General features: G+C 46.6%; 1 protein-coding gene across 1 annotated transcript; it reads left to right on the plus strand.

Moving 5' to 3' along the window:
• Nucleotides 1–1,268: 1,268 nt before the first annotated feature.
• GNG7 (G protein subunit gamma 7) lies at nt 1,269–24,286 on the plus strand. Its single transcript, XM_079961075.1, has 3 exons — nt 1,269–1,296; nt 20,817–20,932; nt 21,893–24,286. Exons 2-3 carry the CDS (start codon nt 20,852–20,854, stop codon nt 22,016–22,018), a joined length of 207 nt encoding a protein of 68 aa, XP_079817201.1. The 5' UTR covers nt 1,269–1,296; nt 20,817–20,851; the 3' UTR covers nt 22,019–24,286.
• The last annotated feature ends 43,931 nt before the right edge of the window (nt 24,287–68,217 follow it).

The following is a 68,217-nucleotide window of genomic DNA, read 5'->3' on the forward strand; positions in this document are numbered from 1 at the left end:
GGGAGCCTGGGCTGCAGATGAGTCACACCTGGGCTGCAGGTGGACTCCTCCCTTGCAAACCCTGTGGCCCCGATCCTGACCCCACTTGCACCAGGGAGCCCAGGAGGGAGGCTCTGCTGCAGGGTATTGAACAGGGCAGGGGGGTCTCCTGTTTGGGGGGAGAAGCCAGAAGCTTTTCCTGCCCTTTTCCACCTCGTCTCTGTGCAGCCCTTCAAGGCACTGTCCAATTGTCCTGTCTGCATAAAACAAAAACAACCCAACCCCCCCAAACCACCCCCCCCCGCAACACATTTTTAAAGTTCATTGAATGTCAGTCAGCCAAAGGCCTGGTTAAAGAACCTAGACTTTATTTCACCTGGGTCAAAGACCCAGTTTGGCACATTTGTGTACATGCTCAATGGTGCCCCTCTGGAGGCAAAAACCCCGGCTAGCCCCCTGGCCCACCCCTAGCTAAGGCACTGGGTAGCCAATTTCTCCCATAGAGCTCAGAATGTATTAGAAAAATTATATAGAAAGGTTTATTGTTTTGTGTACATTGAAATGTAAGATAAAACATATGCAAAGGGACTTGACAGGAAGTCAAAGTTGAAGAAAAGATTTTGGAAGATAAAAGTGGAAAAATATTTACTTTCATTATTATCATTTTGTGTGGGGGTGGGGGTGTGTAGGTGTTTGCACATATGTGTATTGTTGGATTCAATATTTGGGAGGAAATAAGACGGTAAATAACAAATAACAAACTAGTTACAGATAGGTAGCCGTGTTGCTCTGCCATAGTCAAAACAAAATAAAAAAATTCCTTCCCGTAGCACCTTAAAGACCAACTAAGTTAGTTCTTGGTATGAGCTTTCGTGTGCATGCACACTTCTTCAGATACAAACTAAATATTGATGTATGTAATTTTTATTTCTTAATTATATTTAATGGTGGTATGGCTGTATTGTTTTTTGTAACATAAAATCATTCACTAAAAATTATTATTATTTTTTAAATTCCCCCATAGAGCTTATACCCTGCTGAAATCCCCTCGGTGCAGAAAGCTGTTCAAGGCACAGGAACCCGGAAACAGAAATGAGAGAGCAATCTGAATCCAAGCAGGGGTTGGGGTGTGTAAAAGAATTTGGGACCCCCCTCCCCTGCTGGCATTTGGGCAACCTCCTGTCTCTCCCCCCCCCCCCAAGCTCTGTGTCAGATTGATATTTATCCCCATTCAGAAAATAAAATAAAAAATGTAACCTTTCCTCTCTCTTTCTCTGTCTCCCTCTCAGGTGTCTTCCAAGGACGTGGGAAGAAAAGGTATGTTTGCAGGTGGCTGTGGAGCGGCTTCTGTAATGGGGTTTGCATTGGGATCTTATTCCTGGTGGATAATTATTCCTTCTTTCCGGTGGGTTGGAGGTGGCGGTTGGTGACATTGACCTTTTTCTCTTGCCTGTGCCTAATGGACTGATCTCTAGCCGTGAAGGGGGTCCAGGGACTGGGCAGACATGGATGGTTTTGCATCAGGGGAAAGGGGTCTGGGGTCTGACTCGGGAGAGGGGAGCAGCGATTTATGGAGACCTGTAGCAGCCAGGAGGCAAGAGTCAGAGGCCAGGGAAGCTTCAGAGCTGGAGGAAGAGGAGCAGGAGGCAGACTAGGCAAGGGAAGGGACACCCTCTCCTGCACCACTTGTCTCCCAGATCCAGGAGGGGACTGACAAGGGAGGAGCAGAGGGCGTTTCCATGCAGGCGCAGTCTCCAGCTGTGTATGCGCAGTCCCTAGGGAGAGAGACACAAACTGGTGGAGGGAGAGTGTGTTGAATGGTTTCTTGAAATGTAAAGGTTCATCATTGTTCCACCCGATGTGTATGTCTTTAAGGGGCCAGAGCAAAATAACGAGACCCAGCTTTACCGCTGTGAAACATAGCAGGTGCTGCTGAGTTGTGTTCATCAAGCTGGGTCAGCAATTGGGTCTAGTATATAAGGAGCAGCACCTAGCTCCTCTCCCATTACCCTGGGGGATGGGTTGGTGGTTGGGTCTGGTTTGTTGTTGATGTATTTAGTTTTATTTTTTTTTAAGCTGACCTAACTTCTGTGCATGTGCAGAGTTCATGTCTCAGCAAATCTTTTATACCATTTAAAATGTTGCATCTTTTGGCTAAATTACCATTTGAATAAAGGAAGGGAAGGGTAAGGAGTAGATTTTAAAAATAGGGTTAGACTTTTTTAAAAAAATAAGAAACTCAGCAATTCAAGTATTCACCAAAGCTAGCAATAGAAGTTGGTCAAATTGAATTTCTGTTAACTCAGTTCTAAGGGATCATGTTTCCTTCTCATCTGGCCAATATTGTTTTCCTGCAGCCCAAGCAAAGGGAGCGCTTCCTTTATTTACAGGGAATTGAGAGCAGGTGTTTATTAAAAAAATGTGGGCTATCATTTTGTGTGATTTCCCTCTGGTCATTCATGGAACAATCAGCCACACCCTTATATATGGGGGAAAATGGCCAGAGTCAGAATTCATAGGATCTTTAACATTCTCAGTCATTTCAGCCTCACCATTTGCAGACAAAATTTTCTGCCCTTTATTTATTTTTTAAGTCTATTTGCCAATACTTCTGCAAAAATTTTGTAGTCATTGTTTAGTAATGATACGGGTCTGTAACTTTTTTATATTCAATCTATCAGTGTCGGGTTTGGGAATCATCGTGATATGTGCCTCCTTCCAAGTGTCTGGTATCTTCCCTCCTCGCAAAATGCTGTTCATGACCTCGCATAACACCGGAGTTAATTGATCTTCTAAAATTTTATAATACTTGGCCGATAATCAGATTAGTTTGGGTTCCCATTTTTCCTTAACATAGATCACTACCCCTCTTTTTTTGTTCACTTTTGAGTTAATAAACTCAACCCCTAATCTGTTATTTGTCAAAATATGTTTATGTTTTTTGGCCACATGCGTTTCCTGTAAACAAATTACATCAAGATTCTTTTTCTTCAATACATTCTCAATTTTATTCCTGGATATAGATTTATATGACACTCTACATAATATGAAAGCTGATCCTGACAATGCTTTTTTTAATATCATTTTAAAAGTCAATCTTTAGTAATAAGGAATTCCAAGTGTATCCAATACCATCTGAATTGCTTGCAGAGGATCAACAATCCCTTTTATATTGTTGTTGTTTGTTGTTGTTTAGTCGTTTAGTCGTGTCCGACTCTTCGTGACCCCATGGACCAGAGAACGCCAGGCACTCCTGTCCTCCACTGCCCCCCGCAGCTTGGTCAGACTCATGCTGGTAACCTCGAAAACACTATCCAACCATCTCGTCCTCTGTCGCCCCCTTCTCCTTGTGCCCTCCATCTTTCCCAACATCAGGGTCTTCTCCAGGGAGTCTTCTCTTCTCATGAGGTGGCCAAAGTACTGGAGCCTCAGCTTCACAATCTGTCCTTCCAGTGAGCACTCAGGGCTGATTTCCTTCAGAATGGAGAGGTTTGATCTTCTTGCAGTCCATGGGACTCTCAAGAGTCTCCTCCAGCACCATAATTCAAAAGCATCAATTCTTCGGCGATCAGCCTTCTTTATGGTCCAGCTCTCACTTCCATACATCACTACTGGGAAAACCATAGCTTTAACTATACGGACCTTTGTTGGCAAGGTGATGTCTCTACTTCTCAAGATGCTGTCTAGGCCTGTCATTGCCCTTCTCCCAAGAAGCAGGCGTCTTTTAATTTCGTGGCTGCTGTCACCATCTGCAGTGATCATGGAGCCCAAGAAAGTAAAATCTCTCACTGCCTCCATTTCTTCCCCTTCTATTTGCCAGGAGGTGATGGGACCAGTAGCCATGATCTTCGTTTTTTTGATGTTGAGCTTCAGACCATATTTTGCACTCTCCTCTTTCACCCTCAATAAAAGGTTCTTTAATTCCTCCTCACTTTCTGCCATCAAGGTTGTGTCATCTGCATATCTGAGGTTGTTGATATTTCTTCCGGCAATCTTAATTCCGGCTAGGGATTCATCCAGCCCAGCCTTTCGCATGATGAATTCTGCATATAAGTTAAATAAGCAGGGAGACAAAATGCAGCCTTGTCGTACTCCTTTCCCAATTTTGAACCAGTCAGTTGTTCCATATCCAGTTCTAACTGTAGTTTCTTGTCCCACATAGAGATTTCTCAGGAGACAGATGAGGTGATCAGGCACTCCCATTTCTTTAAGAACTTGCCATAGTTTGCCATGGTCGACACAGTCAAAGGCTTTTGCATAGTCAATGAAGCAGAAGTAAATGTCTTTCTGGAACTCTCTAGCTTTCTCCATAATCCAGCGCATGTTTGCAATTTGGTCTCTGGTTCCTCTGCCTCTTCTAAATCCAGCTTGCACTTCTGGGAGTTCTCGGTCCACATACTGCTTGAGCCTTCCTTGTAGAATTTTAAGCATAACCTTGCTAGCGTGTGAAATGAGTGAAATTGTGCGGTAGTTGGAGCATTCTTTGGCACTGCCCTTCTTTGGGATTGGGATGTAGACTGATCTTCTCCAATCTTCTGGCCACTGCTGAGTTTTCCAAACTTGCTGGCATATTGAGTGTAGCACCTTAACAGCATCATCTTTTAAAATTTTAAATAGTTCAGCTGGAATACCATCACTTCCACTGGCCTTGTTATTTGCAGTGCTTTCTAAGGCCCATTTGACTTCACTCTCCAGGATGTCTGGCTCAAGGTCAGCAACCACACTACCTGGGGTATATGAGACATCCGTTTCTTTCTGGTATAATTCCTCTGTGTATTCTTGCCACCTCTTCTTGATGTCTTCTGCTTCTGTTAGGTCCTTTCCACTTTTGTCCTTTATTATGGAAATCTTTGTACGAAATGTTCCTTTCATATCTCCAATTTTCTTGAACAGATCTCTGGTTCTTCCCATTCTATTGCTTTCCTCTATTTCTTTGCATTGCTTGTTTAAGAAGGTCTTCTTGTCTCTCCTTGCTATTCTTTGGAAATCTGCATTCAATTTCCTGTATGTTTCACGATCTCCCTTGCATTTTGCTTGCCTTCTCTCCCCCGCTATTTGTAAGGCCTCACTGGACAGCCACTTTGCTTTCTTGCATTTCCTTTTCATTGGGATGGTTTTCGTTGCTGCCTCCTGTATAATGTTACGAGCCTCCATCCATAGTTCTTCAGGCACTCTGTCCACCAAATCTAAATCCTTAAACCTGTTCCTCACTTCCACTGTGTATTCATAAGGGATTTGACTTAGATTGTATCTTACCGGCCCAGTGGTTTTTCTTACTTTCTTCAGTTTAAGCTTGAATTTTGCTATAAGAAGCTGATGATCTGAGCCACAGTCAGCTCCAGGTCTTGTTTTTGCTGACTGTATAGAGCTTCTCCATCTTTGGCTGCAGAGAATATAATCAATCTGATTTCGATTCTGCCCATCTGGTGATGTCCATGTGTAGAGTCGTCTCTTGTGTTGTTGGAAAAGCGTGTTTGTGATGACCAGCTTGTTCTCTTGACAGAACTCTATTAGCCTTTGCCCTGCTTCGTTTTGATCTCCAAGGCCAAACTTGCCAGTTGTTCCTTTTATCTCTTGACTCCCTACTTTAGCATTCCAATCCCCTATAATGAGAAGAACATCCTTCTTTGGTGTCACTTCTATAAGGTGTTGTAAGTCTTCATAGAATTGGTCAATTTCAGTTTCTTCAGCACCAGTAGTTGGTGCATAAACTTGGATTACTGTGATGTTAAAAGGTCTGCCTTGGATTTGTATCGAGATCATTCTATCATTTTTGAGATTGCATCCCAGTACAGCTTTTGCCACTCTTTTGTTGACTATGAGGGCCACTCCATTTCTTTTACGGGTTTCTTGCCCACAGTAGTAGATATGATGGTCATCCGAACTGAATTCACCCATTCCCGTCCATTTTAGTTCACTGATGCCCAGGATGTCAATATTTATTCTTGCCATCTCATTTTTGACCACCTCCAACTTACCCATGTTCATGGTTCTTACATTCCAGGTTCCTATGCAATATTTTTCTTTACAGCATTGGACTTTCCTTTCGCTTCCAGGCATATCCGCAACTGAGCGTCCTTTCGGCTTTGGCCCAGCCACTTCATCAGCTCTGGATCTACTTGTACTTGCCCTCCGCTCTTCCCCAGTAGCATGTTGGACGCCTTCCGACCTGAGGGGCTCATCTTCCAGCGTCATAACTTTTATATGCCTGTTGTCTTTGTCCATGGAGTTTTCTTGGCAGGGATACTGGAGTGGCTTGCCGGTTCCTCCTCCAGGTGGATCACGTTTGGTCAAAACTCTCCACTATGACCTGTTCATCTTGGGTGCCCTGCTCGGCATAGTTCATAGCTTCTCTGAGTTCTTCAAGCCCCTTCGCCACGGCAAGGCAGTGATCCATGAAGGGGCTCTTTTATATTACCTTTCCTTAAAACCCATTCTGGTCTCTGCCTTGAAACTATTGTTGTCCTTAGAGGAGTTGCTGGGACAGAGAAATGCCCATTTTTGTATGCGGCCAACTTCTGTTTGGCAAGCATTCTTCGTGCATCCATTTGATGTTTCTGTGCTGGGAGTTTAAACAGGGTCTGAAGGCGAGTACCTACTCGTGAGCTGCCTCGGATCTCAGAAGCTCTTCTTGAGTCCTTTGAAAGAAGAGCAAGCAGCTGGAAGCCATTTCCAATTATTTTAGCTTAACAAATTTAGCTAAATAGTCATTAAATTTCTTCCATTCTTCGTGGTGTTCCTCCTCCTTCTGGTCGTGGATTCTTCCGGTTAGATCAGCTAGCTCCATAAAATCCATCATCTTCATCTACCTTTCTTCTACTGTTGGTAATTCTTGAGTTTTCCACTTTTTAGCTAACAAAATATGAGCCGCAGTTGTGGCATACAAAAATAAATTAACGTCTTTCTTGGGCAATTCCGAACCTATTATTCCAAGAAGAAAGGCCTCTGGTTTCTTTATAAATGTATATTTCAACATTTTTTTCAATTCATTATAAATCTTTTTCCAGAAGTCTTTCACCTTGGGGCAGGTCCACCGCATATGAAAGAATGTTAACCAGCCTATTAACCAGTATATTTGCAAAAAAATTATAATCCACATTAAGTAGGGAGATTGGTCTGTAGTTTTTTATGTTGGATCTATCCTGACCCTGTTTAGGAATCAGAGTAATGTAAGCTTGTTTCCAGGTTTCAGGTGCTCCCCCCCCCCCGTAAAATTGAATTAGATATTTCTACCAGAGGTTGTATAAGCCAGTCTTTCAATGTCTTATAATATTTCGCTGATAGACCATCAGGTCCTGGTGTCTTGCCAAGTTGCATTGAATTTATTGCATGTTCCACCTCCTGACTTGTAATTACGCCATTTAGTAGATTCTTTTTATCCTTCGGAATCCGTTGCAGTCCGTTGTTCTTTTTAAATTGCTCGATTTTCCCTAGATCTTCTTTTTCTTTTTTATACAGTTGCTTATAATATTTATGAAAGTTTAGATTTGAAGGGAAAAGGAAGAGTTAAAGAATTTTGGTTGCTGTGGTTTAGAGCAGTGTTTCCCAACCTTGGGTCTCCAGCTGTTTTTGGACTACAACTCCCATCATCCCTAGCTAGCAAGACCAGTGGTCAGGGATGATGGGAACTGAAGTCCAAAAACAGCTGGAGACCCAAGGTTGGGAAACACCAGTTTAGAGAACCCAACCCACTACCCGTGTTTCCTACTTATACTCACTTCTGCATGCGCTGTTCCTGGTGATCCCGCGATCTCTTGACTGGTTGTTTAAGGCCGGCCTGATCAAGCTTTGCTTCCTCTGGTTAACCCCGCTGGACCTCCAGTTATTTCCAGACCCTGGATCGATGGAGGACTGGTTATTCCTCCTGGCAAACTGCCTGGTGCGCGCTGGATCACCAGTCCTTCCTCGCTTCCAGAATCCGGGTAACCAAAAGTCCCTTTGTGCGTGGTCGCCATCTGTTGTAATTAAAAATATGCCCTTTTCCCTTATGGGGTATCCAAGAGCCCATATAGAGTCCTTACATAGGTTCCCTATTGGTAGGAGAAAATAACAGGCCAAGCAGAGAATATTGAGAAGCAAAGCAGCTAGTAAGCTTGATCTTTATTGATCTGTTGCAACAGGGTGCTCCCCTCACATGCAGGAAAGGAGGAGGACCCAGAAAAATAGTGTGCATACCCTTATAAAGACTTTTGAAATTCCACCCTGTAGATGAAGACCACCCCCAGAAACATCATACATACATCACAGAAAAAGGCAGTCTAAACAGAAATTTGAATATCTCCTTATTTATCTCCTGTCTGGCAGGTTACTTGATTGGATTGCCTGCGGAGCCTGGCCAGTCTTTTGTAGTGATAAATAGTGATAAATACTTAGTTCCTGGGCCAGGTCACAGGCTCACACCCTATTCAAACCCCCCATAAGACAGGATTTGTGAAGGAAAAGACAATGCGGAGGCTTTTCCATTTTGACCTTGCAGAGAAAAGATTTGGTCAGTTTAGGAATCAAAATGGTTCCAGGTTGGTCTTCCTGTGCTGATCTATGTATGTGCTTGGTTGGTACACTTAGGAACATTACCATATAGCTAAGACCATAAAATTCCTATCACAGTGGCGTAGGTATCTGGAGCTGGAGAAGTGACATGTGACAATAAATATTTAATTCTCCACCATGTGCATTTCTTTGACTGAGCAGCACCTAAAAGCCGTGCCCAGGGAGCCCCAAAACCCTCCCTTCTCTTCGCAAGCACTCTGCACATGCACGGGTACTGCAACGTCCTGTGTCCCTGAGCCAATTTTTTGCGGCAGAGGGAGAAACATGGGTGGAAAGTGAGGCTGCTGCTCTCTCCTCTCTCACTTAGCATCTCTGTCGTGAAAATAAGTTGTTGGCCTCCGTCTGTCTCGAGAGACAATGGAGGAGTTCCTGAGGGGGTTGAGGTCAAACCCTTGAACGGTTGCTATGTCTGCTGTGGTTGCAGAGACTGATGTGGGAGAGACGTGTTTTGTTGCAGCCGGGGCAGAGGAAGGCGTCCGGTTTTGCTGCTGCAAAAGTGCCAGGGCGTTTCTTCTCTCTGCACTCCTCCCAGTGGCCATTCCTCCTCTGGGCACCTGACTGCCTGTCTCCAGGCACCAGGGTCTTCAGCAAGGGATTCCCACATGGCGGGATCAGTGTTGCCAGCCTTCATGCCACGTTGGCAGACATCTTTGTGAGGCTCTTTGGGGCTGGGAAGAACTTCCGGCCACAGGCTCAGGGCGACTTTCCAGGCTGTGTTTGAAGATGGGCCCTGGGACTGGGTTGACGTCTGGCTTTCAACATTGTGCTCTATCCCCAGATAAACATTGCAATATACTGACCGATCACAGTGTCTGAAATAAGAATGGAGCTAGGTAGAGGCGAACAGGGCAATGTCCCGGCAGCTGCTACTACTTTAGGGGTCTGAAACAGACTTTTTTTTTACTTTACAATGGTCATTTTATAGTACAGAGCAACAGATCCATGAGAGAAGCAATGATCAGCTTCACAGTTTTCCCCACATCACGGTTTTTTACACAGCACACGTAATGCAGTTTGCGATGTATGGCCACATCTATCAGCCTGAAGAGCTCAGTTGTTTTGAGCTGATAACGCCAAGGTTGCAGCTTCGATCCCCAACTGGGCCAACTGCGTATTCCTGCATGCAGGGGATTGGACTAGATGATCCCTGGAGTCCCTTCCAACTCTGCAATTCTATGATTCAATGCATTTTATGAAACCGTTACCACCATGTGGACTTTGTTACGGTAAATTCCGGGTGCGGAGTTGCCCTGCCACCCAGCTCGTCGGACGGAGTCCGCGGGTCCTAGCGGAAGAAATGAGTTCAGCCGGAGACGGAGCAAGATGCGGAGATCCGAGTTTATTGCGCAATAGGTTCAAGATGAGGTTGAACCCCGAGAGTGGGGCGACATAAACTTTTAAAAGTTCCCTCCAGGTCCCAGAATACAGTGCAGAAAACGTCACGAATACATCACAAGAGGTGGGATTACACAGATCAGCACTTCAGGAAAGTGGGTGGTGGGTTTACACAAATCATCACTTCAGTAAGGTAGGGACTACATAGATCATCACTTCAGTAAGGTAGGCAGGGCAGAGGTTGCATAGATCAGCACTTCAGTAAGGTAGGGATTACATAGAGTAATAGAGATATGCATAAACGTTTCCTGAGTACAGGTGATGGCAAGACAATGGCACAGCTATGCATCGCCCATTACCTACCATTGCCCGGAGGAAGGGCTTGACTGGACCATCTGACAGGATTAAGGTTTTCCTGGGTACGTGACCTGCCGGTTTGAGGATTATGGCGCTGGGAGTAGCATCATGGAGTCCGGAGGGAATCGAGTAGAATGGAGCTTTGGCTGATTTTATATTATTTTCTGAAGTTTTCGGCTTCTTGCTGGTCAAGTGTATATTGTATATTAAAAGCGGAAACAAATGGATACAATGTAACAAGACTTTGACAGTTTTACGAGGTTGCTAGTTTCGGTTCCATTGTTCTAGCAGCGGGGAGCCGTCAACAACTTGTCAGGAGGTTAAATGAGGCGTGCAAGAACTCCCTGAGCTAGCTCCTGCAGGGGAATGCACGTTCTTGATTGGCTAAGGCGCAGCCATTATAGTCAATGGGGAAAACAGTACGATACGGTCTACTCATGTTAGAGATAGGGCGAACAAGACTTAAGAAGGAAAGGCTTATTTCGCCCGTATATAGAAGGAAAGGATATATGTAGAAGGAAAGGATATTATTTATAAAGTCAAGGGGTATAGTGTGGTGCTTGTGCAACAGTGTGGGGGTTCAGGAGTCACGGCAGAGCTGGGCGCCGTCGAGGTCATCGCCTCGGGCCCCTTACTCAAGAGGAGGAGGAGTGAGGAAAGGTACCCCCCCCCTCTCCTTCTGTATCAACTTCAAACCAGCTATGGATGATGTTGCCCAGCCCTAATGGGCACCACAACGACAAAGAGAAAGGGAGAGTGTGCAGTTTGTCTCAGAAGGAGGACCAGGGGCGTGTGGGAGTCCCTGGCTCGCCTTCCCTCTCTGACCTCACCCCTCCTGGCAGAAGGCTCCCCTTCTCCAGCTTCCTGCTCCCGCCTGGGGGCGGCAGCAGAGATGCTTCTCTCCCCGCTCTTTCCCAGGGGTGAGCTCAGCTCCAGAGTCTCTGCCAGGCCAGCGTGACTGGAGGGCGGGCGACAAAGGAAGCCTCTCCCCTCCATCCGCCCCCCCTAGCTAGCAAGACCAGTGGTCAGGGATGATGGGAACTGTAGTCCAAAAACAGCTGGAGACCCAAGGTTGGGAAACACCAGTTTAGAGAACCCAACCCACTACCCGTGTTTCCTACTTATACTCACTTCTGCATGCGCTGTTCCTGGTGATCCCGTGATCTCTTGACTGGTTGTTTAAGGCCGGCCTGATCAAGCTTTGCTTCCTCTGGTTAACCCCGCTGGACCTCCAGTTATTTCCAGACCCTGGATCGATGGAGGACTGGTTATTCCTCCTGGCAAACTGCCTGGTGCGCGCTGGATCACCAGTCCTTCCTCGCTTCCAGAATCCGGGTAACCAAAAGTCCCTTCGTGCGTGGTCGCCATCTGTTGTAATTAAAAATATGCCCTTTTCCCTTATGGGGTATCCAAGAGCCCATATAGAGTCCTTACATAGGTTCCCTATTGGTAGGAGAAATAACAGAGGAGGCAGGAGGGGAGGCGGCTCCATGGCAGCATCTCGGCGGCCTGAGGCCAGTTCTGGATGCTGCTCTTTGGAAGAAATTTGGAAGAAATTCAGAGGAGGGCAAAGAAAAACAATCAGAGATAAGTGTGGAGACAGAGGAAGCCCCTGGGGGAAAGTGTGAAGGAGCTTGCAGAGAGAGGTTCAGCTTGGAGGGGCGGAGGCAGAGAGTTAAGACCTCAGCAGGCTTTGAGGCCCAGCTGTTAGAGAACCAGAGTTGGGAGGGGTCCCCAGAGGTCATCCAGCCCAGCCCCCTGCAATGCAGGACTCTCAGATAAAGCATCCCATTCCAGACAGAAAGGGCTTCCTCATTCTCAGCTGGATTAGTGACCCCCACTCCGGCCCCTTCTGCCCCACTGCCTGGTTGGCTGGTGGCAAAAAGAGGCCAGAGCTCAGCACTGTGGGGCGGCAGCCCCCAGCAAAGAAGACAAACCACCCTGAGTTCTGCAGGTGAAGGGTGGTGCACTAGTAATAAACAACAACAACAACAACAACAACAACAACAACAATGACACCCAGGACTTACCTTGCTAGCTTTTGCCTTGGTACTTGTGCTGGGACTCGCCTCCTCCTTCTCCCCTTCTGTGATTGCTGGAGAGGGAGCAAAAACACCCCAGAAGTCACAGCTGAGCAGGGGGAGCCCAGGGTGGGGGCCCAGCCTCTTAAGCAAGGGGTCTGTGGCCAGAGCGGAAAGGCTGGCCGAGTTGGGGGGGGGGGAGAGAGAGAGAGAGAGAGAGATGGCCATCCAGAAGGAGAGCCAGGCTTTGACCTTGTTTGCCGCCCTTGCTCCTCCCAGAAACACGCCTCCTGCTGCTTTTGGACTCTCCTCAGGGCAGGAGACCCATCTGCTGACCCAGTTCAGGCGCCCTGAAGCAGGATTGCGACCCACCAGCCAGGCGCCGCTTTCCCAGCCGTCTTCAGGGAAGACCTGGAAAAAGAGCCCTGCAGCTGCAAGATCAGGCCCAAAGTCCAGTCCAGCCTCCTGTCCTCACGGCAGACAAATGCCCCTCAGGACCCAGGAATCCAGATAGACTGCCTCTGGACCTGGAGGCTCCATGAGGGCCTCTGAAGAAGCTGGCTGCTGGATCAGACCTGCCCCCTCCATCCTCACACAATATAGGGTTGTGGAGGTGGACTGCCTCCACTGTACAAAAGCAGTGCAGGATTTCTTGTTCCAGAAAGGAAGTAAAGACCACACATTTTCCAGCATAAGAACCTAAAAAGAGCCCATCTAGTACAGCCTCCTGTTCTCCCAGGGCCAACCATGTGCCCATTGTGGGTTAGGGCATGAAGCTTCATAGTATAATTTCAAGTCTGGCAGGGCAAAGCCCCCTCTTTCTTTCGCATCCGTTAACAACTTAAACTGAATTCTTGGCTTTTTACTCTGCCAGATATATTTTGAAATGGTTCTTTGCCATTCTTTAAAAATCATTGTCCCCTTGATTATTGGAATTGTCTGAAATAAAAATAGCATCTTAGGCAGCACGCTCTTCTTAATCGTTGAAATTCTCCCCCAGAATGAAACTTCATTCGACCCCACACCTCTAAGTCTTTCTTTATTCCATTCCACACTGGCACATAGTTATTCTGAAACAAATCAATACTTTTGGGGGTTAAGCAGATTCCCAAATATTTAACTTTTTTCACCACTTCTGTCCCTATATGTTGTTGCATTGTTTCTATCATACCTTGTTCCGTATTTTTTGCGAGTATTTTGCTTTTTTTCTTATTTAATATAAACCCTGCCACTTGACCAAATTGTTCAATCTCTTCCAAAACTGCTTTTACACTTTCCACCGGTTCTTCCACAGTTATTACCAGATCGTCAGCAAAGGCTTTCACTTTATACTCATTCTGGCTTACTGACACACCTTTTATTGTTTCATTTTTCCTTATTGAGTTTTAAGAAAATCTCCAGGACCATTATGAATAACAATGGTGAAAGAGGACATCCCTGCCTCGTACCTTTTGATATTTTTAATTCTTCTGTAATCATATAATTTACAATTAGCTTTGCTTTTTGTTCAGTATATATCGCTTTTATTCCATTATAAAATTCTTTTCCCACCTCCATATATTCTAAGTTTTATAACATAAAATCCCAAGATATGTTATCAAAGGTCTTTTCTGCGTCCACAAATATTAAAACCGCTTGTTTCTCGTTCCTGGTTGTCAGATATTCTAACATATTAATTATATTCTTTATATTATCTTTCATCTGTCTACCAGGAAGAAAACCCGCTTGATCTTTATTAATAAGTTTTGGTAGTATCTTTTTCAAAATTATAATCCGTATTTAACAATGAAATAGGCCTGTAATTTTTAACTTGAGTCAAGTCAGAATCTTGTTTTGGAATAAGTGTAATAAAAGCTTCTTTCCACGTCTCCGGCATTTCTCTATCCTCTAACCTACCTGCTGACAACGCCTGAATTCCAAGCAGCTGCCCAACTCTTCTGCCCCTTCCCTCCTGAAAGCTTCTATCAGCTAAGCCCCTTGCTATAAGCCCCTTTTATGGTTGGTAGCCCAGGGGGAAAACTACCTACCTACCTACCTATTATTATCATTATCATTATTATTATTACTACTACTACTATTTGTATACAGGTCTCAGGGCTGTTACAACATAAAATCATGATATAAAAAAACAAAATACATAAAACAAAAACAACCCAACCCCCCCCCAAAAAAAACACATTTTTAAGGTTCATTGAATGTCAGTCAGCCAAAGGCCTGGTTAAAGAACCTAGACTTTATTTCACCTGGGTCAAAGACCCAGTTTGGCACATTTGTGTACATGCACACCGGCTGGGCACCTCAATGGTGCCCCTCTGGAGGCAAAAACCCCAGCTAGCCCCCTGGCCCACCCCTAGCTAAGGCACTGGGTAGCCAATTTCTCCCATAGAGCTTATACCCTGCTGAAATCCCCTCGGTGCAGAAAGCTGTTCAAGGCGCAGGAACCCGGAAACGGAAATGAGAGAGCAATCTGAATCTGTTAATGGGAAAATCCGAGGGCTCCCTTGGACAAAAACAAAGACACCAACCAGGATAACTTGGAACAAAACAGCAGTCTGTAGGCTTGGCCTTTATTGATCTGTTGCAACAGGGTGCTCCCCTCACCTGCAGGATGTTGAATTTGCAGTGTCCCAAGCACAGCGGAATGATGAGGAGTACGTGCCACATACTCTATATTACTTTATTTACACTTCAAAGCTGGTAGATTACAGAAAAACATCTTGCCTCTGCTGGAGCAGAGAAAGCATCCTCTCTCCTCTAAAGCACGGAGAGAAACTCTGTGAAAAACAGGAAACGAGTGTACGTCACATCCAGTCTCCTTTCCCGTGGGAAAACCCAACAGCAATTGACTGTGGAATGTAAACACCTGTCTCGTGACAAGCACTTCGCTGCACAGTGAAGAGAGCAGAAACCAACATCCTCCCCCTTTCTGTGAACATCACTGGGCAGCGTGTTCGTACAATATCAGTACAAACCCAACTTCTGCACATAGGTACAGTGTTGATCCCTTGATACAATCTTGGACAATACATCAGCAGGAATTTCATTACCTAGCATATAGGACACCGTTACGAGTCCCTTCTGAATACGTTCCCTAGCATGTTGCAACTTCAATTGCAAGTGCTTCGTGCTTTGCTTACAACCTTCAGAATTCAGCAAAGCCAAACATGCTTTGTTGTCCTGGTAAACCTGGATTGGACATTTGACAGGAATTTTCATGTCTTTGCACAATTGTAACAACCATTCACAATCCTTAAGTGAATAAGACAGTGCATTCAGTTCAGCTTCACAAGTACTTAAGCTAACTGTTGTTTGCTTCTTGCATGACCAAACAAATAGACCATGATTGTACATGTAGCAAACTCCAGACGTGCTTTTCCTGTCTGTAGTGTCACTTCCAAAACTCGCATCTGCAAATATCTCAAGACCACCAGACTTCTGATTGTTAAATCTCAGTCTGTAATGCATAGTGCCTTTCAAATACTGCGCTACGCGTTTCAGAGCTTTCCAATCCTTAACAGTAGGATTGTTGACTTGTCTGCTTAGCAAATTACAGCTAACAGCAATGTCTGGTCTTGAACATCTGGCAATGAAGTTTAGCTTGCCTAGCACACTTCTGTACAGTGTAGTGTCAGAAAATGCTTCTTCAGTGTCATCTACCTGATAACCTGTTATCATCGGTGTGTCTACAGGGTTGGCATCCATCAGGTTTAGTTTGCTTAACACATCAGCAATTTTCCGTGACTGGTGTACTAGAATGTTACCATCTTGATCTCTCTCTATTTCAAGAGATAGGTAGTTGTTTACCTCACCAAGATCTTTCATGTCAAAGTGTTCTTTCAGTTGAGCTAGGGCGTTATTGTACATTGTGACATCATCCCAAAAGAATAAAAGATCATCAACATAAAACAAGCAATACAATTTCTTTTGCCCCTCCTCTTTGATAAATACACATGGATCAGCTTTCCCTTGCTGAAAACCTAGAGAAAACAATACCTCAGTGAGTTTTGTGTGCCAACACCGTGCACTTTGTTTGAGACCATAAAGGGACTTCTTCAGAGCACAAACATATCCCTGTTTTACCTGTACACCATCAGGTGGAAGCATATAAAGTGATTCATCTAGAGATCCGTACAGAAAAGCTGTATTCACATCATGGTTACTAATGTGTAGATTTTCCTCTGCAGCTAGCTTGAGCATAAGCCTAATGCTCTCATACCTCACTGTGGGTGAGTAGGTCTCGTGATAGTCTTCACCTGGTACCTGTGCAAAACCTCTGGCTACCAATCTGGCTTTGTGTCTGACTATCTTGCCATTTTGATCAGCATTCGCTTTGAAGACCCATTTGCTTCCAAGCAGTTTCATTCCTGGAACTACTGGAACTAGTTCCCATGTTTTGTTCCTTTCCAAGGAATCAAGCTCAGCCTTCATGGCATTTAACCATGGCTCAGCTTCCTTTGAATCCAAATCCTGGATTTCTTGGAAACTTGAAGGTTCAAATACCTTCTTGGAGCTTTTAACAGCTGTTACTGCTATCTTAGCAAACTCATCAGCAAATCTCTTTGGAGGTCTGCCTTTTGTTGCTCTTTGTGACCTGCAAATTAGCCTTAAGTCTTCAACACTCTCCTCTTCCTTCTTAGGAGAAAAGTGACCTATTGTGAACAATGGTTCCTCCAATTCTTGATCAGAGCTTTCAGAGGGTCGCATAGAGGCTTTCGCACTCTTGAAATCCTCTGAATCACCCGATTCAGTTTCAGACTCAGAATCAGAACCTTCATCAGTGGGTGTGGGTTGCTGTGGCTGCTTTTGACTATCCTCAGTCTCATCACTGTCATCAGGATAACATTGGAAAATTCCCGCATTCTCCCCCCACTTGGCATTGTACTCAACACTTCTTGTGAGCTTAATTGTCTTAGATTCAGTCATCATTATTCTGTAAGACCCTTTCTGATAACCTAGAAAGATACCATGCAAACCACGCTTGTCTAACTTGGAGTTTTGTGGTGAGTGAACCCACATGTCAGAACCAAAAATTTTCATGTGTTTGATGTATGGCTTCTTGCCAAACATCTTCTCATAGGGGGTACAACCAATCGCTGAAGATAACCTGCGATTATAACTGTAAACAAAACACGAGAGAGATTCGGCCCAATAATTCTCTGGAAGATTGGCATCATGCAGCAAGGTTTTTAACCCTTGAAGCAATGTTTGATTTGCCCTCTCGCAAAGTCCATTCTGCCATGGCGAGCGAGGACTAGACAAATCGTGTTGAATTCCTTTCTCAGACAGAAAAGCTTCAAACTGCTGAGAAGTAAATTCCCCCCCGCGATCAGTGAAAAGAATTTTTATCTTCTTACCATGCACATTTTCCAACCAAGCACAGAATTCCTTGAACCTTGGAAAAGCCTCTGATTTCTGCTTGAGATTGTACACATAAATATACCTGGAAAATGCATCAATGAGAACCATGAAGTACCTGTTTCCACCCAAAGAGGGCGCTAGTGGTCCAACCAAATCAGCATGAACAATTTGGTATGGTTCTGTAGCTTGCCTACTAGACACCTTACCTTTCGCAGCCATTTTCACCTTGTTTGCTGCGCATGCCTTGCACTTCATGTGGTACCTGCAGGGTTTAATAGTCATACCTTCAACCAAGGCAGGCATTTTAGATACTGCCTCAAAATTCAAATGACCAAATTTTCGGTGAAAATCATGAATACATTCTGCATGCAAACTTTTGTTAGTACCTGCAATGCAACAAGTTTCATCCTGCACAACATCATCATAATATAAAACATACAAACGATCAACATATTCAGCATGCAATACATAATCATTTTTCTTTGTGATGATGCACTTTTTGTTCTTAAAGGAAACATCAATTTTCCACTCATTCAGCTGTCCAACGCTGAGCAGATTATGTTTGGCATCCGGCACATAAAGCACATCCTGTATCGATAAGTCCAAACTGTGAAGAACAACAGTTCCGTAGCCTTTACTGGGGATTGTGTGGTCATCTGCCTGGTGAATCGCACCTTCCTGCGGTGTAAAAGACACGAACAGTCGCTTATCGTTGCACATGTGGCGCGTTGCAGCCGAATCAACAACGAAGAAAGATCTAGACGTCTTCTGGACCTTTGCAACCTTTGAAGTGAAGCGTGAGACCATTGCCTTGTGCTGCGTTGTCCTGGACACCGGACCTTTGCCTTTGCTTTGGCCTTTTCCACGCGATGAGCTTTCGCTGCGCTGCTCTGTCTTGGCCCTGGGATATCTGCATTCCCTCTTCATATGGCCTAGACGTCCACACGAGTAGCATTTCACTGCCTTCAAAGCTTTGGCGCCATCTGGTGCTTCCACTGCACTCTGGGATGACATCTGTGAAGACTCCCCCTTGCCCATGCAGCTATCACCCTGGCGGTCTGCTTCATTCTGAATCATGGCAGTATCACAGGCTACTCTGAGCTGAGCATGTGGCTGATTGGCATCAGATTCCCCATTTGCATCAGCCAGCCTTCTGCAGCTAGCCATCATGACTCTGGCATTAGCCTTCTGCAGCATTAAATAAGCTGCGTCTCTGCTGCTTCAAATCACGCTGCTTTATACAAGCTGCGTCACTGCTGCAGCTGCTTTATTCCAAAAGCACTTTTAAAAGGTACTTTCGGTTTCCCCCAGCATAGGAGCTTGTTCCTTTGAGCCTTTGCCTGTTCCCGGCAAAACAGCCCTAAAAGTTCAGAGTCCAGCCATAAAGCCATTAATTAGAAGCTGGCAGGCTGCCCGGAGCATGAGCACATACCTCATCAATCATCTTGACGCGCATAGCAGATACCGTCCGACCCGTCCCTCTGCATTCCGATCCTTTTGCCGGCATTCTGATTCAAATTCTAAATTCCATTCTCAAGATGACTGCGTTTTCTGGGCCCATAACCAGGAATGTTGAATTTGCAGTGTCCCAAGCACAGCGGAATGATGAGGAGTACGTGCCACATACTCTATATTACTTTATTTACACTTCAAAGCTGGTAGATTACAGAAAAACATCTTGCCTCTGCTGGAGCAGAGAAAGCATCCTCTCTCCTCTAAAGCACGGAGAGAAACTCTGTGAAAAACAGGAAACGAGTGTACGTCACATCCAGTCTCCTTTCCCGTGGGAAAACCCAACAGCAATTGACTGTGGAATGTAAACACCTGTCTCGTGACAAGCACTTCGCTGCACAGTGAAGAGAGCAGAAACCAGAGAGCAGAGGAGGGACCCAGAAAAACAGTGTGCAAGGCCTTATAAAGACTTTTGAAATTGCCACCCTGTAGATCAAGACCACCCCCAGAAACATCATACATACATCACAGAAAGGAGGGGTGTAACCTAAGACCACCCCTCAGATACATCACAGCTACATCACAGAAAAGGCGATCTAAAACAGAAATTTGAATGTTGTTTATCTCCTGTCTGGCAGGTTCCTTGATTGGATTTCCTGGGTAGCCTGGCCAGTCTTTTGTAATGATAAATACTTAGTTCCTGGGCCAGGTCACAGGCTCACACCCTATTCAAACACAGACATGCCCTTAAGACAGGCTTTGTGAAGGAAAAGACAATGGGGAGGCTTTTCCATTTTGACCTTGCAGAGAAAAGATTTGGTCAGTTTAGGAATCAAAATGGTTCCAGGCTGGCCTTCCTGTGCTGATCTATGTATGTGCTTGGTTGGTACACTTAGGAACCTTACCATATATCTAAGACCATAAAATTCCTATCACAAATCCCAGCAGGGGTTGGGGTGTGGTAGGTCTGGGGCAGAATTCTTACACCCTGGGGGAAAAGCAGCATTGCTTTCTGTACAGCTTGACTCTGTGCAAGCTTCTCAAACACGGCTTTCTTCTGGGACACTGCAGAGCCACCCTTTCCCTTGATTTATTCCTGCTGGGCGGAACCGCTTTGAGTCTCGGTCCCCATGGACTGCTCCTTAGCACTGTCTCTGTACTTCAGGGAGGGGTGGGGTGGGCAATAATGTTATCGTAAAAAAGGGGAAAGGGAAGAGGCCTCCCTCTGATTGAGTGAGTGAGTGAGTTCACTTACATGCTGGGCAGCTCAGTCTGGAGAGCAGGAGACCCTTAATCTCAGGGTTGTGAGTTCAAGCCCCACATTGGGTGAAAAGATTCCTGCGTTGCAGAGGGTTGGGCTAGATGACCCCTGGGGTCCCTTCCAACCCTACAATTCTATGCCATTTTCCCACAATGAACTGTGCTCAAAACAGCTTATAGCAAACATCCAAAACACAGAAACACAGAGCATGAGAAGTACAAATATACAAAATGCAGAGCATGTCGGAAGATTAAGAAATGACAAACATAGCATAGCATTCTCCTTTGAAGCAAATTGTGCCTTCTAGATTTGTTTCAGATTGATAGCCTGTATTTTAAGAAAGGGAATGTAAATATTTAAGTATAAAGATACATTAGCAGAAGATGCCTGAGCTGCTCTTGCTCACCTGGGCGCCCTGAGAGGCAGGAGCAGGAGGGGGGGAGTGGGTCACTCTAGGAAAGAAGGAAGCCCCACATGCTCTTCCTCTTCTTTCCCCCTCGCAGCATTCCAGGAGCTGACGCAGAGCCCATGGCAGACCATGTCGACCACTAACAACATCGCCCAGGCACGGAAGCTGGTGGAGCAGCTGCGGATCGAGGCCGGGATCGAGAGGATAAAGGTGCGCCAGGAAAGAGGAGGGTCACCTCCCCCCCCCCCACAAGTACACCCCACAGGGCCCTCAAAGCTCTCCCGGGGGCAGGGGCATCCTGGGCTGTCCAGACTACTTACGCACCCCACTCCTAATGCAAGAGCAAAGAGCCCCCCCAGCTTCTCTGGCAATGGGGGGCTGAGTGTATCTGCCCACCCCTCTTGTCCGGGGTCTCGGGGAGCCTCTCTTGGGGTCTGGCTCCCAGAAGAGACCTTGGGACAGAAATAAAACTCTGGCTCCCAAGCCCCATTGCTGCACCTTCCAAGGTCTCCAAAGGAAGGGAGGGGGCGGGGGGGCATGGAGGGACCCCTGCTAAGCGTGGAGCTGAAACGCAGCTCCCGTCTTGTCCTTCAGTGTTTCCATCCTTGTCTCATGGTTCTCCTGAGATTAGTCCAGACGCGGTTCCTGCCTTAAATAAATGGGGGGCATGGGCGTGGCCAGGATTTATGTTCCAGGGGCACGGGACACCCCAGCCCCATCCTGTGCTCCATCTAGCAGATTCGGAACGAAATGTCTCAACAACAGTTGCTTCAAATTACTTCCTTTTTACCACCAGTGCTCAGAAAAAACTGTCAAAATATTTCCACAATATTGACTTTTAGTTAAGTATTTTTCTTTATTTCCTTGACTGGGTGGGCACCTGCCCCCCCCCCCAGCTATGCCCATGATGGTGAGGTGCTTCGTATTTCAGTAATCTGAAGCAGCCTTCCCCCCCACCCCATCGCCAGTCCCTTTCCTACTAGCCGGGGGGGGGGGCTCTGCCTCCAAAGTCAGAGGCAGTGACGCTTTTTCGTGGCCGGCAGGCAGGCAGTCTCTCTTGTGCTAGAGTCCCACCTGCGGACTTCCCCTGGCACATCTGCACAGGCTGAGAGGGGGACCTGATCCTGCTGCTGCTGCTTTCATTCCTCTCTCTCCTTCTTCCCCACTCAGGTCTCCAAAGCCTCCTCGGAGCTCATGAATTACTGCGAGCAGCAGGCCAGGAACGACCCTCTGCTGGTGGGCGTCCCAGCCTCTGAGAACCCCTTCAAGGATAAGAAGCCCTGCACCATCCTATAGCCTGCTCCTGCCTGGTCTGTCTCTTGGCGGCATTGGACACCCGAGGCGTGCCAGGGGCAGAGAGGGGCTCATCAGGGTGCAGACTGCACCAAGCCCAGGTCCGATTCTGACCCCCAGGGGGATCCCAATCCCGGGAACAAAGTTGGCCAGGGGGAGGAGCACAGGGGGTGCTTGGGGGCGGGGGAGGCGGGCATGCCCTTTTGGAAACCGCCCTGATGTCCGTCCGGTGGGCCGGGGTCAGCCTGGACGCCAAAGTTCCCCACTTTGGCCCTTGGCAGGTGAGACCAGAGGTGTGGCTCTGTGGGAGATGGGCTCTCTGCACATGCGTCTGCGCACTGTGCCCCTTTGCAAATGACCCACCCTGGAGTCCTTGGTTCAAAAGCCTCACAGGAGCAGTGGGGAGAAGGCAGGAACCATGACCTGGCCCCCGCCATTCCCCAAGGTGGCTCCTGCCTTGGAAGTGCCACGGACCCCCTGCAGAATCCCTGACAGGGCTGGGTGGGGGGCCAGGGGGCGCCTTCCTGTCCCCACGGAGGAGGAGAGTCTCCCTTCCTTGGGGAGCAGACCCCCTCCTGTGCACTCCTCCTAACCTGAGCCCCTCGTCCTGCTAGGGCTGCGTCTCCCTGCATGAGTCCCCCATAAACAACTCCCTCCTTCATGAGAGAGCGAAAGGCTCCTTCCTTGATGTGGGGGGAGCAGAAAGTGGGCATCTTCCTGCCCCCCACCTGGCAAGGGAGAAAGGAGGTTCTCTCCTTGGGGGAAGAGCGGAGGGAACTCTGCGGACGACAGCCCTGCAGGAAGAGGCCGAAGGTGGCCTGTCTCGTGGGGATGGGGGGCAGGCCATGGGACCCCACAGCCCAGGCACCTGTTCCTGAAGGAAAGGAGGGAGGGAGCGAGAGAGATTGGAAAGGCCCCGTCCCAAAGCCCCTTGCCCCCTCGCTCTGCCCTGGCATCCCGGCCCCCGAGAGGCATCCCTACAGCTATGTCAGGGCAAAGCCAGCAGGTTTGCTCTCGGATGCCCCCAAGGGAAGGAGGCCTCATTTGGCAGTCGGTCCCTGCTGTCCTTGGAAAAGAAAAATGGAGGGGCCACAGTGGAAGGGAGGGGGCAGAAGGAGCTCTGCTTTGCTCCTTTCCCTCCTGGGGTTTTTGGAGGAGTGGGGTTGACACGCACCCCCCATGGCCATGGCGTTGGTGTGTCCTCTGCAGAGAGTCTCCCGCGGAAGGAGGTTCGGCGGAAAAGGACACCCCCCAAAAAGCCCCCCCAACCCTGTGGCGTCTGCGTTCTCCACCTTGTCACACATAGAGCCAGATGGGGGGGGATCCAAAGGGGTGCCCCTGCTGCTCTGTCCCATTCCTTCCTTCCCTTCCTCGCCAGGGGGGTGGCCTTGCTGTGACTCAAGCAGCCCCCCACCCCCAGATTTTTTCAGCCTTCCCTGGGCATTTCTTCCTCCTCCTGCTGGGCTGCTGACCCCTGAGAATTGAACCAGAGAATGTCTGCTCCCTGCCCCTCTTCACCTGCTTGCCCAGGGCCATTGCTGCACCAAAGAGGGGGTTTGGGCAACTGGGCTGGGGGGCAAGAGAGAGACGCCCCAGGGCCGCCGCCTCCTCCTCGGCAACCCCCTCCCCACCCCGCTCTCCTGCCCCTCGCTTGCAAGCTCTTCCTTCTGCGCTGCTCCAGTTGAAGGAGGAGGGGGCACGGCTGTCCTGTCCCAGCACCCCACTCCGAAGCAGGGGGACCCCCCTAAAAACCCACATCTCTTCTCCGGAGATCCAGGCCTTACGTCCCCCTGACTCTCCAAAGGTGCCAATTTGCCCCCTTCTCTCTTTTTGCCAAACTGATGAAATAAGTACTTTCCGAGGTTCTCTTTTTAATTTAACAAGCTTAAAATGCATTGATTTCAGAGGTGGTTTTTCTTTTTGGAGAAGAAAAAAAGAATGGCTGCCACACAGGTGTTTTGTGCTTTTGAATTCTTTCTCCAATTCCTTGTTCTTATTTGCCAAATCCTGATATTTTTGCCAAAAGCAAATCGAGGTTTGTAAAGATTGTATTTTTAGGGAAGTGAAAACCCGTGTCCGTAACGTAGGCTTGATCATCTCTCTCCTCCATGGTTTCCTTTCTCTTTTTGCCAAGCCCTTCATCATTCTTTTCTTCCCGTGTGCCATAGACCAGTTTCTTTCCTCGCACTGTGTTTAATATTTTGTGGAATTGCTGTTTAAAACATTAAGGATATTGATCACACAACGAATTAAAAACTCACTTTTGCTGGAGCGTCTCGTCTCTGCCCTTTTTCCAACCGGGGGGGGGGGGGGGCTCTGAAAACTTCCATTTAGGGAATTGCACAGTTTGGGGGCCTGTCCACACCTCCCCTCTCCCCATCCTCTGTGCATCCTCTATTCCCCTGGGGAAATCCGTGCTGAATCCAGAGTTGGGAGAATAAACTCAAGAAGACATCTGCTCCTCTTTAAAAAGGTTCCATCCTGCTTTCCTTTTTTTTAATGATTTTAATTAATTTTCCAGTAAAAACAAATTTATAACATTAAACATCAAAAACTCATCACGTCTTTTTTTCCTTTTAGACTTCCATCAACATGTCCGATAATTTTCCGTAATTATCACAAATCTTCACATTTCTTAATTTATATTGCACTATATATATCTTAAGGGACGCAGGTGGCGCTGTGGGTTAAAGCCTCAGCGCCTAGGACTTGCCGATCGAAAGGTTGGCGGTTCGAATCCCTGCGGCGGGGTGCGCTCCCGCTGCTCGGTCCCAGCGCCTGCCAACCTAGCAGTTCGAAAGCACCTCCGGGTGCAAGTAGATAAATAGGGACCGCTTACCAGCGGGAAGGTAAACGGTGTTTCCGTGTGCGGCTCTGGCTCGCCAGAGCAGCGATGTCACGCTGGCCACGTGACCCGGAAGTGTCTTCGGACAGCGCTGGCCCCTGGCCTCTTAAGTGAGATGGGCGCACAACCCCAGAGTCTGTCAAGACTGGCCCATACGGGCAGGGGTACCTTTACCTTTTACCTATATATATCTTATCTTACCATGTTGTTGAAACAATATTTCTACCAAATCTTCTTACAGAGCTTCTTGAAAACTTACAAATGTTATATCATTATCACAAATATTTTTAATATATTCTGTAAATTTACTCCAGTCCTCAATGAATCTTTGGTCTCATCGGTTGCGAATCCTCCCTGTCAATCTGTCCAGTTCCGCATAATCCATTAATTTCAATCTCCATTCTTCAATCGTAGGCATTTCTTCTTGTTTCCATTTCTGGGCCAGAAGAGATCTGGCTGCTGTTACTGCATACAGAAATACTTTCTGATCGTTCCTTTATATTTCACCACCTAATATTCCTAATAGAAATGCTTCTGGTTTTTTAACAAATGTACATTTCAGTATTTTCTTTATCTCATTATATATCATTTCCCAGAAGCACTTCATTTTTTTACATTCCCACCACATATGATAAAATGTCCCTTCTTTCTCCTTACATTTCCAACATTTATTACTCACCTTATACATCTTACTTAATTTAACTGGTGTCATATACCATCGATATATCATTTTCATAACATTTGCTTTAATTGTGGTACATGCCATAAATCCCATCCCTTCCTTCCACAATTTTATCCAGTCATCAAATTGAATGTTATATCCAAAGTCTTTGGCCCATTGAATCATAACTGATTTAACCTCTTCATCCTTCAAATGCCATTCTAATAATAATTTATACATCATAGATAAATTTTTAACTTCATTATTCAATACTTCTCGTTGAAACCTAGATTCTTTTTCAAAATAGCCTCTTTCTGCAACCTCTTTTCTAAATATTTCATTAATCTGAAAGTAATGCAGCCAATCGTTTACATATTCTTTCACTTCTTCATATGGTTTCATTTTCCACTTACTTCCCTCTTTCTCAATTAAACTTCCATATATTATCCACCTCCCAGTCATATTGATCTTTTTAACACTCATCACCTCTAATGGTGATAACCAGTGTGGTATTTTTGGTTCAAGTAGGTTTTTGTACCTACCCCATACATCAATCAGAGATCCTCTAATAATATGATTTTCGAAACCTTTATGCACTCGGTTTTTTTCATACCATAAATATGCATGCCAACCGAATCTATTATCATATCCTTCCAGATCTAACAAATCTGTATTTTCTAATTTCATCCATTCTTTCAACCAACATATGCACGATGCTTCATAATATAATCTCATATCTGGCAGGGCGCAGCTTCCCCTCTCTTTTAAATCTGTTAACAACTTAAATTTTATTCTCGGCTTTTTGCCCTGCCAGATATATCTTGAAATCACTTTTTGCCACTCTTTAAATATTGCAACTCCTTTAATTACTGGAATTGCTTGGAACAAAAACAGCATTTTCGGTAACACACTCATCTTTATCGTTGCAATTCTTCCCCAAAATGATAATTTCATTCTACCCCACACCTCTAAGTCTCGTTTAACTTTGTTCCATACTGGTACATAATTATTTTGAAACAAGTCAATATTTCTGTGAGTAAATACAATCCCTAAATATTTCACTTTCCTTACCACCTCAGTCTCAGTCTGTTGCTGTATTCTTTCACTAGTTTCTTGGTCTATGTTTCTCACCATTATTTTGGTTTTTTTCTTATTCAATTTAAAACCTGCCACCTGTCCAAATTCTTCTATTTCTTTTAATACCTCTTTATGGGATCTTCTATCGTTATAACCAAGTCATCGGCAAATGCCTTTACTTTATATTGATTATGGCCAACTGACACACCTTTTATCCGTTCATTGTTTCGTATTGAGCTTAGTAAGACTTCCAGGACTGATATGAATAACAACGGTGATAAAGGACACCCTTGTCTTGTACCCTTAGTTATTGCAATATTTTCCATTATTACATTATTAACAATTAATTTTGCTCTTTGTTCGGAATATATTGTCTTTATACCATTTAGAAAAGACTGACCCATATCCATCATTTCTAGATTTTTTAACATAAATTCCCAGGAGATATTATCAAAGGCTTTCTCCGCATCCACAAAAATTAACATTGCTTGTTTATCCTTCCTGTTAGACAGGTATTCCATTATATCAGTTATATTTCTTATCTTGTCTTTCATCTGTCTACCAGGAAGGAAACCTGCTTGATCCTTCTGTATCATTTCCTTTAAAATCCTTTTCATCCTATTCGCTAAAATGTTTGCAAACATTTTGTAATCATTATTTAATAGTGAGATCGGCCTGTAATTCTTAACTTGTGTCAAGTCTGAGTCCTGTTTGGGAATGAAAGTTATATGGGCTTCTTTCCAAGTCTCTGGTATTTCTTCCTTTTTTAAGATGTTATTCATCACTTCTTTATTTATTTCATTCATTTCTTTATAATATCTTGCACTAAATCCATCCGGTCCCGGTGTCTTCCCACTTTTCAGTTCTCTTACTGCGTTTTTAATTTCATCCATTTCAATTGGCTCGTTCAATTTATTTTTATTATAATTCGATATTTTCTGCACCTCTTTCTTCTTTAAATAGTCCTCTATTTCTTTTGTATTACATCTCCCCTTTCTTTTGTGCAATTCTCTATAGAAGTCTACAAATCCTTTCCTAATTCCTTTTTTTAATAATATTTATTCAAATTTTAAAGATTACAAAGAGAAAAAATAAAAAATAAAAATAAAAAAGACGGAAAAAATACAAACAATTGAAAAAAACACCAGATCAAACCTTTACATCACTTGCTTTCATTCACTTGTTTCCTTGACCTCCTCATACCTCCCATTTTTGTATTGTAATTCAGTTAGATATTTCAGCAAATCCTTTCCAGCTTTGTTTTTATCTTAATATTTTATCTTAATATATTGTGATTTTGCATTCTCTTCTTTCACCAATTCATTTTTACTTAATCCTTTATATCTTTTCTGCTAAAACCACATAATTCTATTCCAACATCTTTCTAACATTCCTTAATTTTACAATATTTCTGAAGATAAACTTTAATTTTTTTCCAATCTTCTTCCACCGACTCTTCTCCTTGGTCTCGGATTCTGCCAGTCATCTCAGCCAGTTCCATGTAGTCCATCACCTTCGTCTGCCATTCTTCCCAGGTGGGTAGATCTTGTGTTTTCCAATACTTTGCGATAAGTATTCTTGCTGCTGTTGTGGCGTACATAAAGAAAGTTCTATCCTCCTTTAGCACCAATTGGCCGACCATGCCCAAGAGAAAGGCCTCTGGTTTCTTCTGGAAGGTATATTTAAATACCTTTTTCATTTCATTATAGATCATCTCCCAAAAGGTCTTAATCTTTGGGCACGTCCACCAAAGGTGAAAGAATGTACCCTCAATCTCTTTACATTTCCAACATTTATTATCGGGCAGATGATAAATTTTTGCAAGCTTGACTGGTGTCATGTACCACCTGTAAATCATTTTCATTATATTCTCTCTTAAGGCATTACATGCCGTAAACTTCATGCCTGTGGTCCATAACTGTTCCCAGTCAGCCATCATAATGTTATGTCCAACATCTTGTGCCCATTTAATCATAACAGATTTAACCGTTTCATCCTGTGTATTCCATTTCAACAGCAAATTATACATTCGTGACAAACTCTTAGTTTTAGGATCTAACAATTCTGTTTCCAATTTTGATTTTTCCACCTGAAAACCAATTTTCTTATCCAGATTAAAAACCTCCCTTATTTGATAATAATGAAGCCAGTCTCGTACTTTGTTTTTTAATTTGTCAAAACTGCAGTTTTAATCTGTCTCCTTCTTGTTCCAAAATTTCCCAATATTTCAGCCAGTTTGCCTCCATATTGAGTTTTTTTCAGAGCCTTAGCTTCCATTGGTGACAACCACCTTGGAGTTTTATTTTCAAGCAAGTCCTTATATCTTATCCAGACATTAAACAGTGCTTTCCTGACAATATGGTTTTTAAACGCTTTATGTGCTTTGACCTTGTCATACCACAAATATGCATGCCACCCAAAGACATTATTAAAACCTTCTAGGTCCAAAATGTCCGTGTTTTCAAGAAGCAGCCATTCTCTCAGCCAGCAAAAGGCGGCTGATTCATAATAAAGCTTCAGGTCTGGCAGGGCAAATCCACCTCTTTCTTTAGTGTCAGTTAAAATCTTAAATTTTATTCGAGGCTTCTTGCCCTGCCAGACAAATCTAGAAATGTCTCTCTGCCACCTCTTGAAACAGTCCATCTTGTCCAAAATTTGCAATGTTTGAAACAAATACAACATCCTTGGCAATACATTCATCTTTATCGCAGCAATTCGGCCTAGCAATGATAACTTCAAATTTGACCATATTTCTAGATCCTTTTTTTATTTTTTATTTTTAAAGATATTTATTAGAATTTCCAATTTAATACAAAAAACCAATACACAAAAGATAACAAAAATACACAATTAAGAAAAAAGAAAAAACAAAACAAATATGATTTCTATTACTTATTCCATTACCTTATTTCCCAGTCCTCCTCTCACCTCCCCTTTTTGTATTCCAGTTCAAATTCTGAACTCAGCAAATCCTTATTATAACTTATTATTACTTATTTAACTTATTGCTCATCCTTTGCATTACAGCTGGTAACCACTTAATTTCTGTCCAACATCATTTCAACATTCCTTAATTTTACAATATTTCTGCAAATAATCTTTAAACTTCTTCCAGTCTTCTTCCACCGCCTCTTTTCCCTGGTCTTGGATTCTGCCGGTCATTTCTGCCAGTCCCATATAGTCGATCATCTTCATCTGCCATTCTTCCAGAGTGGGTAAATCTTGTGTCTTCCAGTATTTTGCGATGAGTATTCTTGCTGCTGTTGTTGCATACATAAAAAAAGTTCTATCCTTCTTTGGCACCAATTGGCCGACCATGCCCAGGAGAAAGGCCTCTGGTTTCTTCAAGAAGGTGTACTTAAACACCTTTTTCATTTCATTATAGATCATTTCCCAAAAAGCCTTAATCCTTGGGCACGTCCACCAAAGGTGAAAGAATGTACCTTCAGTTTCTTTGCATTTCCAACATTTATTATCGGGCAAATGATAAATTTTTGCAAGCTTGACTGGAGTCATGTACCACCTGTCCATCATTTTCATTATATTCTCTCTTAAGGCATTACATGCCATAAACTTCAAACCAGTGGTCCACAACTGTTCCCAGTCAGCAAATATAATGTTATGTCCAACATCCTGTGCCCATTTAATCATTGCAGATTTTACCGTTTCATCCAGCGTGTTCCATTTCAGCAGCAAATTATACATCTTTGACAAAATCTTAGTTTTAGGTTCTAACAATTCTGTTTCTAATTTCGATTTTTCCACCTGGAATCCAATTTTCTTGTCTAGTTTATAAGCCTCCATTATCTGATGATAATGAAGCCAGTCTCGCACTTTATCTTTTAATTTTTCAAAGCTCTGCAATTTCCATTTGTCTCCCTCTTGCTCCAAAATTTCCCAGTATTTTGGCCATTTGGACTCCATATTGAGTCTTTTGACAGCTTTCGCTTCCACTGGTGACAACCACCTTGGAGTTTTATTTTCCAATAAGTCTTTGTATCTAATCAAAACATTAAACAATGCATTCCTGACAATATGATTTTTAAACGCTTTCAATCAATCAATTTTAATTACGGCTATTAGCCCATAAAATATGTACAACATAAAAGCACAGAAGCATAAAAAAAGCCAATACATCTAACAACAGAAGGGGAACACCACGATGCAAGGGTGGGTCATTGAGGAGTGACAAATAACAGCTTGGGGCCCGGAAAGATCCAAAGGACGGTTCACAGAAAGGACAGTTCGCAGAAGGAAAACTGGAGGCGAGATCCGTCATGCACTCTCATCATAACTGTCCGATTAGTTTTTGTTGTTGTTGTTGTTTTTTGGTGGTTTTTGTGTGTGAATTAACCGCATTCAGGAATCTCGCCACCTGCAGAGTTACAGAAGGGTCTGTGTCCTGCAAAAGCAGTGCGGCATGTGACTCAACGGGCCTGCCAACCAAGCGCAGTAAAGCAGGACCCAGGAATTTAGTCCTGGCTATGCTATGTAAGGGACAGTTGAACATTATATGTGGAAGAGATTCAACTGTTTTCCCGTCACACTCGCATAGCGGAGACACCAAACCCTTGGAAAATCTGTGGCTCAGCAGGTTCGATGGAAAAACATTGAACCTTGCACGAATAAATGCAAGTCGGTGTGGTACAGATGAAAGAGATGACATGTATGATGGAAGGCCAAATGGTGGGGTTATTCCGTGATACCTGGGGGAGCAGACACCCCCACCCCTGGAGAGGTTGTGTTGATTTTCAATGTCTGCTAATCTTTGCTCGATAAGGCTTTTGGCTGAGCGTGGGTTCATCTTTAAGGAGTCCGCTGGTGAAATTCCGATGCTCAGAAGTTTGGCATGGATTTTTCCTACCCACGGGTTAACAAAGTCATCCCGCCAGAGGCACTGAAAGAGGTAATGGTCGGGAAGCCTATGCCAGCTGGACAGCCAATAGCCAAAGACTCGCTTCCAGATGACAGTCTCCAATGATGCAATCCTTAACTCCAGATGTATGGCTGCATTGCTCACACACATGGGGAGTTTCAGGAGGCGACAGAGAAACTGATTCTGCAATGTCCCCAACGATGTTAAATTGGACCCTGGGGCCCAGAGCGGGGCAGCATAACAGAGGGTGGAAACCACTTTTGCGTGGTACACCTTCAATGCAGAAGGGATGTGGGAGGCTCCGTCGACCGCGAAAAATTGGAGTAGAGTGTAAAGTATTGATTTCCCTTTGTTCAGTAAATACTGTATCTGTGGCTTCCAGCTTAGGTTGTAGTGAAAAAAACTCCAAGGTATTTAAATTTGAAAACCTGTTCTAATTGGACTCCATCTAACTTCCAGCTGTTAAGTTTTCCGAGACCTGGTAAAGACCAGTACTTTAGATTTTCCATGATTAATTGTCAGATGGTTGGGTTTGCAATAAGCCGCAAAAATCTTTAGAGCTCTGCATAAACCGACTCTAGAGTAGGAAAGGATCGCTGCATCGTCAGCATATAAGAGCAGAGGGCAGCGAAAATCAGCTAGGCGGGGGGCATGAATGTTGGCTTGAGACTCACTCAGAAAGAGCTTCATGTCGCTAATAAACAAGTTGAAGAGGAGTGGGGCCAAAATACAGCCTTGGCGCACTCCTCTATTTATTGGGACCTCATTGGATAGGTTTCCCGCCGGTGTGAGTCTCACTCTAGCCGACGAGCCGTGGTGTAATTGGGTTATAACAGCCTTCTATCTATACCCCATCTCTCTAATTTCTTCCATAGACAGTTTCTTGGGATACTGTCGAAGGCGGCCTTTAAGTCTATGAAAGCGACACATAGGCGCCCCCGACTCGGGGCAGAATATTTTCTGGCAAGATGATACATAATTACCATATGGTCAGTGGTCGAATAGTTGTTCCTGAAGCCCGCTTGCTCGTGGCCAATCAAATTTGAGTCATATGCCCAATGGGACAGCTTAGACAGCAAAAATTTTGCATAGATTTTCCCGATGATAGACAAAAGGCTGATGTTCCGATAGTTCTCTGGGTCAGCAGGGGGACCCTTTTTATGGACTGGTACGATCACGGCCTCCTTCCATGACCTAGGGATAAGCCCCGTAGAATTAATTGCATCAAAGACTTTGGCCAGAATTTCAGCCCACCACCTCGGTTGCGCAACAATAGCCTCAGCAGGGACTAGATCCGGCCCAGGTGCTTTGCCCGTTTTCAGATCTAGTATCAAGTCCATTATCAGTTCTGGGTTGGTAGAGGGCCACAAAGGTAGGTGGTCGGCTCGGAATTCCATGGGTGAGTTGGATTCCTCTGCCAAAGAGAAATATTTACTCAGGAATTGTTCCCATGTGGGCGCAGGGAACAATTCTTATCCAAACATTATCTTATCCAAACATTAAACAATGCTTTCCTGACAATATGATTTTTAAACGCTTTATGAACCTTAACCTTGTCATACCATAAATATGCATGCCACCCAAAAGCATTATTAAAACCTTCCAAGTCCAAAATGTCTGTGTTCTCAAGAAGCAGCCAGTCTTTCACATATTTCTAGATCCTTTTTCACTTCCATCCAACATTTTTCATAGTTATCTTTAAATAAATTCACATTCTTAGCAGTCATATTAACCCCCAGGTATTTCACTTTCTTAACCAATGTTAATCCTGTCTCCTTCTGAAACCTCTCTTTCTCAATCACTGTTAAATTTTTCTCTAACACCTTAGTTTTCAGCTTGTTCAACTTAAAAGCCACAACCTGACCAAATTCTTGAATGAATTGTAATACTCTTTTAGTACTGGATTCTGGCTCCTGTAATGTCAAGACTAAATCATCAGCGAATGCTTTCAATTTATACTGTTTGGCTCCGACTTGTATGCCTTTAACCAATTGGTCCCTTCTAATCATATTGAGCAAAACCTCCAGGACCGATATAAAGAGCAATGGGGAAATTGGGCAGCCCTGTCGTGTTCCTTTCTCAATCTTAAATTCTTCTGTAATTACATTGCTCACAATTAATTTTGCTTTTTGTTCTGAATAAATTGCACCTATACCGTTTTCAAAACCTTGGCCTACCCCCATTCCCTGTAAATTTTTCTTCATAAAGCTCCAAGAAATGTTGTCAAAAGCTTTCTCCGCGTCCACAAATATCAAAACTGCTTTAGTATTAATATTCACTTGTAATTTTTCTAAAATATTAATTATATTCCTTGTATTATCTGACAAGTGTCTCCCCGGGAGAAAGCCCGCTTGATCTTTATGAATTTCTTCTACCAATACCTTTTTTAATCTTTTAGCCATGATTTCAGCAAAAATTTTGTAATCCACATTGAGCAAAGATATGGGGCGATAGTTCTTAAGCTGTGTCTTCTCAGACTCTATTTTCGGTATAAGTGTAATATATGCTTCTTTCCACGACTATGGTGCCTTTTTCCCCTCCAATATTTCATTGCAAACTTCCTTCAAAGGCTGTACTAGCCATTCTTTCAAAAATCTATAATATCTTGAAGTCAAGCCATCCGGCCCTGGAGATTTGCCCAATTTCATATTCTGAATGGCTCCTTCCACCTCTTGATCTGTTATTTTATAATTCAGCATTGACTTATTCTCTTGAGAGATTCAAATCCTATCCTAATTCCTTTCGGGTTTTCAATATCTTGGTCTTCCACTATTATTTTATTTATTATATTTTGCTCTTTCCTTCTTTTAATTTGCCATGCCAACCATTTTCCAGACTTATTTGCAAATTCAAAATTCCTCTGCTTCATTTGTTTAATATTCCATTCCACTTCCTTATTAATTATCATCACAAATTGAGTTTGAAGCACTTTTATGTTTTGTTTCACATTTTCATCCTTGGGCCTCGTAGTTAGTTTTTTCTCATTTTCCATAAATTTTTTTAAAAATGATATTTATTAGAAGTTTCAAAAATTACAAAAAAAGGCAAAAGAGAGAACAACAAAAAATTAACAAAACATACATAACAGTACATCAAAAAAGAAAAAAAACACATAAAAACCAATACACCAATAATAAAAAAACAAACACATCCAATATTCCATATCTCCATCCTTCATTTACTTGTTTCATCGACCTCTTCACACCTCCCTTTTTGTATTCTAGTTTAGTTATTTGTTTCAGCAAATTCTTTCCATCTTTCTCAATTTTTATTGAATAATTTGTCTTAACATTCTAACCTATTAGTTAACTCAGCAAATCCTTTCCATTTTTCACTATATTCTGTCATTCAATTTACCTTAATTTATTTTAACCTTATCTTTCTATAAAATACCTTAAAGCTTAAAACTTAATATTTATTTGTACATAATTCCTTATATCATTTCTACTAAAGCCAAATATTTTCATTCCAACATTTTCCTAATGCTCATTAATTTTACACTAATTCCCAATATAAGTAAAAAAATTTCTTCCAATCTTCCTCCAGCGTCTCTTCTTCCTGGTCTCGAGTTATGTCAGTCCTTACTGTCCGTTCCATCTAGTCCATCAACCTGGTAATCTTATGTCCGAGGTTCTTAAGTCTTTTCCATGTATCTTCTGCAGATCTTCTTCTTGTTTGTACTTGCACTTTACCATGTCTTTTGTTGATCTCTTTCTTAATTCCTTTCCTTTCTCATTGAGGAGTAGGTCTCGGGGATGTTCCAACTCAAAAATATCTCCATCTCTCCTCAGCAGATCGGCCCATTCCCCACAGTCCCATTCCCTACAATCAACAGTGTAGTCCAGAAAATATTTAAAGGCGTGTTTCAAAGTCCCTCCAAACTTAAGGGCCCCCACAACTCCAGACCCCCCCTGGCCCACTCCAGATTCAACCTTCAACAACAACGGCTTATGCTCCTGTAGGGCCTCGGGCTTCTCCATTTGTATTACTTGAGGTTCAACAGCAGCCTCCTCCATTATCTTCTGCGTTTGCACTTGCTCTGTCAAAGCAGGTTCCTGAGTTGGCTCCTGGATGGTTTCTGTATAAGTATTCACTGTTTGTCCAAGATTTTCCATATTTTGTTTTAGGATTTCCTTTTTCACTTTTTCTCTCATTTTATTTTTAATTGCATTTTTAATTTTTAATTGCTTTCCTGCTTTCCATTGGCTCCTTGCTGCATTTCCACACCTCCACCTTGCGGGTGTTTCTGATGTGCAGCACTATCTAGCAAAGGGTGCAAAACCGGGAAGGGGGAGCGGAAACTCCGGGTGAGGACCACCCTGAACCTTGGCCACCAGGGGAACAAACTGGTTGTGTAAAATGGGGGTTTTGTGGAGAGCGTTGGGGAGGGCTTGTTTTCCAGGGTGGGGAATCCTGGCTCTGCTTTAGGCCAACCCTCGAGGGAACCACTTGAGGGGGTCAGAGGGGCCCCGGTTTGCAACCTGAATAGAGCACCCACCTCCTCCTCCTCTGTGAATTTGCCCAAACCGCACCCCAAAGCCCTCCTTGGGGGTCTTTGCCTGGCTGAAGATGCGCCCCTGAACTCTGTTTGTGCCTCTTTGCGCCCCTGGGAGAAGGACAGAGAAGAACGTGGGGGGAGGAGACACCCGACTGCACAAAGTTATCATCTCACATGAGCCGCTCCGTCCCCCTTTGCCCAGACTGGAAGACGGCCCCCGGATTGAAAAAGCCCTCCCCCTTTTAGGGTCTGCAGGAAGGTGCTGCAGAAGGACGAGTCCCCTCTTTTCCACCCCAAGAAATCCGCTTCTTGCCACCACCAACTCTGTCACCGCAGTGGGTTGGGCTGGATGACCCCTTGGGTCCCCCCAAATCCCTATGGGTCTAAGATCCTTGGGTGAGGGTCCTGCAATTCTGCTGCCCGTTCTCCCGGGGACAGCTGAGGCCCTGCTGGCAGGCTCCCCTTACCCCTTCCCACGCCGCGGGCCTTGCAACGCCAGCCCTGCGCGGCTGCCGCTGGCTCTGGCCCACTCTTCTCCCCCCAGCTGGCTGTGGTGCCAGGCAGACGGCGGAGGCAAGTTAATTATAGCTCCAGAAGAGCCAGAAATAGCTCCGGCGGGAACCCGGCAGGGCTATTTATAGGAGCCTCTCTGAACTGGGTTTCTCCTGCAGCTCCTCACTCTGGGAGGCGGCAGAAGGCAGGCGCCCAAGGCAACGCAGGCAGGATGAGGCCTCTGCTCTCTAAGGCAGCCCCCCCTTGCATATGCCCCCCAGCCTAATTCCACGCAGGGAGAGGAGCAGAGTCCTGCAGTGCAGTGGGGGAGAGTGTCAGGCCCTGAGGGACCTGGGTTCGAATCCACGAAGGACGGTGGAATTAGAGCCCCTCTCTCAGCCTGGCCTACTTTGCAGGGCTGTTGTTGTGAGGATTAAAGGAGGCCTGGGGAAGATGACAAGGGTTTGAATCCCACCGCTCAGCCACAAAGCCCATTGCATGTCTTTGGGGCCGGTCGCTGTTTCTCAGGCTGACCTACCTCACAGGGTTGTTGTAGGGTTTATTATTAATTTTTTTGCAAAAAATTTATTAGTTTTTACAATATCAGGGACAAACAAAAACATAAAACAAACAAAACATAACAAACATAAATCATAACCTTATTGAAAATAACAGTTATTTACTTTGTAAAACGACTTCCTCGTTTCCCCTTAGTTGAATTTCATTGCATATCCTTATAACGGTTTTCCAAATCCCAATTTTAAACCCTTTAAATTAAACATTAACATCTTTAAATCTTCTCCTTCTTGTATTAGACATATTCTTTTATCAGTTAACATAAATACAATCCTAAGCCCATTAAGTATCTGGACGCCATTTCCAGTTATTTTAGCTTAACAAATTTAGCTAAATAGTCATTAAATTTCTTCCATTCTTCATGGTGTTCCTCCTCCTTCTGGTCGCGGACTCTTCCGGTTAGATCGGCTAGCTCCATAAAATCCATCATCTTCATCTGCCATTCTTCTACTGTTGGTAATTCTTGAGTTTTCCACTTTTTAGCTAACAAAATACGAGCCGCAGTTGTGGCATACAAAAATAGATTAACATCTTTCTTGGGCAATTCCGAACTTGTTATTCCAAGAAGAAAGGCCTCTGGTTTCTTTATAAATGTATATTTCATTTTTTTCAATTCATTATAAATCTTTTCCCAGAAGTCTTTCACCTTGGGGCAGGTCCACCACATATGAAAGAATGTTCCTTCTTTTTCTTTACATTTCCAACATGTATTATCACAATTATGCTACATCTTTGCTAATTTTACAGGAGTCAAATACCATCTATACATCATCTCCATAATATTTTCCTTTAACAAAGTACATGCGGTGAACTTCACCCCTTTCTTCCACAATCTTTCTCAGTCCTCAAACATTATAGTATGTCCTAAATCTCTAGCCCAATCTATCATCACCGGTTTAACTTGTTCATCTTTCGTATGCCACTCCAGCAAAAGCTTGTACATTTTAGATAAGTTTTTACCTTCAGTATCTAACAACTCCATCTCCAACTTAGATTTTTCCAAGGCAAAACCATTTTTCTTATCCAATTTATACAATTCGTTAATCTGGTGATAATGTAGCCAGTTTAGCTTATCTTTAATTTGCTCAAATGGTCTTAATTTATAACCTTCCTCTTCCTCTATCAATAAGTAATAATATCTCAACCATTTGGTATCCATATTTAATTTTTTCTGGGCCTTTGCCTCCATTGGTGAAAGCCATCTGGACGTCTTTCTTTCTAAAAGGTCTTTGTATTTTATCCAAACGTTATACAACAATTTCCTAATTATATGATTTTTAAATACTGTATGGGCTTTTACTTTAAAGGTAAAGGTAAAGGTACCCCTGCCCGTACGGGCCAGTCTTGACAGACTCTGGGGTTGTGCGCCCATCTCACTTAAGAGGCCAGGGGCCAGCGCTGTCCGGAGACACTTCCGGGTCACGTGGCCAGCGTGACATCGCTGCTCTGGCGAGCCAGAGCCGCACACGGAAACGCCGTTTACCTTCCCGCTGGTAAGCGGTCCCTATTTATCTACTTGCACCCGGAGGTGCTTTCGAACTGCTAGGTTGGCAGGCGCTGGGACCGAGCAGCGGGAGCGCACCCCGCCGCAGGGATTCGAACCGCCGACCTTTCGATCCGCAAGTCCTAGGCGCTGAGGCTTTAACCCACAGCGCCACCTGCGTCCCCCATAGTTATCCTTATACAGATTCAAATTTTTCCCAGACAGGTTCACCCCCAAATACTTAACGTTTTTCACAAAATCTAGGCCCGTTTTTTCTTGTAATATTTTCCTTTCTTCATTATCCGGATTTTTCTCTATTACTTTGGTCTTGCTCTTGTTTAATTTAAATCCTGCTACCTGGCCAAACTCATGTATTAGCTCCAGTGCTTTAACTGCACTGGAGTCTGGATCTTGTAATGTCAGAACCAAATCATCAGCAAAGGCTTTTAATTTGTATTGTTTCGAACCTACTGCAATACCTTTAACTTGCTAAGTATGATTAGAAAATATGAACAAGACCTCCAGAACCGAGATAAACAGCAGAGGGGACAACGGACACCCTTGACTGGTTCCCTTCTCAATTCTAATTTCCTCTGAAACCACATTATTTACAATAATTTTAGCTTTTTTTTCTTGATAGATCGCTTTAATACCATTTATAAAATCATGACCTCTCCCCATACTCTCTAAGTTATGTAACATAAAACTCCAAGAAACATTGTCAAAGGCTTTCTCAGCATCGATAAACATTAACATTGCTTTACAACTCTTTCTTGCTTCTAACTTTTCAAAATATCCATGACATTTCTAATATTGTCTTTCATATGTCTTCCAGGCAGAAATCCTGCCTGGTCTTTATGAATATACTCAGACAAAACCTTTTTTAGCCTATTAGCCAGTATATTTGCAAAAAATTTACAATCCACATTAAGTAGGGAGATTGGTCTGTAGACTCTTTGGAGCCTTTCTCAAATAACAAACATTTGCACACTTCATTCTCATTTTTGTCTTGTTTAAGATTGATAAGGCCCAACATGGCTTTCTTCGATTTAAAATTTTGAAGCAAGCTTGCATTTTTATTTTAGATGGCACATTTAAGGTAAGCAGCTGCTGGATGTTACCTAAGGCCAATTTAAACACAGGAAAAGGCCAATTTAAACACAAATTAAAGGGGACTGTCAAGAGTCCAGGCGGGAAGTAAGCACCCACCGGGCTTCTTTCCCATCAGGAGTCTGCGGGTTCATTTCGTTTGAATGAGGTGCACCCATTTTAAGAATTTTAATAGCGCTAGCTTTTACTTTTATACTGCAGTCGGGGTTTTATCCCCACTTTTCAGGAAACACAATAAATAACCCACAGTACACTCAATTTGGACAACTCCGAGAATTAGTACTGTGACACACCGCCGTTCGTCTGGCCTGACTTACTAGGCTGGTACAGCTGTTGGCCTTTCCTGGCTACTAAGCTAACAGTGCAGTCAGCGATCTCAAACCCCCCCTTTGGTCATTACTCAGCCAGGGAGCCCACAGCAACCTCCTGCCTCTTACAATCTAACCTGAGAGTTCCCTACTGGACGCTTGCGTAGCGCAATGCCAGATTGGGACTCAGAAATGACAAAGAAGGAAGGGAATCAGGTGCCCTTGCTTTCTCTGCTCACAGGTCATCTCTAACAAAGATTGCCATGGCAGAGGTGCGGCTGCACCTGGGAGTTATAGTTTCAGTGCAGAAGAAAAAGCACGACCTTTTCTGGGCAAAACACCGAAGGAATAGGTCGGCATATAGAATTAAGTGAAAGAAGTGACTGTAGAAGGGAAATGAAAGAAGTAGGGCTGGTGTTGAGATTGAGGGGACAGAAAGGAGGAGAAGGCAAATTTTCAAGGGTTAGATTAGGAAAAAAGTAGAAAGTTTAGATTAGATTTTTTTCCCCAAAAAAAATTTTATTAGCCCCTTCCCCTCACCTTGAATCTCCCTGTGGCCCCCAGTGCGAAAGAGTTTTGTGGCCGGATGAGCCAGCCCCTTTCCAGGCCTCTGGCCAGGGCCACCTTCAGGCGGATAGGGTCCACCCCGTGGTAGCTGCTCAGGATGTAGCTCTTTATGGCCATGTTAGGGGGAAATCTTTTTTCTTTCTTTTTTTGCAAAAAAATTATTTGTTTTTACAACATCAGCGACAAACAAAAACATAAAACAAATAAAACATAACAAACATAACAAACATAAATCATAACCTTATTGAAAATAACAGTTATTTACTTTGTAAAATGACTTCCTTGTTTCCCCTTAGTTGAATTTCATTGCATATCTTTACGAATATACTCAGAAAAAACCTTTTTTAGCCTATTAACCAGTATATTTGCAAAAAAATTATAATCCACATTAAGTAGGGAGATTGGTCTGTAGTTTTTCATGTTGGATCTATCCTGACCCTGTTTAGGAATCAGAGTAATGTAAGCTTGTTTCCAGGTTTCAGGTGCTCCCCCCCCCCCGTAAAATTGAATTAGATATTTCTACCAGAGGTTGTATAAGCCAGTCTTTCAATGTCTTATAATATTTCGCTGATAGACCATCAGGTCCTGGTGTCTTGCCAAGTTGCATTGAATTTATTGCATGTTCCACCTCCTGACTTGTAATTACGCCATTTAGTAGATTCTTTTTATCCTTCGGAATCCGTTGCAGTCCGTTGTTCTTTATAAATTCCTCGATTTTCCCTAGATCTTCTTTTTCTTTTTTATACAGTTGCTTATAATATTTATGAAAGTTTAGATTTGAAGGGAAAAGGAAGAGTTAAAGAATTTTGGTTGCTGTGGTTTAGAGCAGTGTTTCCCAACCTTGGGTCTCCAGCTGTTTTTGGACTACAACTCCCATCATCCCTAGCTAGCAAGACCAGTGGTCAGGGATGATGGGAACTGAAGTCCAAAAACAGCTGGAGACCCAAGGTTGGGAAACACCAGTTTAGAGAACCCAACCCACTACCCGTGTTTCTTACTTATACTCACTTCTGCATGCGCTGTTCCTGGTGATCCCGTGATCTCTTGACTGGTTGTTTAAGGCCGACCTGATCAAGCTTTGCTTCCTCTGGTTAACCCCGCTGGACCTCCAGTTATTTCCAGACCCTGGATCGATGGAGGACTGGTTATTCCTCCTGGCAAACTGCCTGGTGCGCGCTGGATCACCAGTCCTTCCTCGCTTCCAGAATCCGGGTAACCAAAAGTCCCTTTGTGCGTGGTCGCCATCTGTTGTAATTAAAAATATGCCCTTTTCCCTTATGGGGTATCCAAGAGCCCATATAGAGTCCTTACATAGGTTCCCTATTGGTAGGAGAAAATAACAGGCCAAGCAGAGAATATTGAGAAGCAAAGCAGCTAGTAAGCTTGATCTTTATTGATCTGTTGCAACAGGGTGCTCCCCTCACATGCAGGAAAGGAGGAGGACCCAGAAAAATAGTGTGCATACCCTTATAAAGACTTTTGAAATTCCACCCTGTAGATGAAGACCACCCCCAGAAACATCATACATACATCACAGAAAAAGGCAGTCTAAACAGAAATTTGAATATCTCCTTATTTATCTCCTGTCAGGCAGGTTACTTGATTGGATTGCCTGCGGAGCCTGGCCAGTCTTTTGTAGTGATAAATAGTGATAAATACTTAGTTCCTGGGCCAGGTCACAGGCTCACACCCTATTCAAACCCCCCATAAGACAGGATTTGTGAAGGAAAAGACAATGCGGAGGCTTTTCCATTTTGACCTTGCAGAGAAAAGATTTGGTCAGTTTAGGAATCAAAATGGTTCCAGGTTGGTCTTCCTGTGCTGATCTATGTATGTGCTTGGTTGGTACACTTAGGAACATTACCATATAGCTAAGACCATAAAATTCCTATCACAGTGGCGTAGGTATCTGGAGCTGGAGAAGTGACATGTGACAATAAATATTTAATTCTCCACCATGTGCATTTCTTTGACTGAGCAGCACCTAAAAGCCGTGCCCAGGGAGCCCCAAAACCCTCCCATCTCTTCGCAAGCACTCTGCACATGCACGGGTACTGCAACGTCCTGTGTCCCTGAGCCAGTTTTTTGCGGCAGAGGGAGAAACATGGGTGGAAAGTGAGGCTGCTGCTCTCTCCTCTCTCACTTAGCATCTCTGTCGTGAAAATAAGTTGTTGGCCTCCGTCTGTCTCGAGAGACAATGGAGGAGTTCCTGAGGGGGTTGAGGTCAAACCCTTGAACGGTTGCTATGTCTGCTGTGGTTGCAGAGACTGATGTGGGAGAGACGTGTTTTGTTGCAGCCGGGGCAGAGGAAGGCGTCCGGTTTTGCTGCTGCAAAAGTGCCAGGGCGTTTCTTCTCTCTGCACTCCTCCCAGTGGCCATTCCTCCTCTGGGCACCTGACTGCCTGTCTCCAGGCACCAGGGTCTTCAGCAAGGGATTCCCACATGGCGGGATCAATGTTGCCAGCCTTCATGCCACGTTGGCAGACATCTTTGTGAGGCTCTTTGGGGCTGGGAAGAACTTCCGGCCACAGGCTCAGGGCGACTTTCCAGGCTGTGTTTGAAGATGGGCCCTGGGACTGGGTTGACGTCTGGCTTTCAACATTGTGCTCTATCCCCAGATAAACATTGCAATATACTGACCGATCACAGTGTCTGAAATAAGAATGGAGCTAGGTAGAGGCGAACAGGGCAATGTCCCGGCAGCTGCTACTACTTTAGGGGTCTGAAACAGACTTTTTTTTTACTTTACAATGGTCATTTTATAGTACAGAGCAACAGATCCATGAGAGAAGCAATGATCAGCTTCACAGTTTTCCCCACATCACGGTTTTTTACACAGCACACGTAATGCAGTTTGCGATGTATGGCCACATCTATCAGCCTGAAGAGCTCAGTTGTTTTGAGCTGATAACACCAAGGTTGCAGCTTCGATCCCCAACTGGGCCAACTGCGTATTCCTGCATGCAGGGGATTGGACTAGATGATCCCTGGAGTCCCTTCCAACTCTGCAATTCTATGATTCAGTGCATTTTATGAAACCGTTACCACCATGTGGACTTCAAACCAGCTATGGATGATGTTGCCCAGCCCTAATGGGCACCACAACGACAAAGAGAAAGGGAGAGTGTGCAGTTTGTCTCAGAAGGAGGACCAGGGGCGTGTGTGAGTCCCTGGCTCGCCTTCCCTCTCTGACCTCACCCCTCCTGGCAGAAGGCTCCCCTTCTCCAGCTTCCTGCTCCCGCTTGGGGGCGGCTGCAGAGATGCTTCTCTCCCCGCTCTTTCCCAGGGGTGAGCTCAGCTCCTGAGTCTCTGCCAGGCCAGCGTGACTGGAGGGCGGGTGACAAAGGAAGCCTCTCCCCTCCATCCGCCCTCCCTTCCCGGCAGGCTCCGTGCCCCCCCATGCCTCACATGACACCTCGGTCATTGGCCTTTACCGAAAAGCCCTGTGTCACGATTGGCTCAAGGCTCACAGGGAAATAAAGCACCCCCTCCCTCCCTCATTTCTTTGCAGAATAAACCCTTGGGGTGCTGCTTCCTTCCTCCAGATTGCAACACCCGCCTCGTGGGCTCCTGTGTCTATTTTGAGCCAGTCGTGGGTGCTGCACTTCATTCCCCAAACAAGAGCTGCTCACATCGTAGAGCGGTGGGAGAGCAGTCACAAGGCCGCCCTGCACACGCCGGCAGTCTTTGTCCAGGACGCCCGGTCATCAAGAAGGTGCCGTCATGTTGCTGGCCTCATGTGACATGGGTGACTCTCCAGGGAAAGGTCAGGGAAACCCAGAGGCCTGCCTGATCCTTCGCAGCCGAGCGGCAAGAGCTGAGTTCCTCCTCCTGCAGGAAGACTCAGCTGGCAGCATTTGTGCCTGGCTTCATTTTGCAAAAGGGGTTTGCCATCGTTCTTTGAGCATGGGGCAGGGAGCCAGCAAAAGCCAAAGGCAGCTGAATGTTCTGAGATTCAGGACAAGCAAAAGAAAGTTCTTCTTCATGTATTAATAAAATTATTATGTATTTGCCACCCACCTGCCTGGATTGCTCCAGACACTCTAGGCGGCTTCCAGTGAAATATGAAAACAATAAAACATCAAAGACTTCCTTGTGCTCTGCTCTGCCTGCCTGGTCTGAGGCGGCAGTGCTTCTGAATCCTGCTTGCTGGAGACTGCAGGTGGGGTGGATTGCACTTGCGCTTGGATCCTGCTTGTGGGTTTCCTGCAAGAGGTACCTGGCTACTCACTGTAAGAAGAGGAGGCTGGACTGGACGGGCCCCCTTTTGTCCTGATCCAGCAGGTTTTTCACAGAATTATTGGAAAGGACCTTGAGGGTCATCTAGCCCAACCCCCTGCGACACAGGAGTATTTTGTGCAGCATGGGGCTCGAACCCACAACCCTGAGTTCAAGAGCCGCCTTCTCTAATGGCTGAGCTATCCCAGGAATGTTCCTGAAGCACAGGGTTAGAGATCCACCTCTCTGCTGCCACTTAATGGTGGTGGGGTTAGAAATCCCGGTGCCTGAACCTTGCTGGGCGCAGACAGAGGGAGACGCTGGGCTCTTGCCTGGAATATCCAGTCTCAAGAGCGTGATGATTTCCTGCACTCAGTCAGGAAATGTGGCTGACACAAAGGCGATTCTTTTAAGTTCCTTTCCACGCTGCAGAGGGTGATGCAAGGGACCCACTTCCCGTGTGCCAACCACACGTGGCTCGCACTTGGCACCCTCCTTGCAGAATCCCACCTGCAGCCGCCAGAAGCAGAGCTTCCTTTCCCGTTTTCTGGAGGTTGGACTCGGAGACCTCTTTCCTGCGGATTCCTCCAGGGGCTGAACTGTGCTGACTCACCTGCAGCCTCCGCCGCTGCTCTCACGGAGGCTACCTGACCTTCCAGTGGGCAGAGACTTAGGGGGAAAGGTCAGGGAATTGGGTGAGGAGGTCATCTCCTCGGTGGCCGTCACGGCCCCCGCCCCCCACGTTTGCTGAAATGAATCCCTCTGAGTCAGCAGCCTCGATGAACCTGGCATATGTATTTAAACCTATTCCACGGCTGTGTCGGAAAGCGAGTCAGGGCAGCCCGTCTCATAAGGATGGGGAAAGAGCCCCTCTGCTGGGTCAGACCAAGGCTGGCCCATTTAGCCACCTGGCCAGATGTCTCCGGAGGTTCCATAAGAACAGAAGAAGAACCTGCCTTGCTGCTCTGACAGGCATCTTTTGGGTTGGGCACCAGACGGGGCTCCTTGTTCTCTCCCTGTCGCCTTGCATCCCTCTCCCTGCTTCCTCCTCACCTGCGCAGTAGTTCTTGAGCAGGATGCAAAAAGGATTCCAGGGCTGGCAATGGTGGAGCTTCATGCTCCGGCACGGGCGGGGGGCGGGGGGGGCGGAGAGCAGGCGGGGGCAGGGCTGGCACGCATCCTGGGGGCGGGGCGTGCCACCTGCAGGGGCTGGTGCCCAGCGCAGGTGGGGGGGCAGCCACAATGGCACCCTGCCGGGATCGCGCTGCCGGGGACAGTGTGCTCCCCCCCGCCCTCCTCTTCCTCCGCCAGAGAGGGCTGGAGAAGGTGGAGCAGAGTTTGCATGATATTTCTGCATGGGGGCCTTTTCTCTCTCCCAGCCACCCCACCGTCCCTTCTTTCCAGAGACTAAATCTCTGCAGGCCGGTGGCCTGGGGGCAGCGTCCACTTCTGGCTATCAACCACTTGCAACCAAGTGAAGATGCTGACATCTCCACCCCTGGGGGTCTTTGTATCTTGCCTGTCTTCACACACTAGCAACACATCCTGTGGAATTCTATCAATTACATTCTATCTGCACAACCTGAATGGATTTCAGGAACCAAAAAGGCCTAATGAAAAATACAACTTTCAAGCCATCTGTCCCCAAAATGGCAACTAGGCATTTCATTTTGATGACTGTAACCCTGGTTTAAGGAGCCATTTGGCGCCTAGCTGATATATCTGGCTTTCTCACTGCTTGGGGGTGAGCAACAGAATTGCTGAGTTGGAAGGGACCATAAGGGTTGTCTAGCCAACCCCAGCAACGCGGGAATCTTTTGGCCCAACCAGCAAACCCTGGAGGATTCTCCTCCTTGGTGTGAGATCTGTGTCCAGGGATGACGTCAGCTGCTGCTGCAAGGAGATCAAGGGGGAAAGAAGGACTTGCGCTTTGGCCTGCTTCTGGCCCCAGGGGCCATGTCAAGCATGTTCTGTGGGGCTTGTGCATCAGCGCTGAGATCCTGGTAGCATGTCATAAATCTTCCTCCTTGGCGGAAGAGCCTCCCCCTGGCTGGGAAGCCAGGGTGGGGCAGGAGCTGAGCACTTACTGGAAAGCGGCTCTCCTTGGCCTCTTCCTGGGAACTCTTGCTTACTGGGGGAGAGTTCACAGCTGCCAGCCACGATAAGTTGAGCTGCAGTAGCAGCAGAGTGCTTTCTGTAGAATTTGAATTTGCCCCGAATGAGGGAGAAGCACAGACTGGAGCAGTGCAGACTCCTGTGTGCACTGAGAAGAGCAATTCCAGGAGCAATTTCAGCACAAACTTCCCAGTGCTGGCAGAAGAGCAGAGGAGCTGGTTTGCTCCAGCGGATTCTGACTCTGGGGAGACCCTCAGAGGTCCACCTCGGACGGGAGCACTTTTGTCTTTTTCATTCTCGTTCTCTTTTATCTTTCTTTTTCTTTTTGTCACTTGTTTTATAAATGAAGTTCTTCTTTTAAAAAAGTAAACAAACACACACATATACAGTATAAGCTTTTCGCTGCCCACTATCTTTCCCCAAGCCATTGCCCAGTTGCCACGGTGGTGTGTTCAGCTCATTTTCAAGGGATGCAAAACCACAATTATGGAGGCAGTGGATTTAAAAATAAATAAATTTGAAAATCCACCTCTGCCAACTGTGGGTAAGGGAACAGCCCTTTAGAGTCCTCCTGGTTTGCCAGCTGCCTAAAATAGAGCCTCTTCGGCCTCCTGCTCTGCTCCCCCCAGGCTTCTTTTAGTAATGGGACCATTCCCTTTCCACACTCCTCCTCCTCCTCATTTTTCTTCTTCAGCAACAGTGGCTCAAAGCAGCATTTCTCCACCAGTGAAACATCTGGTCTTCTGCCAAGCTTTCATGGGTGGTGCAGAGGGTTGGTGGCTTTCGAGAGGCTGCAGCAGCAGTGGGTGGGTGGCCCCGAACAGAGAGAGGCACACAGGCAACCTCTTGGGGGCAGGATCCATAAATGTTCAAGAAGGACACTGACAAACTGGAACGTGTCCAGAGGAGGGCAACCAAAATGGTCAAAGGCCTGGAAACGATGCCTTATGAGGAACGGCTAAGGGAGCTGGGCATGTTTAGCCTGGAGAAGAGGAGGTGAAGGGGTGATATGATAGCCATGTTCAAATATATAAAAGGATGTCACATAGAGGAGGGAGAAAGGTTGTTTTCTGCTGCTCCAGAGAAGCGGACACGGAGCAATGGTTCCAAACTAAACATTAGGAAGAACTTCCTGACAGTAAGAGCTGTTTGACAGTGGAATTTGCTGCCAAGGAGTGTGGTGGAGTCTCCTTCTTTGGAGGTCTTTAAGCAGAGGCTTGACAACCATATGTCAGGAGTGCTCTGATGGTGTTTCCTGCTTGGCAGGGGGTTGGACTCGATGGCCCTTGTGGTCTCTTCCAACTCTATGATTCTATGAAATGCTGCGGCACCTGAGAGGCAGGTTGGCAGGTTTCCTGCTCACAAAGGAGCTTTTGCAGGCAGTACCCCTCCCCCTGGGAAATGCTGTGCCATGTGGCGCAGGATGGAGCACTGTCCATACGGGACAGTTGCTGCTTTCCTGAGAAGAAATTCTGGAGGAGTCCATCATTCCTATTTCTTGGTTTTTCGACAGCATCTTCCTGGCCAACACCTACTTTAAACTGGCCAGCTTATTGGGGCAGAACCCAGAGTGGTCCATCCTCTGCTTATCTCCCCTCACTGCGATTAAGTGAAGCTACAGGGAGCTATGCAGGGGGCCTTCTCAGCTGTGGCGCCCACCCTGTAGAACCCCCTCCTGTCAGAGGGTGATAGGACATAAAGAACTAACGGACCTTTAGATGCGCATTTCCCATAGGTCCCCTCCTGCTTTCCCACTGCCCCCCAAAGGGAGTTGGAGAGACAGCTGCCAATTCTCCGCAAGGGACAGTCCCGGCCCAAAGGGGGGGGGCAGGCCTTCATGTGAGCTGGGCTCTGCCCTGAACACCCAACTCCTTGCCCTTCTTTAGCTGGGTCTGGAGAACCATAAAAACCTGCCACAAGTCGGGGGGGGGGTCTTATTTCCACCGCCTTGGTTCCACGTTCACCTTTTCTGAATCCGAGCGTGCCAGGCCTGTGCTTAGGTGGCCAGCGTGAGAGGGATGGGTGGCTCAGCGCTTACGTTTTCACAACAGTCACTGAGCAGAAACTCAGAGCACACTGTGTTAAAATATATATTTAGCAGCAAAGCTGTGCTTCTTGCAGGTTCTTAAGAGAATCTCTCCCAGACCATCTGTGCTCATGCAGTGTGAACGAAACTTTGCTAAGTTAATCCTGTTACGCTGGGCCGTTTTCCAGGGAGCAGATCCCACTGAATTGGAAGTTGCTTGCACTTGAGTCAGGAGAGTGTGCAGGTTCTAGTCAGTCGTAACTCGGTTGCAGCACTGACGGTCCCCTGCATCTCCAACTGGAGCTGGTCAGGATTCCTGCTCCCCCCCCCCCCCCCGGGGTGCTGCCCCTGCCAGTCAGTGTGGTCAGTACTGAGCTAATTGGACCAATGGTCGGAGGCCCCTTCTTTTTCCTGCACAAGGCTTCAGTCATGTACTGTGAGAATCAGCCACACAGAACACAACTCTTGAGTAGGCAAGTGCTGTGACTCTGCCACATTTCTTGCAACCAATTGTATGAAAAAGGCAGCACTTGAAATGTGAAAGGAATCTGCTTTCCAATTTATTGGGGAACCTTTTCCAGCCCTCAAAGCAGAATAAATGGTGCAGCTTGCGAAGAGGCCAGCAGCTCCTCCCTCCTGCGCTGCTGCACAGGCCTCCTCCGCAGGGCTGGTTTTTGCTTCTTTCCCGGGCAAACACACCAGCCTGCTCCTTTCCACAGGCACCCAGAGAGGGAAGGATGAGGCCGCTTCACTTAACGCTGTGGCCTTTTTCACTTAATTGCCCTTTCAACCTTAATTCCTGTTTAACCTTTGTAAGAAAAAAACCCCTGCTCCTTTTCCTTTACGGGGTATCCATAGCCTGTAGAGAGTCCTTAAGTGGGTTCCCTATCGGTCAGAGAAAATAACAGAGGCCAACCAGAGTATATTGAGAAGCAAAGCAGCTAGTAAGCCTGATCTTCATTGCAATAGAAAAGTACTGTTGCAACAGGATCCCCACTCCCCACACACAGGAGCAAGGAGAGAACTCAGAACAATGGTGTGCATACCCTTATATAGACATTTGAAATTGCCTACCCTGTAGCCCAAGACCACCCCCTGAAACTTTATACATACATCACAGAAGGAGGCGGTCTACAGTAGAAATCCTGTTTGCCAGGATACCCGATAATGGTCACTGATTGCTTTATCTGGGCAGCCTGGCCATTTTTTTGCGATGATTTGTGATGGTTCCTGAATTCAGGTCACAGGCTCACCCTATTCATATACAAATATGCCCTTAAGACAGGATTTGTAAGCAAAAGACAATGCAAAGGAGTGTGGTGGAGTCTCCTTCTTTGGAGGTCTTTAAGCAGAGGCTTGACAACCATATGTCAGGAGTGCTCTGATGGTGTTTCCTGCTTGGCAGGGGGTTGGACTCGATGGCCCTTGTGGTCTCTTCCAACTCTATGATTCTATGATTCAAATACTTTCCCATTTCTTTTCTCCTTCAGAAAAATATTTGGTCAATTTGGAAGAGTAAAAATGGCTTCAAGGACTGCTCTCCTGTACTATTTCAGATACATGGTTCATATACCTGTGTATGTGTTTGCCTTGTACATTTATAACATTTAATTTACATTTGAGGCTCCCTGGGTAAGATCTTTAAGCACCATCACAGCAGCTCCCTCTCATTTCAAGGATTTCCATGCCCCTTTCCAAATGGCAACCCCCTCTTTTAAGGCAGCTGAACAATCACTATAAAAACAAGGCACTAATAAAATGAGCGGAATGAAAACAGTTTCTGAGCAGCCGTCCAAATGCAGCTCTGGAAGCAGGTGAAGGCGGTCATGATTCCAAATTAAGCCACAAACACAGATTTATATATATTCTCATCCTTAGTCATGGAGCGTAACTGAGTCATCATGTTTTATGCTGTGAGATCAGTGAAAATCTGTTCCATGGCAGGAGGCTTAGATTTGGGGGGGGCTTGAAATGCATTTGGAAGAGCCAGCGCATGTGTGCTGCCTTTCCATGGGGTAGTGAGTGGGGAGGTGGGCCTCCATTTTTGAGGGGGGCAGTGTTGGTTTCGCCCTTGCCTCGAGGGGGGCACGAAGGTAGCCAGCCTTCCAGCTGCAAACTCCTCCCTTGGGGATTCTGGCACCCTTTGTTTTTGTAGCATTTGTACCCCAACTTTTTCCTCCAAGGGGGTGAGTGGGGGGCTCCCTGCTCCTCGCAGAACCCCCACAGCAGCCCTGTGAGGTAGGCCAGGCTGAGAGAGTCATCAGCCGGCCCCCAAGGTCACGCCCAGTGGGCTTCATGGCTGAGTGGGGGGATTCGAACCCCGGTCTCTCCCAGGTCCTAGTCTGACTCTCAGACCTCTACACGACCACAGGATTTCTCTTCCCATGCAGGCATGCGTCCAAATGGGTGATCATTTTGGGATCGGGGGCCCTCATGCATGCAGGTGTTTTAACCCCACTCACATCAAAATAATACCATTGCGAAGAATCCCAATGAAGACCACCCAACGTCTACTGAAAAACCTCAGACGAAGGAGAGCCCACCACCATTCCCCTCCGGAAGGTCTTCCTAATGTCTAGTCAGAATCTCCTGTCAGTTCAGGTACTCCTCTCCGGAGCAGGAGATGTATTATTTTACTGTTGTTAGCCGCTCTGAGCCCAGCTTTGGCTGGGGAGGGCGGGATATAAATAAATTACCATTACCATTATTATTATTATTATTATTATTATTATTATTATTATTATTTTAACAAGCTTGCTCCATCTTGCGTGGGGCATCTCTTCAAGTAATCCTGTCTCTGACCAATTTGAAACCTGCCTGGGGGCAAAGGAGCCAACTCCTGGGGGCCGAGGTCCCTTTGCTGCCCCCAAATACAGTATTGGAGGGTGCTTTCCGCCCCCCACCCCTGTTGATGGAGTACTCATGTGGCATCTTGTGATTGATTATGCAGAGCGGGGCTTGCCTCCCCCCTCCCAATATTTTATTCAGGTTGGCAGCACTACCTGGCAGAGAAGGGTGCTCAGCCGGGGGGGGGTGCGCTCAGCTCTTTTCTTTCTCTCTGCCTCTCCAGTCCCCCCATCCCCATCCTCCCGCGCTATCTTTCCCCTTTGTTTGGGGTGATGATGTCACCTTGAGCTTTCGCTGCTTCCTGCCATTGTGCTGGGTGGGGGGCAGCCCCTTCTGCAGACACAGGAGCCTCTGTTTCGCTGGGGAGGGAGAGACACTCACGCATTACATCATGGCCAGCGGCTCTGCTTTGAGAGGCAGCTTAGCGGGGGGGGGGGCTCAGAATGGCAGGGGGGCTGCTTATCCCCACAGGGAGCCAAGGCAGCAGCTTAGCAAGGGCGGCTGCCAAGCATGCAGAACGCAGCTCACCGCCTCACACCGCATTGTGCCTGTTGCCTGCCAGGGGTCTCTCTGCCCCAGCTCAACCTGGAAGTGCCATGGGGTCGTTTCCATGCAGAGCAGGTGCCCTGCCCCACTGAGCTCAGGAGGTGCCTGCAGTCCTGCCAGCGCTAAGGGCAGGTGGGGCTTCTGCTGCTGTGTCAATTGGGAGGAGAGGGGATGCATGCAGAAGGCTCCAGACCCCAGACCCCCTCCCCAGGGCAGACTCATGAGCCACGGTTCCAGCTGGTTCTGCACGCTGTCTCTTCCACACTTGAATCTCTGGTGGCCCCATCCAGCCCCACACAAGGGGCAGGAGCCAGTCCTGCTCTCCTCTGACTTTCCTTCTGTCCCTTCTCCCGAAACACCCCAGGAAGGAGCCAGCGAGGCCCCGGCTCTTTTCCTGTGGCCCTTTCAGAAGGTGACCTCATGCTTTGCAGGAACACAAAAAGGCTGTTTTGTGTGTGCTGCTCTAACGGGGGGAAGGACGGAGGGCTGCTCTCCCCCAGCTTGTCTGGGGAGAACAAAGACGGCTCCATTTGTGCTTCCACACTTCCTGCAGCCAGAGTCCTCCTAGGCGCTGAATGAACAATTTGGTTCTTTTCTCTGCATTTAAAATTAGGTGGGGAAGAACTCGCCCAATGTGTTTGGTGCAAAACAATGGGGGTAAGGAGAGGGTTAATGTGAGACCCTCCTGGGGGTGGGAGCAGCAGTAAAGGGGTCCTAGACCTGCCCCCCATTGCCCCCAGCAGGCGGGGATGGCGGCCAACTTAGAATTGTAGAGTTGGAAGGGACCCCCAAGGGTCATCTAGTCCAACCCGCTGCAATGCAGGAAAGCTCAAGCATAGAATCAGGACCTGGCATAGCTAAGGCTGCATCAGTGGCTACTAAATACCAGTGGTTGGAAATCTGTGGAACTCCCTCCCAGAAGGTTGCAGGTTCAGTTCCCATATGGCATGGCTGCTTATTCCTGCCTATTACAGCATTGCAGGGGGTTGGGCTAGATGACCCTCAGGGTCCCTTCCAATTCTACGATTCCCTGATTCTATGACTAACTCATGGAGATGACTATGGGCACATCTGTGGCTACAGGCCATCTTAGCTCTGCTCTGCCTGCATGGTGGGAGACAATAAGGCAATTCCTTTCCCCCTCCTTGCAATTTCTGGTAGTGCAAAAATACTCTTAATCTCAGGGTCATGGGCAAAATATTCCTGCATTGCAGCGGCTTGGACTAGATGACCTACAGGGTCCCTTCCAACTCTGATATTCTATCCCTGCTTCAGCAGCTAAGGAGAGTCCTCCAGATTTCACCCATGTGGTTGGAGATGGGAGCAGGATCACACCCTCCCTCCGGCCCCTTGGAACCAGGGAAGGGGGCAGAGAGAAGAGGCAGCTCTCAATGTCTGCAGAAGCTGACTTAGGCCTAACTCTGAAAAGATTTGTGTTGCGTGCATTTTTTAAACCCAGCGTTTATGGGTCATAAAGTGCCTCTGTCTCCAGGCTCGGCTGCCCATTCACCTAGGAAAGGGAGCCGGGGATGGAGGCACAGGGCTTCAGAAATCAACTTCTGCCACTGCTTCTGTGGTCTCCACATGCAAAGTCTCTCACCCTCAGCTGCTCCCTCCTCTCACGTAGGGACTTGGCTATGCTCCAGCCCTGCCAGGCAGGAGGAAGGTTTGCAGAGTAAAGAAGCGAGAGGCAGGCTTTCCCCTCCAGCCGCTGGAAGCAAAGGCTTCCTTGTTGTAGAGTCCTAGAACGGCAGAGTGGGGAGGGACCCCAGGGGTCGTCCAGTCCAACCCCCTGCGATGCAGGAACCGCAGTTTTGGTGCCTTGGGAGCATTTGCACCCTGGGAGGATGCTGGCAATGAAGTCATGGCAACTCGCACCCCCCAGGTAAGGGCGGCCTGGTGGGTGGGTGGGGCAGCCTGGGTGATTTCCCCAGCTTGGCCTGGGGTGCCGACTCACCCCATGGGTGCCGAGTCTGCCTTTCTGACAGCAAAGCATGTGGGAATACACCTCTCTCTCCTTGTGAGTGTTCTTGATGGCTGTGAGTCACGCTGCCTATCACAGGCAACCTCCCTGGTGCTGCTAGAAGCCATTATCTCTGCAGGGGACAAAGACAGAGAGAAAAGCAGGCAGGGTTCTCGGTAGGAGGGCTCTCAAATCTCCACCTGCGCCAGAAACAGGGATCCAGGAGGGGGAAAGGGCAGGATTCTCATGCCCCTCCAACCAATCCAGATCTCTGGCCCAGGCTGGGGGGGGGGAGGCAGCTCTCCATCGCCCCCCCCCCCAATGCTTTTTAGGGAACTGCTAAGCCTTTTCTCCCTCTAGACTTGCAGCATCTCGGGCAGAGAGGGGGACATTCCCGGTGCATTCAGTACCCCCCCCCCCGGGCTGGGAATGCCCTGCGAACCCGAGACCCCGGAGAGCCACTCAGCCAGTGCCAGCAGTGCTGAGCTGCAATGGCCTGACTCTGCATGTGTGGCCAGTGTGGTGTAGTGGTTAAGAGCGGTAGTCTCGTAATCTGGGGAACCAGGTTCGTGTCTCCACTCCTCCACATGCAGCTGCTGGGTGACCTTGGGCCAGTCACACTTCTTTGAAGTCTCTCAACCCCACTCACCTCACAGAGTGTTTGTTGTGGGGGAGGAAGGGAAAGGAGAATGTTAGCCGCTTTGAGACTCCTGAAGGGGAGTGAAAGGCGGGATATCAAATCCAAACTCTTCTTCTTCTTCTCTGCATCAAGGCGGCTGAGATTGCAAACAGATGAATATCAGCCTGGATAGCTCAGTTAGTTAAAAGGGTGCTGATAAGGCCAAGGTTGCAGATTCAATCATCGTAAGAGACAACTGCATATTCCTCAGGGGTCATCCAACGCTTCAGCTATGTGATCTCCCCTCCACAGTTGAATCCTAACTGCTGGAAACCACAAGGAGGGAAGAGTTGCTCGTGTGCTCAGATCATAGAAGCATCAGAAGGGACCCCAAGTGTCATCCCATCCAACCCTCTGTGATGCAGGAATATGGGAACAGAGCCTGCAGCCTTGGCGTTGTCAGCACCACACTCTCAGGAATGGAGCTGCCCTGCCCAGGGTCCTGTTCTCACAGTCGCCAAACACAGTTAGCACCAGGGAGCCCAGATAGACTGCCTCTGGGCCTGGAGGTTCCCTAAAGGCACAAGAAGACCCAAAGCCCCCCACAGAAACTGCCACACCCATAGGATCAGGGCCCCATTGGGAGGGGGTCAGGCCTCCCCATGCACGGAGAAGCCATTTTGCACAAGCAGCTGTTACGGTAAAATCTGGGTGCGAGGCTGCTCTGCCACCCAGCTCGTCGGACTAAGTCCCTGCGGAGCAAAATGAGCGCAGCCGGAGACGGGAGCAAGATGCAGAAGATCCACGTTTATTGCGCAACAGGTTCAAGGCGAGATTGAACCCCGAGGATGGGGTGACATGAACATTTAAAACTTCCCTCCCTTACCCATGATACAGTGCAGAAGCATCATCAATACACCACAGTTACATCATGAATATATGGAGGAGGGAGGGGGAATATGCAGAGTTGGGGATATGCACAGATAAAAATGCTGGGACAGATTCTTTGGGCATATATAAGTATATGCCATCCCCGGAGCATTTTATGGTAGCATTTAATTTGGAGAGCAAATTAAATTCCGTATCACAGCCATTTGAGGTCACAACTTGCTGCATTCTGAACTTTATTGGAAAATGACACGGTGTTTAAAAACAGGGTTTTGCTTCACAAATAGTCCATTCATAAATGGGGACGTGGTGCCAGAGGTAGAGGGGCAGCCCCCACCAGAAAAGGGGTCTTCTCTCCCTTGGACAAGGTGGATGGAGGGTGCCGCGTTGGACAGCCATGTGCCCCCATCCTGCCCTCCCTGCGGAATCTGGCCCCTCAGGCCTCCTTGGGGCCCCGGCTGGCTGGATTCTCCCCCTCCCCCTTACGATATACGATATATCTTTATTGTCACTGTCGCATGCAGGACAATGAAATTGAAAAAACTACATAAAAACTGCATAAAACTACCACAAAACTACATAAAACTACATAAAACTACATAAAACATAACTACATAAAAACTCTAAAACCCCATTTTAAAATACACTCTACTATAGAAACCCTTTGGCTCTGGGGGGCTTGGACCCCTGGTCAACCTTGGCTTTCTTGGCCGCTGCCTGGGGGGCCCCTCGTCCTCGGCCCCCCGTCATGCCTTCCTTCTTTGCCTTGGGCTTCGCTGGAGGTTTGCCTGGATCCTGCGAGGCAGAAGAGAGAGGAGAAGGGGCTCAACTGGCAGAATGGCAGAGTTGGAAGAGACCCTGAGGGCCATCCAGCCCGGCCAGTTTCAAGAGAGAGGAGAAGGGGCTCAACTGGCAGAATGGCAGAGTTGGAAGAGACCCTGAGGGCCATCCAGCCCGGCCAGTTTCAAGCCATGCTGGACCCTGCTTAGCTCTGCAAATGTGCCAGCAGCCTTATTGCTGCACACAAGTCACCACAGTGGCCCTTGAGGCTCCGAATCTCAAGGCAAAAGATTCCAGGGTCTTCACCGCCTCCATTACCATGGTCATCATGGGCCGGTTGGGGGGGCCGGGGGCTGTCCCGCCAGGCAGAGGACTTGGCTGCAGAGGCAAGAGGAGGAGCGCTTTGCCAGGCACCCTGCAACCGCCCCACTACCCTTAAGGACCACAGTCCCCCTGGGCAAGCATTTCCCCTCAGAACCATCCAGCCGTGGGACTCGGCGCCCCCACCTGGAACGCTGCAGACTCGGCAGAGAGGGGCACCTGTGGGCAGCCATTGCCCCTGCGGCTGTTGCTGCGTCCTACGCGTCCATCAAGGGGCGCATGTGTCTCCCCCCAGCCCAGCTAAGCGCCGCCTGCTTGGAAGGGGCCCCACTTCCACCTCCCCAGTCCAAAGGGGCTTTGTCCCCACATGGGAAGCGGCTGGGGCTTTGGACCTACCCAGCGTAGAGACACGTTGGCCACCACCCCTGAGTTGCTCTGGCTAGTGGGGGCCACTTTGGGCACCTCCTCCCGCAGTGCTGCCACATTATCCAGCCCCCACCAAATTCCTGTAGCTGAGCCCCAGAGTCGGTGGAGCCCCCAGCCCTGCAAGGGAAGACCTCCACCTGCAGCATGGGCAGGTTCTGGGCTCAGGTGGAGACACCACCTGCAAAGATTACTCGCATGTAAGCCTTCCCTCTGTTTTAAGAATTCTAAGGTGCCAGAAATAAAATGAATGTTTGTAAGTACACAAGGTAAAACACACACAAATATAACCCAGTCAGATGGGCGGACTGTAAATAATAAAATTATTATTATTATTTCTAAAATAGAACAGGGGAGCAATCCAGAAGGACCCCCAATTTGTTCTCTGCAAAAGAGAATAGCTTGGAAACACCTCTCCCAAAGGTTCTTTTCACTTACAAATCCTTCCAATCCAGTCAAAAGAGCACATTTTGTGTGTGAATAGGGCAGGTTTCAGAAACCATTTCAAAAATGTCCCAGACTGGCCAGGATAAGGCAACCTGCCAGCGTTATCAGATCTTCTGACAAACCCTCACAAGCCACACTCAGATTTCTGCTGCAGTTTCAGAATTCGGTGTGGTGCTTTTGGGTGGTCTTTGGCTAAGGGGCGGGGCAGTCCCTAAAATCTTTCAAAACTGCCACACACCTTCGCTGGGGGTCATATCTTTTGAATAACACCTCCAAGGACTCCTGGGAGGGCAGGGGGCTGAGGACCCCCTGCTTTCTTTCTGGGTGCCTTAAGAGATCCTCTCCTTTACCCCCCACGTGCTCCCAGGCCAAGGGACCGGCTCCCTCCTCCCGGGAGAGAAGCCTCCAGGTTTCGCTGGAGAAAGCTCCAAAACCAGCACTCCCAGTCTGAACTGGAGGAACTCGTCTCTCTTGGGGCACCTACCTGCTGACGCCGCCTGCATTCCAAGCAACTGCCCAACTCTTCCTCCCCTTCCCTCCTGAAAGCTGCTTTCAGCTAAGCCCCTTGCTAAGCCCCTTTTATGCAGGAGGGAGCCTGGGCTGCAGATGAGTCACACCTGGGCTGCAGGTGGACTCCTCCCTTGCAAACCCTGTGGCCCCGATCCTGACCCCACTTGCACCAGGGAGCCCAGGAGGGAGGCTCTGCTGCAGGGTATTGAACAGGGCAGGGGGGTCTCCTGTTTGGGGGGAGAAGCCAGAAGCTTTTCCTGCCCTTTTCCACCTCGTCTCTGTGCAGCCCTTCAAGGCACTGTCCAATTGTCCTGTCTGCATAAAACAAAAACAACCCAACCCCCCCAAACCACCCCCCCCCCGCAACACATTTTTAAAGTTCATTGAATGTCAGTCAGCCAAAGGCCTGGTTAAAGAACCTAGACTTTATTTCACCTGGGTCAAAGACCCAGTTTGGCACATTTGTGTACATGCTCAATGGTGCCCCTCTGGAGGCAAAAACCCCAGCTAGCCCCCTGGCCCACCCCTAGCTAAGGCACTGGGTAGCCAATTTCTCCCATAGAGCTCAGAATGTATTAGAAAAATTATATAGAAAGGTTTATTGTTTTGTGTACATTGAAATGTAAGATAAAACATATGCAAAGGGACTTGACAGGAAGTCAAAGTTGAAGAAAAGATTTTGGAAGATAAAAGTGGAAAAATATTTACTTTCATTATTATCATTTTGTGTGGGGGTGGGGGTGTGTAGGTGTTTGCACATATGTGTATTGTTGGATTCAATATTTGGGAGGAAATAAGACGGTAAATAACAAATAACAAACTAGTTACAGATAGGTAGCCGTGTTGCTCTGCCATAGTCAAAACAAAATAAAAAAATTCCTTCCCGTAGCACCTTAAAGACCAACTAAGTTAGTTCTTGGTATGAGCTTTCGTGTGCATGCACACTTCTTCAGATACAAACTAAATATTGATGTATGTAATTTTTATTTCTTAATTATATTTAATGGTGGTATGGCTGTATTGTTTTTTGTAACATAAAATCATTCACTAAAAATTATTATTATTTTTTAAATTCCCCCATAGAGCTTATACCCTGCTGAAATCCCCTCGGTGCAGAAAGCTGTTCAAGGCACAGGAACCCGGAAACAGAAATGAGAGAGCAATCTGAATCCAAGCAGGGGTTGGGGTGTGTAAAAGAATTTGGGACCCCCCTCCCCTGCTGGCATTTGGGCAACCTCCTGTCTCTCCCCCCCCCCCCAAGCTCTGTGTCAGATTGATATTTATCCCCATTCAGAAAATAAAATAAAAAATGTAACCTTTCCTCTCTCTTTCTCTGTCTCCCTCTCAGGTGTCTTCCAAGGACGTGGGAAGAAAAGGTATGTTTGCAGGTGGCTGTGGAGCGGCTTCTGTAATGGGGTTTGCATTGGGATCTTATTCCTGGTGGATAATTATTCCTTCTTTCCGGTGGGTTGGAGGTGGCGGTTGGTGACATTGACCTTTTTCTCTTGCCTGTGCCTAATGGACTGATCTCTAGCCGTGAAGGGGGTCCAGGGACTGGGCAGACATGGATGGTTTTGCATCAGGGGAAAGGGGTCTGGGGTCTGACTCGGGAGAGGGGAGCAGCGATTTATGGAGACCTGTAGCAGCCAGGAGGCAAGAGTCAGAGGCCAGGGAAGCTTCAGAGCTGGAGGAAGAGGAGCAGGAGGCAGACTAGGCAAGGGAAGGGACACCCTCTCCTGCACCACTTGTCTCCCAGATCCAGGAGGGGACTGACAAGGGAGGAGCAGAGGGCGTTTCCATGCAGGCGCAGTCTCCAGCTGTGTATGCGCAGTCCCTAGGGAGAGAGACACAAACTGGTGGAGGGAGAGTGTGTTGAATGGTTTCTTGAAATGTAAAGGTTCATCATTGTTCCACCCGATGTGTATGTCTTTAAGGGGCCAGAGCAAAATAACGAGACCCAGCTTTACCGCTGTGAAACATAGCAGGTGCTGCTGAGTTGTGTTCATCAAGCTGGGTCAGCAATTGGGTCTAGTATATAAGGAGCAGCACCTAGCTCCTCTCCCATTACCCTGGGGGATGGGTTGGTGGTTGGGTCTGGTTTGTTGTTGATGTATTTAGTTTTATTTTTTTTTAAGCTGACCTAACTTCTGTGCATGTGCAGAGTTCATGTCTCAGCAAATCTTTTATACCATTTAAAATGTTGCATCTTTTGGCTAAATTACCATTTGAATAAAGGAAGGGAAGGGTAAGGAGTAGATTTTAAAAATAGGGTTAGACTTTTTTAAAAAAATAAGAAACTCAGCAATTCAAGTATTCACCAAAGCTAGCAATAGAAGTTGGTCAAATTGAATTTCTGTTAACTCAGTTCTAAGGGATCATGTTTCCTTCTCATCTGGCCAATATTGTTTTCCTGCAGCCCAAGCAAAGGGAGCGCTTCCTTTATTTACAGGGAATTGAGAGCAGGTGTTTATTAAAAAAATGTGGGCTATCATTTTGTGTGATTTCCCTCTGGTCATTCATGGAACAATCAGCCACACCCTTATATATGGGGGGAAATGGCCAGAGTCAGAATTCATAGGATCTTTAACATTCTCAGTCATTTCAGCCTCACCATTTGCAGACAAAATTTTCTGCCCTTTATTTATTTTTTAAGTCTATTTGCCAATACTTCTGCAAAAATTTTGTAGTCATTGTTTAGTAATGATACGGGTCTGTAACTTTTTTATATTCAATCTATCAGTGTCGGGTTTGGGAATCATCGTGATATGTGCCTCCTTCCAAGTGCCTGGTATCTTCCCTCCTCGCAAAATGCTGTTCATGACCTCGCATAACACCGGAGTTAATTGATCTTCTAAAATTTTATAATACTTGGCCGATAATCAGATTAGTTTGGGTTCCCATTTTTCCTTAACATAGATCACTACCCCTCTTTTTTTGTTCACATTTGAGTTAATAAACTCAACCCCCAACCTTTTATTTGTCAAAATATGTTTGCTTTTTGGCCACATGCGTTTCCTGTAAACAAATTACATCAAGATTCTTTTTCTTCAATACATTCTCAATTTTATTCCTGGATATAGATTTATATGACACTCTACATAATATGAAAGCTGATCCTGACAATGCATTTTTTAATATCATTTTAAAAGTCATTCTTTAGTAATAAGGAATTCCAAGTGTATCCAATACCATCTGAATTGCTTGCAGAGGATCAACAATCTCTCTTATATTATCTTTCCTTAAAACCCATTCTGGTCTCTGCCTTGAAACTATTGTTGTCCTTAGAGGAGTTGCTGGGACAGAGAAATGCCCATTTTTGTATGCGGCCAACTTCTGTTTGGCAAGCATTCTTCCTGCATCCATCTGATGTTTCTGTGCTGGGAGTTTAAACAGGCTCTGAAGGCGAGTACCTACTCGTGAGCTGCCTCGGATCTCAGAAGCTCTTCTTGAGTCCTTTGAAAGAAGAGCAAGCAGCTGGAAGCTATTTCCAATTATTTTAGCTTAACAAATTTAGCTAAATAGTCATTAAATTTCTTCCATTCTTAGTGGTGTTCCTCCTCCTTCTGGTCGCGGTCTCTTCCGGTTAGATCGGCTAGCTCCATAAAATCCATCATCTTCATCTGCCATTCTTCTACTGTTGGTAATTCTTGAGTTTTCCACTTTGAGTTTTCCACACTGGCACATAGTTATTCTGAAACAAATCAATACTTTTGGGGGTTAAGCAGATTCCCAAATATTTAACTTTTTTCACCACTTCTATCCCTATATGTTGTTGCATTGTTTCTATCATACCTTGTTCCGTATTTTTTGCGAGTATTTTGGTTTTTTTCTTATTTAATATAAACCCTGCCACTTGACCAAATTGTTCAATCTCTTCCAAAACTGCTTTTACACTTTCCACCGGTTCTTCCAGTTATTACCAGATCGTCAGCAAAGGTTTTCACTTTATACTCATTCTGGCTTACTGACACACCTTTTATTGTTTCATTTTTCCTTATTGAGTTTTAAGAAAATCTCCAGGACCATTATGAATAACAATGGTGAAAGAGGCAATCCCTGCCTCGTACCTTTTGATATTTTTAATTCTTCTGTAATCATATTATTTACAATTAGCTTTGCTTTTTGTTCAGTATATATCGCTTTTATTCCATTATAAAATTCTTTTCCCACCTCCATATATTCTAAGTTTTTTAGCATAAAATCCCAAGATATGTTATCAAAGGCCTTTTCTGCATCCACAAATATTAAAACCGCTTGTTTCTCGTTCCTGCTTGATCTTTATTAATAAGTTTTGGTAGTATCTTTTTCAAAATTATAATCCGTATTTAACAATGAAATAGGCCTGTAATTTTTAACTTGAGTCAAGTCAGAATCTTGTTTTGGAATAAGTGTAATAAAAGCTTCTTTCCACGTCTCCGGCATTTCTCTATCCTCTAACCTACCTGCTGACAACGCCTGCATTCCAAGCAGCTGCCCAACTCTTCTGCCCCTTCCCTCCTGAAAGCTTCTATCAGCTAAGCCCCTTGCTATAAGCCCCTTTTATGGTTGGTAGCCCAGGGGGAAAACTACCTACCTACCTACCTACCTATTATTATTATCATTATCATTATTATTACTACTACTACTACTATTTGTATACAGGTCTCAGGGCTGTTAGAACATAAAATCATGATATAAAAAAACAAAATACATAAAACAAAAACAACCCAACCCCCCCAAAAAAACCACATTTTTAAGGTTCATTGAATGTCAGTCAGCCAAAGGCCTGGTTAAAGAACCTAGACTTTATTTCACCTGGGTCAAAGACCCAGTTTGGCACATTTGTGTACATGCACACCGGCTGGGCACCTCAATGGTGCCCCTCTGGAGGCAAAAACCCCAGCTAGCCCCCTGGCCCACCCCTAGCTAAGGCACTGGGTAGCCAATTTCTCCCATAGAGCTTATACCCTGCTGAAATCCCCTCGGTGCAGAAAGCTGTTCAAGGCGCAGGAACCCGGAAACGGAAATGAGAGAGCAATCTGAATCTGTTAACGGGAAAATCCGAGGGCTCCCTTGGACAAAAACAAAGACACCAACCAGGATAACTTGGAACAAAACAGCAGTCTGTAGGCTTGGCCTTTATTGATCTGTTGCAACAGGGTGCTCCCCTCACCTGCAGGAGGAGGGACCCAGAAAAACGGTGTGCAAGGCCTTATAAAGACTTTTGAAATTGCCACCCTGTAGATCAAGACCACCCCCAGAAACATCATACATACATCACAGAAAGGAGGGGTGTAACCTAAGACCACCCCTCAGATACATCACAGCTACATCACAGAAAAGGCGGTCTAAAACAGAAATTTGAATGTTGTTTATCTCCTGTCTGGCAGGTTCCTTGATTGGATTTCCTGGGTAGCCTGGCCAGTCTTTTGTAATGATAAATACTTAGTTCCTGGGCCAGGTCACAGGCTCACACCCTATTCAAACACAGACATGCCCTTAAGACAGGCTTTGTGAAGGAAAAGACAATGGGGAGGCTTTTCCATTTTGACCTTGCAGAGAAAAGATTTGGTCAGTTTAGGAATCAAAATGGTTCCAGGCTGGCCTTCCTGTGCTGATCTATGTATGTGCTTGGTTGGTACACTTAGGAACCTTACCATATATCTAAGACCATAAAATTCCTATCACAAATCCCAGCAGGGGTTGGGGTGTGGTAGGTCTGGGGCAGAATTCTTACACCCTGGGGGAAAAGCAGCATTGCTTTCTGTACAGCTTGACTCTGTGCAAGCTTCTCAAACACGGCTTTCTTCTGGGACACTGCAGAGCCACCCTTTCCCTTGATTTATTCCTGCTGGGCGGAACCGCTTTGAGTCTCGGTCCCCATGGACTGCTCCTTAGCACTGTCTCTGTACTTCAGGGAGGGGTGGGGTGGGCAATAATGTTATCGTAAAAAAGGGGAAAGGGAAGAGGCCTCCCTCTGATTGAGTGAGTGAGTGAGTTCACTTACATGCTGGGCAGCTCAGTCTGGAGAGCAGGAGACCCTTAATCTCAGGGTTGTGAGTTCAAGCCCCACATTGGGTGAAAAGATTCCTGCGTTGCAGAGGGTTGGGCTAGATGACCCCTGGGGTCCCTTCCAACCCTACAATTCTATGCCATTTTCCCACAATGAACTGTGCTCAAAACAGCTTATAGCAAACATCCAAAACACAGAAACACAGAGCATGAGAAGTACAAATATACAAAATGCAGAGCATGTCGGAAGATTAAGAAATGACAAACATAGCATAGCATTCTCCTTTGAAGCAAATTGTGCCTTCTAGATTTGTTTCAGATTGATAGCCTGTATTTTAAGAAAGGGAATGTAAATATTTAAGTATAAAGATACATTAGCAGAAGATGCCTGAGCTGCTCTTGCTCACCTGGGCGCCCTGAGAGGCAGGAGCAGGAGGGGGGGAGTGGGTCACTCTAGGAAAGAAGGAAGCCCCACATGCTCTTCCTCTTCTTTCCCCCTCGCAGCATTCCAGGAGCTGACGCAGAGCCCATGGCAGACCATGTCGACCACTAACAACATCGCCCAGGCACGGAAGCTGGTGGAGCAGCTGCGGATCGAGGCCGGGATCGAGAGGATAAAGGTGCGCCAGGAAAGAGGAGGGTCACCTCCCCCCCCCACAAGTACACCCCACAGGGCCCTCAAAGCTCTCCCGGGGGCAGGGGCATCCTGGGCTGTCCAGACTACTTACGCACCCCACTCCTAATGCAAGAGCAAAGGAGGTGCTGCAGAAGGTGCTGCAGAAGGACGAGTCCCCTCTTTTCCACCCCAAGAAATCCGCTTCTTGCCACCACCAACTCTGTCACCGCAGTGGGTTGGGCTGGATGACCCCTTGGGTCCCCCCCAAATCCCTATGGGTCTAAGATCCTTGGGTGAGGGTCCTGCAATTCTGCTGCCCGTTCTCCCGGGGACAGCTGAGGCCCTGCTGGCAGGCTCCCCTTACCCCATCCCACGCCGCGGGCCTTGCAACGCCAGCCCTGCGCGGCTGCCGCTGGCTCTGGCCCACTCTTCTCCCCCCAGCTGGCTGTGGTGCCAGGCAGACGGCGGAGGCAAGTTAATTATAGCTCCAGAAGAGCCAGAAATAGCTCCGGCGGGAACCCGGCAGGGCTATTTATAGGAGCCTCTCTGAACTGGGTTTCTCCTGCAGCTCCTCACTCTGGGAGGCGGCAGAAGGCAGGCGCCCAAGGCAACGCAGGCAGGATGAGGCCTCTGCTCTCTAAGGCAGCCCCCCCTTGCATATGCCCCCCAGCCTAATTCCACGCAGGGAGAGGAGCAGAGTCCTGCAGTGCAGTGGGGGAGAGTGTCAGGCCCTGAGGGACCTGGGTTCGAATCCACGAAGGACGGTGGAATTAGAGCCCCTCTCTCAGCCTGGCCTACTTTGCAGGGCTGTTGTTGTGAGGATTAAAGGAGGCCTGGGGAAGATGACAAGGGTTTGAATCCCACCGCTCAGCCACAAAGCCCACTGCATGTCTTTGGGGCCAGTCGCTGTTTCTCAGGCTGACCTCTACCTCACAGGGTTGTTGTAGGGTTTAAATGAAGAGCGGGAGACCTGTGTGACCACTTTGAGCTCCTGGGAGCAAAAGTCATGGAATGGTAAAGTTGGAAGGCCGCCCCAAGGGTCAGCTTGTCCCCCACCCACCGCTGCCGCCATTCAACAAAGCATCTTGGACAGCCTCCAACCTCTGCTTAAAAACCTCCACGGAAGGAGAGTCCTGAACCTCCCGAGAGAGACTGTTCCACTCTTGAATAGCTCCTACGTTCAGAAAGTTCTTCCTGATATTGAGTCAGAATCTCCTTTCTTGTCACTTGAAGCCATGGTGTCAGGGAACTGCCATCAGTGCCGGAGGGAGAGAGCAAAATCCGGAGGGATTCCAGAGAGCGTCCTGGGATTGGGAGGGGCAGCCCATCTTCTGGGGAAGAGAATCAGCGTAGCACCAGTGGAGAAGGGGGGCAGATGGGGGAATCGGCGAGGCGGTCCCATGACTCCTTGCCGGGGACCAGCGGGGAGAGTAAGGGTCCTCCGCTGCCTATGCCCTCCTTGCGCAGAAGGCTTCCGCGCAGAGAGAGTAGGAGGAGACTAGGCGTCAAAGAGCTTCTTTGATGGAAGAAGTTTAAGAAACGCCCACTGACGGATTCTGCCAGCAATTGAGTCAGCCACAGGTGAGTGGCTGTCCGGACAGAAAAGTTTCACTCAGGCAACCCAGCCAGGTGTTTGCACTGGCTTACGCACGAGCAACCCCTAGAACCATTACACATGGGTTCAAGTCCTACCCTCCAGAGCAGGAGGAAACAACCTTGTTCCTTGAGATATTGGAAGATGACTCTCCTCTCAGAACCCAGCTCCTGCAACCGTTCCTTACCAGGCTTGGTTTCCAGACCCTTGGTCATCAAGGTCGTTCTCCTCTGCACCCTTGCTAAGGAAGAGAACACCACAAAATGCAAAATGGCACATTTATTCATACATCCAATTAGAACTATTTAATTAATGTGACAAAATTAGGGGTTCTTTAGTTGTGGGTTAGGCTGGATGGCCCTTGGGGATCCCACCCAAGGCCATGAAAATGGAGGAGCAAAGTCCAGGCTTTCCGAAGTCTGAGAGCCATTTGCCCCTCTGCTTCCCCCTTGCCACTTGGCGCCCCTGCTAGGGAATCCCACTGCCCCCAGGGAGCCCTGACTTAGCTCAGCACTGCCGGCACAGGCTGGCAGCAGTTCTGCAAAAATTCAGGGCAGGTCTGCCTGGCGATGCCTTGCCTTATTGGGGCCAAAACATGCTGGCTTTCCCCTGATGTTTCCAGATCAAAACCTCAACACAGACAGCGTTGGAAGGGGAGAGAGACAAGCATCCTTTAAACTATTAGAATTATTCCAGGAATGCAGAGGAAAAATTCCCTGTCTTCCTCCCAGCTCAGCTGCTCCAAATTTTCCCCCAAATTCCTCATGTTCCTGGAAGAGAGAGAACTTTTGTTCTGCATCTTGGCTCACGACCCTCACAGCTTCATTTCTTTATCCACTCCCCTGTATTGCAAAAGTAATACTGATTAAAACACAAATATAAATTAACCCCCCCCCCACTGCTTGAACAGTGATTCAGAATTTGCCTTGCATTTCTCCAAAGCCCAATGCATTCTATAAATAGGATTAAGAAGTTCCCATTAAGCAGAATATTCCATCCACTATAATAGGCAGCACTTAATTTTCCTTTTTCCTTTCAACGTTCATTGCTTCTTTTTAAAATAAATAATTAAAATAAAAAACAAACGACTCCATTTATTGGATCCACCTTGTGTTTTTTCTAATCAGCTGGTCCTGTTTTCCCTTAAAAGTTCAAATCTGTTTTTATACGCAGTTGGAAGAATCTGTCCTGCCAAATTCCTGGCTATTTATAAAACAGATCTCAACCTGCCAAAAACTTCTCAGAACATTTGTGACATTTGGGGTTCGTACTCCTAACAAAAGGTATTGCAAAACTGTGGATTTGGAGTCTCCCGCCCCCCCCACTTTAATTTAAGATAAATCACAGAGCTGTAGAGTTTGAAGGGACCCCCAAGGGACATCCAGCCCAACCCCCTGCTACTCAGGAATCACAAACGTGAAAAATAGGAGCCGACAAAACATCTTCCCGCCCACCTAGGAAAGGAAGTGAGTTTGGGAGGGGGCTTACTTCTGAGTAGGGGTACAGGTGGGATTGTGCTAAATGTTAGGTAGGCTAAATGGAGCCTCCATGGGCAGAGCCAGTCTATCTTTGAACGTCAGAGAACAAGAGCAGGAGGAGGCTGCTGCTCTTGCTGGAACTGCAGGTGAAGAAAGTGGCTCTTGTGCTCAAATCCTTTTGGGGGTCTGCTTGGCTGCTGTGAGGAAGGATGGCTGGTCCCCTTGGCCTGATCCAGCATGCTCTCCTTCGGCTCTCAAGGATCCTCCAGGGCCAGAGGCAGTCTATCTGGATTCCTAGGTCCTTCGGTGTCTTTGCCTAGACAGGCC

Source organism: Podarcis cretensis, assembly GCF_951804945.1.
Source record: "Podarcis cretensis genome assembly, chromosome: 18".
Taxonomy (NCBI): domain Eukaryota; kingdom Metazoa; phylum Chordata; class Lepidosauria; order Squamata; family Lacertidae; genus Podarcis; species Podarcis cretensis.

Coding starts and splice junctions, on each gene's coding strand:
- GNG7 (XM_079961075.1), top strand. CDS start 20,852: ATGTCGACCACTAACAACATCGCCCAGGCACGGAAGCTGGTGGAGCAG. Junction 20,933..21,892: donor CCGGGATCGAGAGGATAAAG/GTGCGCCAGGAA, acceptor TTCCCCACTCAG/GTCTCCAAAGCCTCCTCGGA.